The sequence below is a fragment of the Micromys minutus genome, assembly GCF_963924665.1.
Source record: "Micromys minutus genome assembly, chromosome: X".
In the NCBI taxonomy this organism is placed as follows: Eukaryota; Metazoa; Chordata; class Mammalia; order Rodentia; family Muridae; genus Micromys; species Micromys minutus.
In genome coordinates, this window is record NC_137970.1 from 50,970,372 (window position 1) to 51,042,460 (window position 72,089).

The window sequence follows — 72,089 nt, forward strand, 5'->3', positions numbered from 1 at the left end:
AAAGTCTCCACAATTATTGTCCTATTTCTTGTTAGGTGTCTCTCGCTCTACCTCCTCCCCAGTAAGTCCCATTTATAGACACCAAATCTAAGTGGCCATAGGCACTTAATTATGTATTTCCACCACGACTGGCAATATGAATACGTAAGAAAATGCAGTGCATACCCAACTTAAATGTTCTTCCAAAGCCTAACTTCTCACAGTACCAACTATAAATTTTATATAATACTTAGTCAAAACTGACTTGCGACCATTGAAAAGCTAGCTGCCATATTAAGTAGTCAAAGCTCTTAAATGTTACCACAAAGATACCTCTTACTAAAAACCATATTAGATTCTATGGAAAACCCTTAACAGCTCTCTGTTATTAGGATAGAAGAGTTTTTTCAATCCAAATTGTCAACTTATAGCTATTTACTAGACCTACTAAACATTAGCAATAAAACTTTGGCAGGTACTTGAAGGGCATTTCTGATCAATGTTGCTTTTCTGTGTGTGTTTCAGGGGTGGTTCAAACTCAGGTCTTCACTAGCACTGAGCCATATCCCAGTTCCAATATGAGTGTTTTTGAGCCATCCTAAAATAATATATAGTGGAAGTAATAAAGAGCACACAATGTGCAAAGAGTTTTTATTCCAGGCTTACTGTGGCAAGGAGGCAACCACTGTGACTTTTGTTTCAGCAGAGACTCAATGGCAGATAGAGGAGTGAGAAAATTTTATAGTGGGAAAGTATGGTATGTACAGATTGACATGAACAGATTGGTATTTTATACATTCTGTGATGTATAGATTGGCACTTAATTTGGGGAAGCTGCAGACCAGCTAATTAAAAATGGGACATCCTGTGTGATTTCTCAGAGTTGTATATTTGACTGTCTTATTGTTGGGCATAATTTAGAAGAATACACAAAAATTATGGAAGCAGTTAATTATTAATTAAGTCCTGGTCATTTGGGGCTGGTTGTCACAGAAGTTATTCTTTAGCTTCCTAGATCATTACTAGTGTTAGCAAAAGAACATCATACAAGGTCTGGTTTGCAGCAGGTGAGTGTCCAGGGATGTGTGCTGTAGATTAAAGTGTCACTTTTCTGAAAGGGTTTCTACAAGTTGTGGATTATAATTCGTTCATGTGTGGTCCAGACCGTGCCAAGTTGTGTTTGCTGTTTCTCAATACACACCTTACATACAGCAATGAGAATAATCGTGCTCAAGCTGACCTGGGAAGAAATGTGTTGGTATTCTGGTGCTGCTACACCTTCAAGGAGGAATCTCCACATTAAACCAGGTACACTGAAACTATTAGATGAGAAAGTCAGGAAAACCTTAGAACTTATAGGCACAGGAGAAAATTTCCTAAACAGGACACTAATAGCTGGAGCTCTAAGGTCAAAGATTGACAAATGGGACTTAATGAGATTGCAAAGTTTCTGTAAGGCTAAGGACATTGTCATGAAAACAAAACGGCAGCCAACGGAGTGGGAAAAGATATTTACCAACCCCACATCAGATAGAGGCCTAATATACAAAGAACTCAAAAAGCGAGATACCAGAGAATCAAACAACCCTATTAAAAAATGGGGTACAGACTTAAACAAAAATTTCTCAATTGAGGAATATCGAATGGCTGAGAAACATCTAAGAAAGTGCTCAACATCCTTAGCCATCAGGGAAATGCAAATCAAAACAACCCTGAGATTCCACCTCACACCAGTCAGATTGGCCAAGATCCAAAACTCAGATGACAACAGATGCTGGCGAGGATGTGGAGAAAGAGGAACACTTCTCCACTGCTGGTGGAGCTGTAAACTGATACAACCACTCTGGAAATCAGTCTGGCGATTCCTCAGAAAATTGGACATAGTACTACCTGAAGATCCAGTTATTCCACTTCTGGACATTTAACCCAGAGACGCTCCAACACACAACAAAGATACATGCACCACAATGTTCATTGCAGCTCTATTTATAATAGCCAGAAGCTGGAAAGAACCCAGATGTCCTTCAGTAGATGAATGGATACAAAAATTGTGGTACATTTACACAATAAAGTACTACTCAGCTATCAGAAACAATGGCCTAACGAATATCATCCTGAGTGATAACCCAGTCACAAAAGAACAGACATAACATGCAGTCACTGATAGTGGGATACTAGCCCCAAAAAGCCCTGAACACCCCAGAAACAACCCACAGACTGTGTGAAGATCAAGAAAAAAGGAAAAAAAATATTTTAATTAAAATAGAACTGTATCACATCTCCCCTTTTTTTCCTACAGTCCCTCCCAGTCTCTCTCCTATCTCCTCAAATTAATAACCTCTTTTTCTATATTATTGTTACATATATACATATGTGTATGTATAGGTACCCACAAATACTTAATTACAACCTTATAAAAATGTGTTTGTATACTTTTATGCAAAAATGCTTTAAAATCTGTACATTTATCTTTGTTTTTTAAAATAAAGTTAAAAAAAGATACTATAAAATAAAATAAATAAATAAAACAAGTTTTTTAGAAACTTAAAATAAAGGAGGAATCCTACAGGCTATTAAAACTATGCAAATGAACTTTCTAGAAGAGTTTCCTTGTGAGTGGTTATGATAGAGCAGGTGGTCCTTTGCTGAAACACAGCTGTCATGAAGGAACAGAAATAGGCCAAATGTATGATAATGTTTATTTTTTAAATAATGTGACCACCTCTGAGTGTTCCGTGTGTGACTATTCTATAGGACATGGTATAATTTTGTGTGTGGCTATTAAATTATCAACTTTATTTAAATTGTGATCTCTATGATATCTATGCAGGCCCATGGAAGAGCCCCATTTTGTGTGTGTGCTTCAAAAGTCATTAGGAAACATGAGTTCTAATGCACACGCATATGAACAAGAAGGAGCACTCACTCAATTCCCCAATATACATGTATCTTCAGCTGCAGCAGAACATAAAATGGCATTTTAACTGCATTCTGGCCTTGTTTCTGGCCAGCCTGATTTTAGTGGATTGTAGCAGAATCCATCTCTTTTGGAAAGCTTTTCCACAGGTCTCACTTATGAAGATGATCCTGCTCTCCTAACTATGAGCATTCACCAAGATTCAGAGGCTAACTAGACAAACATTTAGGTAATGGTGTGTTAGGCCCATAATCAGTTTTGTGGACCCATGTGCTGAATGCAAGGTGGATAACATAAAATATTGTTGGAATATGACATCATATGATGTCCAGTTCCTTTGAACAAAGCTACACAAGATTTACTTCACAGTAACATACAGAATACGGCTACCATGGGGGCCTATTAAGGAAACAATGTTGCCCTCTGTCCATTATCCTTCTACTTCTGGGCAGTTTCATATGCTTTAACTGTGGCTCATATTCCAGTAGCTCTTTAGTAACTAGTGGAAACCTTCCCAAAGACTTGCTTCTGTGAACCATGCTAACTGCAGTTTTCAAAACCTGACAGTGAGTTTTCCTAATAGACCCCATGGTGCTAACTGTCCTAGGATAATTAATTTTGGGTGTGGTTGGAATAGCACTATTGCAGGTCCCCACAAAAGAGATTACATTTTTCTATTGGTAAGGGTTGGGACTGTGCACAGTGAAATTTTCTAGCTAGCTACAGGTTTCCTAAGTAGAACTAAATCCCAGCCCCTTGGGCCTTCAGAGAGGGGGCAGGCTTTTATAGCTGGCAGTAATTTGAGAGATCTTGGAGATTTCGATAGAGAAAATGACAGTGGAGACAAGGGAAGGGATGAAAGCTGCACCCTTCCATGCACCACGCACACCACCACCCCCCGCCCAATAAACAGTTTTGAGGAAGATGCAAATCCAAAGATGTTAACTGCCAATTTTGAAAATCTATTAAGTACCTGACACTTGGGTAGAAACCTTCTACTAGGTACCCTGACTTTTGAGAAATAGCTAGTATTGCTTCCATTTACCCATATGTCCTAAGCTCTTTGTCTCGCCATATCAAAGCCTCCCTCCTGCCATTGCGCAGTTTTGGTGCAGAATCACCAGGTCCACTTTCGCAAACCCACGGGAGGGGCTGGGCGGGGCGGGGTCGTCTTGTCGCAGAGCCCAACTGAGCCTGCGCAGACTGCGGCAGAAGGCGGGGTGTGAGAGGCGAGTATTCTGAGACTAGCGTTCACTGTTGCCTAGAACCTTCGTTCTTTCCCACCACTTCTATTCCTGCTCCTGCGACTTGCTCGGGGCTGGCAGCAGCAGCGTTCCTGCTATAGCGGCAGTTCTGTGCAGAGGCGCCTACACCCGTCGCGCCCTCGTCGGTGAGATCGCGGGCCTGTCAGTGTCAGCTTCAACACACCGGTCGGCAGGACCATGTCGCTGGTAAGCCAGAATTCGCGCCGCCGCCGCGGAGGAAGGGGCAATGCGCGCAAAAACAGCGGGAAGGGTCACCCTGCTGCCGTGCCAGGCCCAGACGTCCCTCGGGATCGCAGCGATCCCCAGATCCTTCAGGGCCTCCGCGCCTCTGAGGGCCCTGGCACCGCCGGGCTGCCCACCCCCCGGGGGGGCCCAAGCACCTCCGTGCCGCCCACCGCCTCAGAGGGCTCAAGCGCCCCAGGGCAGCTCACCATCTCCGAGGGGCCGAACACCTCCGAGCTGCCCACCTCCGGGAAGGGTCCGGGCATCTCTCGGCCTTCTGCAGTCTCCGAGGGGCTGAACACCGCTGTGTCAATCACCGCCTCGGAGGGCCCGAGTACCCCTGTGCCGCCCACTGCTCCTAAGGGCTCAAAGGCCTCTGAGCATCTCACTGTCTCAGAAGGGCTGACCATCTCCGAGCAGCCCCTCTCTGATGAGGGCCCTAACGTGCAGCCCACCCTGGGTGAGGGCCCGGGAACCTCGGTGCCGACCACCTTCTCCGAGGAATCTGGCATTTCCGTGCCGCTGCTCTCTGGTGAGGGCTTGAGCACCTCAGTGTCGCCCACCATCTCGGAGGGAATGGGTATCAACGTGCCCTCCCCCGCTAGTGAGGCCCCAAGCACTTCGGTGCCGCCCACTCCCTCTAATGGACTGGGCATCAACCTGCGGCCCACCTACGGTGAGGGCCTGAGCGTCTCTGTGCTGTTCTCGGCTTCGGAGGAACCCGACATCTCCGTGCCGCCCCCCTCCGCTGAGGGACTGAGCACCTCCATGCCGCCCCCCTCCGGTGAGGTCCAGAGCACCTGGGTGCCGCCCATCATCTTGGAGGAGTGTAGTGACAGTGTGCCGCCCACCTCCAAAAAAGGTCTGCGCACCTCGGTGCCATCAGCTGCCTGCGAGAGCCTGAGCACCTCAGCCGAGGATCTGAGCACGTCCCTGTCATCCATTTCCGCCGAGGGCTTCTGCAGCTTGCTGGCGCCCTGCGCCGAGGAGGAATCTGCCACCTGCGGGCTGCTTCCCTGCGGGGAGGGCCCAAGCACCTCCGGGCTGCACAGCCTGGGGGAGGGGTCGAGTACCTCAGAGATGGCCCTAGCTGCTGAAGGCCCTAGCACTTCTGGGACGCCCACTGAAGAAGAAAACCCCGAGGAAACACTGAGCTGCGGTGCTTCCGTGGGCATGAACTTATGCAAGTCCCTTGCTCTGCAAAAGGCTGATGATCCGACTGTACGCCCAAAGCGTGCAGAAGGCTTCCTGGATTTCCAGGTCCTGAGAGACAGTGAGAATTCCAACTCCATTACTATTATGGGCCTGGGCACCGCCCACGTTGCTCTTACGCTGAAGCCTCAGGATCCCATGGAGCAAAACGTTGCAGAATTGTTGCAGTTTCTTCTGCTGAAGGATCAGACCAAGTACCCTATCAAGGAATCTGAAATGAGGGAATTCATTGTCCAAGAATATCGCAACCAGTTCCCAGAGATCCTCAGACGAGCAGCAGCCCACCTGGAGTGCATTTTTAGATTTGAACTGAAGGAGCTAGACCCTGAGGAGCACACCTACATCCTGCTCAACAAACTGGGACCGGTGCCCTTTGAAGGGTTAGAAGACATCCCAAATGGGCCAAAGATGGGCCTCTTGATGATGATTCTGGGACAGATATTCCTAAATGGTAACCAAGCCAGAGAAGCTGATATTTGGGAGATGCTCTGGAGATTCGGAGTGCAACGTGAAAGAAGGCTTTCGGTTTTTGGCAACCCGAAGAGACTTCTGTCTGTAGAGTTTGTATGGCAGCGTTACTTGGACTACAGGCCGATAACGGACTGTGTACCAGTGGAGTATGAGTTTTACTGGGGCCCACGATCCCGCGTAGAAACCACCAAGATGAAAATTCTGAAGTTCATGGCAAAGATCTATAACAAAGACCCTATGGACTGGCCAGCACAATACAATGAAGCTCTGGAAGAAGATGCTGAAAGAGGTGCTGCTCGTAACTGGCGAGCTGTTCCACACTTTAGGAGGCCCCTTTTTCAAGAAGTTTCTCCAGAGCTACTGGGTACTGATTCAGACGCTCCTGGCTGCCCCTCAAAATATTCTCCCCATTCTTGGCCTGAGTCAAGATTAGAGAGCAAGTCAAGGAAATTGGTCCAGTTATTTCTGCTGATGGATTCAACTAAGCTGCCTATACCAAAGAAGGGAATCCTGTATTACATTGGTCGAGAGTGTAGCAAGGTGTTCCCTGACCTCCTGAATCGTGCTGCTCGCACCCTAAACCATGTGTATGGGACAGAGCTAGTGGTCCTGGATCCCAGGAACCACTCCTACACCCTGTACAACCGAAGAGAAATGGAAGATACAGAAGAGATTATGGACAGTCCTAACAGGCCCGGCAACAATTTCTTAATGCAGGTTCTGAGCTTCATCTTTATAATGGGCAACCATGCTAGGGAGTCTGCAGTCTGGGCCTTTCTGAGGGGCTTGGGGGTTCAAAATGGGAGAAAGCATGTGATTACCTGTAGGTATTTGAGTCAGCGCTACATAGACAGTTTGCGGGTTCCTGACAGTGATCCGGTGCAATATGATTTTGTATGGGGCCCTAGGGCCCGCTTGGAAACCTCCAAGATGAAAGCCCTGCGATATGTGGCCCGAATCCACAGAAAGGAGCCCCAGGACTGGCCGGAGCAGTACAGAGAGGCCATGGAAGATGAGGCCAATAGAGCTGAAGCTGGGCGCCGCCCATTGGTTGTTCGCAACTTGCGATAGATTAATGTGTCAGTGAGGCCTTCAGTGTCCAGGCCTAGAGCCCTGGTTCTCATGTATTGGGAGTGTGTGTGGGGGGTACGTATTGTATTTGATATTTGTGTTCCAGTTCCATTCATGTATTTTTTCATATTTAGTTCTTGTTTGGTATCTTGAAAAGTTTCCCTTGTTTTACTAATACCGTCCAGTGATGTAAATGTGATTGACCAGTTACTGTCTCTGCTGTACTTTGTGCTGTAAGAGTTTTGATAGTGTTATAAAGTGTTTTAGAACTCTTTCCATTTCGTTGCAGTGTCTGAAAGAGAATATATAGCATATAGCTATAGATATAGGCTTTTCCTTGAAAGCTTGAAAAAAATCATCAGTAAAGTGATCTAGCTTGAGATGTTAAACAAATATATAACAAGTGACAAAGCACTAAGTTGTGGCTCCCCTTTGTCTGCTATTGTGTAAAGGGTACTAGTGTTTACCTGTATTTGCTTTGCTGTGTTAAAATGTATTGAAAATTAAAAGTGTAATAAATAAAATAATGCTAATTCATTAATTTCTCTCATATAATGAGCACAGTAATATATTCTGGTTATAGTTTGATAGACATATACAAGACATAGCATCTTCTCTGGACCTAAAGGACCAGCAGTTTTGTTATGATACACTAAGTGCTATATAGTAATGTGGAGAGTTCTATGGGAGTTAAGAGGAGATACATTAGACGAATTCCTGAATCCAAATGGTGACCAGGATGGATGGGGGCAGGAGGACAAGACTGGATTCTCGATACAACATGAGGTAAATGAACTCAAATCTGGATTTTAGTCTTCAGTGATTATGGATTGAAGTCAGTGATTCCAAGGTAAGTGGTTTCACATGTCATAAGCTATCTATCTCATTAGGTCATGGGGCTGGAGTGATATTTCAGTGGTTAATAGTACTTACTGATCTCCCAGAGAACCCATGTTTGGATCCTGACATCCACTTTGGGCACCTCACAATTGCATGTAACTCCAGCTCCAGGAGATCCAATACCTTCTGGCCCCAGAGGCATTCACACAAAGACATAGACAAGCACATTATTAAAAAGATATATGAGTCAGCAGGCTAGCATGCAGCTCAGAATGTTTGTACACAGCCCTGAGTGTTGTCCCAAGCACTATATAAGCCAGATATGGTGGCTCGCTCCTGTAGTCCTGACATTCAGGAAAACAGAGGCACAGGGGATCAGAAGTTTAAAGTTATGAGCTACATGGAGTTCAGGACCAGCCTGGGATAGACGAGGCCTTGTCTTAAAATAAATACTTAGGAAGATGTTTGAATCAGCTTCTTCTGAGTTATAGTTCAGTTTTACTATACACCCCCAAACTGTGTGCTTAGTCCTAAATGGTACATGTTTCTCCTCCCTATGACCATCAGGGTTCAGGGAATATCAAAGGAGGACTAGAGCATGGGAAGCATTTAACAGCTGGATCACAGGGTAGAGTGCTATGGAATGCAAAGTTCTGCACTTGGCATGGCGATTACATTCATAAACTAGCTGTGGGTCCCCTCTCAAGACCTGTGAAAGATCAGACATTCTCACATGGGGGAACGTGCTCTCCAGGCCCCAATTTAACTGAGTTTGCTATTGGCAATGGGTAGCTGCTGTGGGAGAGAGAATAAATCTTTTTCATATACATGGCCACTGGGAGATTTTTTTCATGCTCCAGTAGATGGCCCCCTGCTCATGCACATAATAGCAGGACAAAATGGACTGAATAGGTTATTTTAAAAAAAAGAAGAAGAAGACACACAATTGGGAAGGGACCGCATTTGGGAAGACTTGAGGGGAGTTGGAAGAAAACTGTGTGTGTGTGTGTGTGTGTGTGTGTGTGTGTGTGTGTGTGTGCGTGCGTGTGTGATATGATCATGGTCCATTGTATATATGTATGATGTTTTCAATAATAAAATTAATATTCAAAAGGGGAAAAGGGAGCTAGAGAAATGGATCAGAAGTTAAGAGCACTTGCTACTCTTCTAGAGGACCTCAGTCCAGTTTCCCAGCACACATCCCAAACAACTGACAGCCGCCTGGAACTCCAGCTTCAGGGATCCTATACTCTCTTCTGGATTCTACAGATATACACACACATGGCATACACATCAAACACATGTGCAGGCATGCACATGCATTTACACATAATTAAAGTGAATATTTAAATGAAGATATGGATAAATAAATAAAACAAATCGTCAACTCTCAGTGGTATACACCAACACACTTTTTGAGCCCATTTTACATGATCTCCATCGGTTGCCCATTGTTCTGTTTATATTGTCTTTATTCAGGTAAACAAGCTAAAGCAGGAGCCCACATACAGAAAATCTATTGTTTTAGTAAAAGGTAAAATAGCCATACTAGAATAATATGGTGCTTTTTAAATTTTTCTGCTCAGGTGTCCATTGACAAAATCCAAGTCAAATAATCAAGCTTGCTGTCCATGGAAGAAAAGTGTACTTCTTCCCAGGAAAGATATAGCCTAATTGAGAAGCTACACAAATTTTGAATACAAAAAAATAGCTTACTATATAGGAATGTAGTATTTATTGTGAGATGGAAAGCTATTGAAAGATTTTGATCTGAGGAGTGAAAGGACTGGAATAGTTTTGACAGAATCATATAGACTCTTGTACTGAAAAGCTAAGAGACTAAGGAAAAATTTTCAGGATAGTATTTCTTCCCTAATGCTTTAACTAAAAGGTATTATTGTCAAGGAAATTTTAACTAAAATAGTTAGAGCCAGGTAGCCTGTAATTTTTTTACAAAATCCCTTAGAAAACAATATTATATGAAGATATTAAAGGAACTAATACATAATGAATAAGATTATGTGGCCCAGAACTACAGTGCCTGGTGCAAAAATCATGGTGTCCCTGGTTATCAGATATAGAACATTAAATAAGTTATTTTGCACTTTTTACTTTGCACTTCCGTAATCTTGTTTGCAAAATGGGCATAATGATTTTACCTGGCCCATAATTATGTAATAATTAAATATGCCATGTAAAAATACAACAGGACCAGATATGGTTAGCAATATATATAGGTGGTGCTGTGGGTTGAGTTTTTAAGAAATAGAATTGAGAAGTGGAAATTTCCATGAAATTTTTACTGGGGAGTGTGTTGTGTTTCAGTACCTATGAGAAAGCAAAGGAAGTAGAAACTTGCCAGCATAAAGTGGTAGTTACAGCAAAGAGATGAGTTGATTTCAAAAGCAAGTTTCAAATCAGTGTTTAATGTATGGAATTGTCCCAAATTTGTAAAATGGGACTGAATTTTTATAATTTCATAGTGCTTAGTCATGGGATATATCCTGTCTCTTGATAAGGCATCTTACCGGTGAATAAGCCAATTCTTCCCAGGCAAGAGTGGTCTGTGTTAAGTATAAACCCAGTGACTGGCAACACTCTCAATTGCTGGAGGAATAAGCACTTCAGTTCTGGAGAGTTGAGGTAACTAGGTGGTATATGATAACATTCACTAAAGTTGTTACTTCACTCCCTTTAACCTCAGCCTCTGTGATTTTTCTTTCTGTTATTGTTATTATCTACACTATGGTCATCAAACAGAATTAAATAAATTTTCATTGTTTTTCATGGGTATTGTAGTTTTATGGGTTGTTTTGTAGTAGTTTCATTGTATAAAATATTGGGTTTCATTATGACATTCTCCTGCATAAATATATCATGTACCTTGTTACCTCATCACACTCTCTTATCCCACCCCCATCCTACTGGTCCTGTTCTTCTTTCTTTTTTGTCTTTTTTTGTTTTTTTTTTCTTACAACTTTATTTTAAAAAGAGAGATGCAGGTACAGATTTTTAAAAGCATTTTGTTATAAAACTATATGAATATATTTCTCTACCATGAAAATAAATCTAGAATCTGAAAATCAACTTAAGAATCACTACTGTGAGTAGCCTTGTTGGAAAAATTGTGTCACTGTGGAGGTAGGCATGGAGACCCTCCTCTTAGCTGCCTGGAAGACAGTCTCCTGGTTCTCTTCCGAACAAGGTGCAGAACTCTCAGATCTTCTCCAGCACCATTTGTCTGTCTCATGACATCTTCCCTGTGTACCTGTTCTATCCCAGAATATTTTCTGCCTCCAAGATGTTCTACACTTTTCTATAGAACATAGATCTTTTTAATTGACAAGTGACACATCCATACAATACATAAATTATTCTCACTACAATTCTAATTTTAGTCCAATAAAAGGATCTTTTTCTTTTAAATATAAATTGAACACAATTATAACAATTATGAAACTATAAGGTATGATATACATTAACAATATCTAGTCCATAGTATTTGACAATTAAGGAAAAATTTCTTTTATCTATTCTATCTTGGATTATCAACCTAAAAACATCTTCTTAGACCTAGAAAAATCATCTTAAATCATAAAACTTATACTATGGCTATGATTATCTAGTTTTCAATCTGATCAGAAACCTGAGAAGGAATAAATATTACCTGAGTTTTTAGAAATTGCACGGATGTAGCTTCCAAATATGGTAGAAATGACAGGACAGCTGATTGCCTGGACAGTCCTCAATATTCTCTAAACTACTGGAGCACCATCTTCAGCCTTCTGACCCAGAACATCTAAAAGACCTTTTGTGAAGCAGAAATTATGAAGGACTTGTTCAGCCTCTCTTGGCAGAGTCCAGCAGCTGACTTCCCTGTGTCCATTTGTCCTTTCTCGACAGCATTCTGTCTGCAGATGAAGATAGGGCATTTTCTTTGCCCAGTCGCTAACTTGCCATAAATGAAGCCATCTCCAAATGGAGGTCTTTCAATGCTTATCTTCTCCAAATTGAATGGGGTGCTACCAGGAACTGACTTGTCTCGATGCCAAATAAGATTTGAAATTAATAAAACTTAATTATTTAAATTAATAAATGCCATATTCTGTGAGTCTCTTATCTGAGCAAGCTACCATTGCTGTTTCTAGCTGTTTATTATTTGTTCAACCCAGGATGTATATTTCTGTGATAATCTAGATTAGTGTCTGACAAGACCACCAGTCTGACAAGACCACAATTGACTATTAACTTGCATTAGTTAATTATCCTAAACAGTTTGTAACAGCAGCTATTAAAAGGACTGGGACCAAACCATGTATTTTTAAATAAGTTGTTTAGGCACAATGCCTATCAAAGAGTTGAAATATAATATATAGTATGTTGTTTTATATATATAAATTACCTTAAATTTTGTATTAATATACAAATATTTATATCAGTGAAAACCTTAAAACTGTATCAATGCACAATAGTCCATATCCTTGTAAACAAAACCTTTTTTTGAGAATAGTAATAGCTCTAAGTTGAAGAATAGATTCAATAATCTACCTTTTTATTCTATTATTTCTATATGATAATTCTATATTCCCCCTTTTTCTTCTCAACCCCCTTCTCTTCATCTAGGAAAGAAAAAAATAGAGAAAAGGAAAGGAAAGATAGAAATTCCTTAGCATAAGCTCTCTTTTTTGTTTTCTTCCTGACCACGACCATAATTATTTGTAATCATCTCCTAAAATGACAAGAGATCTATAACTCATAAAATGACCAAAACCATCCACCTCAACTTTAAGGACTGAGACTACTGTTTTCTTATAATTGTTCATACTGTATGTTGTTTATTATTATAAGAGAAATAGCCTTCTTATTTAGGCAAAAAAGGGGGGGGGGACTTTTTGAGGTTTGGTCCGTTGTTGTGTATTGTAATGCTAAATTCTGTACGTTAAGGTCTAGGCCTACAAGTGAATTCTCAAGTTTACCAGCTTTTGTCATGCAAACCTTGTTTTTCAAATTTAAAACTATTGGTTAAATAAAAATGGCTACATCCAATTTTTGGAGAGACCAGAGGTAGGCAGGTTTTGAGTTACCTGTTTGGGAGTTGCAGAAGGAGAGAGAGAGAGAGAGAGAGAGAGAGAGAGAGAGAGAGAGAGAGAGAGAGAGAGAGAGAGAGAGAGAGACAGAGAGATATGAAGGATGCTGGAGGAAAGAGGAGGAAGCCACTGTGTGCAAGTATTTGGGGTACAGCACTGGGAAAGTAGCCAGGCCAAAAGTTAGTCCAGTAGATTAGAGGTTACCTGTTACCTGTAAGTAACTGTCAAAGCCAAATACAATAGCCATAGTCTGAGTCTCATTCATTTGTAAATTAGATGGGGATAAGCACTCAACAGGGTCTCTAGCAGCAGAAAGGACCATAAACATCAACTGGGTCTCAGGTACCAACCCAGACCATAGACATCTACATAGCCTCTGGCAGTAACAGGGACCACAAACACCAACATGGCATCTGGCAGTAACACATACCATACAGGTCTTTTGAAGAAGGCCACTTTCTCCTGGCTGCTACACACCACTCTGCCAGCCCTATTTAGCAATGACATACACCCCTATCCACCAGAGTCCTGCTTCTGCCTCTGTCGCTGCTGCAGCTGTTACTGTGTCCCTAGTTCCTCCTCTCTCTGCTGCATGCGTGCTGCTCTGTTCTGCCATTGTTCCCACTTCTCCATCACAAATGTATTCACTGAAGTGGCATTTCAAACTACAGTGCGTCACGTTGTATATTTTTCCCAAACAGATTTGTATGCAAATACTTACTGTAAAAAGTCATTGGTCTGGTTTAAGGTTTCTGATTTCTGAAGCACCACATATACTGGACCATCACTGAGACTCCTCTCAGATATCTTGTTGTTTGCCCAGGGTCAGCATGATGTTGTGGCTGGGCAAGGTGTCCAGAGGAGGATGAGAGAGAGCTCCAAGCCACTGAATACATCTCTGCCATCAATGCTGGCCACCGCACTAGGTTTTGCTGTTGTACCTGCAGCCAGCATCATGGCCCCCATGCTCTCGTCCCCTGCAGCAAGGTGAGCAGCTCCATTTTGTGGCCCTGCTAGTTCACTCTGAGGACCCGACCTACTCAGGAACCAAGTGTTCCCTTGTCCTGAGGACCAATCTCCCAATACCACTCCCATACCAGAGACACTGAGTCTCTAGTTTCTTTGCCACTCTTGCGTGGCTCCACTCCACCATCATTTCTTTCAATTTCATAAGATCACTCTTTAGTAGCATCTTCCCATAAAAATCTGCCCTTTAAAAAAGAGTTGTTCTAGAGATGCTGCGGGCTCTACAGACTCCTCCTCCACTGCCATGTTTCCCATGGGAGCTTCCATGAGTCTCTCGGGTTCCTTTGGGCTGCTTCTCTGTCCCTTGAGAGCCTATGACCACTGCCATCTTGCCTTCCTCAGCCTATACATTCTCTATTGTTAGCTTTGTAACATGTTTTTGAAACTATTCCCTAATAGCTGATGGTGGGGGAGGTTGGCAAGGGTTAGTGTTAGCTCTTCTTCCCACGTTTGGTGGAATACACCTGTGAGGCCATCCAGTGCTGGGCTTCTCTTCGCTAGACTCTACCCTCTATTCGCTTCTTGTCTGCTCAGATTTGATATTTCATTTGGTTCAGTCTGGGTAGCTTGTATAAGTGTAGGAATGTATCCATCTATTCTGAATTTTCCAGTTTGTTGACATGTGATTTTTCATATTTTTTATATCTGTGTTCTCAATTGAAATGTAACATGTATTTCTTTTAGTTATTTGGATATTTTTTCCTTTTTTCTTAGCTCACCTAAACATGTGTTAGTTATCTTTATCTTTTTAAAAATCAACTTTATTTTGTCTTATACTGACTCTTTACTCTTTGTGCCTCTCTAGCTTACTTCTTCCCTTGGAGACTTGCATTCCTTAATCTTGAGGTATGAATGGCTACAAATTGACACTGTGCTCTTGACTCTACCTATTAAGGGAAAATAAATTACTGTGATCCATGGAAGTCAGAGGAAATGCAGGTGCCTTTGAAATCTTGCAGGGCAATGTTTTTAGCATGAAACTGTTGAAGTCTGACAGATTTGCATTTTATAATAAAAAAGTGTAGGGATCAAATATGAGGAGCAGAATTATTGTTACTGGGGCTTGAGAATGATAGGATCTAGTTTAGATCCTGGAAGCAAGACAATTTTTATGGCTGTCCAAATGATTGTTTATGTCTGGGTAATATTATGTTAAAATAATGTAGACATTTTGTCCTAGGCTAAGAATTATGGTAAACCATAATGCACAGCACAAAAAGAAATGTAGCCTGTGATGAAGCCAAATGAATATATTTATCTTCTTGTTTGACTATTGGGCCTTTAAATAGCACAGGCACCTTGAAGGGGCCTCTATTACGGAACTTCCATCTCAGGATCTGATCTCCACTTTGTAACACAAACAATAGGCCTTTGTGATTATTGGCTTCAGATAACCCAAACATATATCTCAAGCCTGAGGTCGACAACAGAAAATTTGTTTACATAATTGAAAATACACTGACTATGTATTAAAATAACTTAATCGCAGTATGTTAAGAAGGGTAAATAATACATTATGGTGAGAGCTAGCTGGATTGGGAATCGAAATGTTTTATGGCTCTTGGTTAAGACACCAGAAGTGTGTCCAGAGACTGTTAGGAACTGTTGGCTTTTCTCCCTGAACACTATATCCACCGGGATCCTTTTTCTTTCTTTTTTTTTTTCTTTCTTCTGTTTTTGCAGACAAGTTTGTAGGTCATTTTATTAATTACTGTTTGATGGAGGGGAGCCAGGCCCATTGCGGGTGGTACCATCCCTGGATATTGGTCCTGGGTTCTATAAGAAAGCAGGCTGAAGACTGGAAAGATGGCTCAACGGTTAAGAGCACTGGCTGCTCTTCTAGATGGACCCGGGTTCAGTTCTCAGCACACACATGGCAGCTCACAATTGTATGTAGCTCCTGTATAGTCTCATACAGATATGAAGTCAAGTCACCAATGTGCATGAAATAAAAATAAATAAAATGTTTTTAAGAGGAAAGAAAGAAAGCAGGCTGAGCAAACCTTGGGGACTAAGCCAGTAAGCAGCATCCATCCATTGCCTCTGCATCAGTTCCTTCTCTGAGTTCCTGTCCTGACTATCTTCAATGATGAACAGTGATGTGGCTTTGTAAGCCTAATAAACCCCTTTCCCCAAATTACCTTTATTATAGTGTTTAGCAGCATTTTCTTTCTGTCTTTCTTCCTTCCTTCCTTCCTTCCTTCCTTTCTTTCATTTTGAGAAGGTCCTGTAACAACTATTGTAGTAAGCACTGAGAACTCTCTTTTTAAATTACATTTATTTATTTATTTATTTATTTATTTATTTATTTATTTTTACAATCAGGCTGTTACCTCACTCCTGGTCTCTCCCACAGTTCCTCATCCCATTCCTCTCTCCCCCCATCTCCAAGAGGGTGTCCCCACCCTCCACCCCCTCCAGAACTTCCCACTCCCTGAGGATTCCAGTATCTCGAGGGTTAGGTGCATCTTCTCTGACTGAGTCCATACCAGGCAGTCCTCTGCTGTATATGTGTTAGGGACCTCAGACGAGCTCCTGTATGCTGCCTGGTAGGTGGCTCATTGTCTGAGAGATCTCAGGGATTCAAGTTAATTGAGACTGCTGGTCTTCCTATAGGGTCATCCTCCTCCTCAGCTTCTTCCAGCTTTCCCCTAATTCAACTACAGGGTTCAGCAGCTTCTGTCTATTGGTTGAATATAAATATCTGCATCTGACTCTTTCAGATGCTTGTTGGATCTTTTGGAGGGCAGTCATGATATGCCCCCTTTTTTTTGAGTACTTCATAGCCGCAGTAATAGTGTAAGGCCATGGGGCCTCCCCTTGACATGGATTCCACTCTGGGGCTGTCGCTGGACCTCCTTTTCCTTTTGTCCCTACAGTTCTTCAGACAGGAACAATTCTGGGCTAGAGTTTTCGACTGTAGGATGGCAACCCCATCCCTCACTTGATGCCTGGCTTTCTACTGGAGTTGGGCTCTATACGTTCCCTCTCCCCACTGTAGGACATTTCATCTAAGGTCCCTCCCTTTCAGTCTTGAGAGTTTCTTACCTCCCAGGTCTCTAAATTTATTTGTTTTTTTTTTTTTTCAAGATAACCTTGATTATTGACTCCGTGTATTTCCATTTATCAATTTCCACAACAGGCTTTGGGATTTTTACATCTACAAATTTATTTGAGTAAAAATAACACTTTTGGAATGGATTCTTCTATATAAATGAAATGCATTGCTGATAAACAGTTTTTAGAAATAAATAAAAATAAAGTGAAAAATAGAACAGGGACTGAAAAGACTGTTCAGTATTCAAGAACACTTGCTGTTGCATAGGACCCAGGTCTGGTTCCAAGAACTCATATTAGGCTGCTCACAACTACCTATAACTCAAGTTCTGGTGGAAATGATACCCTCTTCTCGCCTCTTCGGCACCTACACACATGTAATATTCATAGAGATGAATAGTCATACATAAGCATAAGTTTAAAAAAGATAAAAAACCATATGTATCAGCTACCTCACTTCCATAAATACCTGCACCATGTACAACATTACACAGTGGCAATGGAGATGCCTATATTTCATGCACAGATGGTGATAGTTCCCTGAACCCCTGAGCATTAATTTCTCCATGTTTCTTTTATGCTTCAGACTCCATCAACAAGATGACAATACTAGCTGGTCCAAGGCCCCCAACACATATACAGCAAAGGACTGCCTGGTCTGGCCTCAGTGAGAGAAGACACCCTAACCCTCAAGACACTTGAGGCCTCAGGGAGTGATGAGGTCTGGTGGGGAAGGGATTGGGGGTGAGGATATCCTCTTGGAGACAGGGAGAGAGGAAAAGGTATGGGATGAGGAAGAGTCAGAGGGCAGACTGGGAGGGGTATAAACTGGACAGTAAAAAAAGATTAAAGAATAATAATAAAATAACTAATTTTTTTTTAAATTAAAAAATAAGAAGCAGAGGCCTACAATCTCACAGCTGAAGGCAGAGAAACTGATAAACATTTGTTTATCTTCTCTTTACCATATTGTTATTCTAAAGAGGTATAGGAAAGCTGGTGTCTACCACCTAAAGAAAGCAAAACCAGAGAAGCAGGGGGAAATATAATGCAGGGTTTCATAAGTAAGTCTATAACTACTCCTAGCCAATGGAGAACTTCAAAAATGTACTGGGTTCTATAAGAAAGCAAGAAGAGCAAGTCATGAGGAATAAGTGGATACACAGCTCCAGTATGTGGCCTCTGCATCAGCTGCTGCCTCCACGTTCTTGTCCTGTTTTGGTTCTTGTCCTGACTTCCTTTAGTGATTAATACTGATATCAAAATGCAAGCCAAATTAACTCTTTCGTTCACCCTACAAAAGATAAAAAGAAATCCATGCTAATGAGAGAGAAAAGAATATCCAGCAAAAATTACCTTACAAATATGGTATTGCAGAAAATGTTGGACATCTCGTTATTTTAATAAATGATACTTGGACATCAAATATTAGTATAGCAAAAGGATGATTAATCTCTACCAATCACAAGAAATCAAGCCATTACTGATTTGAGTGTGACAGGGTAAATATTTTCTTTACTTTTTGAAAATTCTTATTTAATGTTTATCATCATGGTCTTTGAATATATTTATTTATTAGTACCTAATAATTTTATTAGCTTTTTGACATTAGCATACAAGTTAATGGTTTTCATTATATATTTTTCCTACGTGTTTTATTTTTATCGGTCCTCCTCTTCCTCCCCTGCCCCATCACATCATTATCCTTCCTTCTGTTTCTCATCTCTCGGCCCAGTATGCGCCTTTGTCTTGCATGACACATGTAGCTTTCCATTTTTAAATTGCCTTTCCACTTATGATGCTCTTTCTAGTCTCATGACCTATAGTCATGCATACTAGTGCATATTCACATATACTCAAATCCAGAACCAGCATATGAAAGAAAACAGTTAGAAAATGTCTTTCACAATCTGGTTCATTTCACTTAATATAATGATCTACAGTTGCATCAAATTTCCTGAAAATGTTACAATTTCACTTCTTTCTTGAGTGGAATAATATTCTGTTGTGTTTATTATCCATCTGTGTGTTGATGGATATCTAGCTTGTCTTTATTTATTAGCTGTTGTGAATAGTAAAAAAAACATGAATGTGTGGGTATCTTTGTGGTAAGCCTTGGTATCCTTTGGGTACATGCCCAGGGATGATTATAGCGGGGTCATATGGTAGCTATAACTTTGCTTTTATAAAATTCCTCCATACTGATTTACACAGTGACTACAACAATTTATGTTTTTACTAGAAATTTATATAAGAGCTGTTTCATCATCATCTGCATGATTTTTGTCACTTGTTTTCTTTTTTAAAGGATATTTTATTTTTAATTACTGAAAAATGAAAAGCAGCATGGTAAAAGTGGAATCATGCATTATATAAAAAATTTCAAAATTCAGATTTAGTTTATTAAAAATTAGTCTTTCATAAGGTGATTTTGGGGAAAATTAAAATTGGGTTTGTAAAGTTCCTATGGAAATTTAAAGAGATGAGAATGTGCACTGAATTAAAAAGATAGAAACTAGATCATTTACACGAATCATTGAGTATTTTGTTCCCCCTTCTAAGAAGGACTGAAGCACCCACAGTTTGATCTTCCTTCTTGAGCTTCATGTAGTCTCTGAATTGTATCTTGTATATTCCAAGCTTTTGGGCTTTTCCCATTACCTCCCCCTGCTTCTATGAGGGTGTTCCCCCACCCACCTACTCACTCCCACCTCACCTCCCCAGCATTCCCCTTCACTGGGGCATCAAGCCTTCATAGGGCCAAGAGCCTCCTCTCCCATTGATGCCAGATAAGACCATTCTCTGCTACATATGCAGATGGAGCCATGGTTCTGTCCATGTGTACTCTTTGGATAGTGGTTTAGTCCCTGGGTCAGACAGAACCATGCAGGCTTCTTGGTTGTTGGCTCAGTCTCTGTAAGTCCCTATAAGCCCAGGTGACATACTTCTGTGGATTTTCTTGTGGTGTGCTTGAGCCCTCTGGCTGCAATAGTCTTTCCTCCCTCATCTGTTGCTAAATTCTCCAAGTTAATCCTAATGTTTACCTGTGGGTCTCTTTATCTGCTTTCACCAATTACTGGATGGAGCCTCTCTGATGATGATTATGCTGGGCTCCTGTTTTTGTGGTCTCTGAATATAGGAGAGTAGAACAAAATATTTCATTGACTATTTTTGTCAGTCATGTTTGCTTATTTCTGAGATCTCTGGGCTATCCAGCCTTTGGTTCCTCACTCTCCAGGTATTGTCAAGCATACGATTCTTCTCTTTGTGTGGGTCTCAACTTGGACCAGTCATTGGTTGACCATTCCCAGAAGTTCTATACCTTTACCTCAGTACATCTTGTAGGCATAAAAATTTGTATGTTGAAGCTTTTGTGGCTGGGTTGGTATCCCAGTCTCTCCACTGGAACCTTTGTCTGGTTATGGAAGACAGGCAGTTCAGGCTCCATATCTCTCATTACTAGGAGTCTTTTCTAGAGTTACCCTCATAGATCTCACAGAGTTTCCATTGCACCAGGCTTTTACCTTGCTCCTGGAATGTCCCCCATTCTCTCCCTCCATTTTCCCCACCTTATCTTTCCTGATCCCATCCACACCAGCTTCAAGTACACCTGAGAAACCTATTATATTTCCCCTTGGCAAGGAGATCTTTGCACCACCCCCATCTCAAGCCCTCCTTGTTACTTAGCTTCTCTGGATCTGTGTATGTAGCCACATTATCCTTTACATCTATCTAATGTTCACTAATACGTGAGCTCATACCATGTTTGTCTTTCTGTGTCTGAGTTACCTCACTCAGGATGATCTTTTCTAGTTCTATCCATTTTCCTGCAGATTTCATGATGTCATTGCTATTAACAACCAGGCAATAGTCCACTGTGCAAATGAATGTACCACTTTTTTTTATTCCTTGGTTGAGGAACATCTAAGTTGTTTTCAGTTTCTGGCTATTGCCAAAAAAGCTGCTTTGAATATAGTTGAACAAGTGTCATTCTGGTAGGATGGAGTGTCTGCTGGGTTTATACCAAGGAGTTGTATAACTGGGTCTTGAGATAGATGGATTTTCAATATTCCGTGGAACTGCCATATTGATTTCTGTAGTGGCTGTACATGTCTATACTCCTATCAGCAGTAGAGGGTTGTTCCCTTTGTTCCACACCTGTGCAAGCATGAGCTGCCACTGTGGTTATTGATCATAGCCATTCTGACAAGTGGAAGGTGGACTCTCGAAGTAGTTTTGATTTGCATTTTCATGATGGCTAAGGATGTTGAACATTTCCTTAAGTTGTCTTTTCAGCAATTTGAAATTCCTCAATCAAGAATTATGTTTAGATTTGCTCACCATTTTGAAATTGGATTATTTGGGTTTTAGATATCTGGTTTCTTGAGTTTTTGAATATTATCTATTTTGAATATTAGTCCTTCATTGGATGTAAAGCTAGTGAAGTTCTTTTCCCAATCTGTGGACTACTGTTTTGTCCTGTTGATTAGTATCCTTTGCCTTAAAGAAGCTTTTCAGTTTCATGAAGTCTTATTTATCAATTGTTGATCTTAGAGCCTGAGGTATTGGTGTTTTCTTTAGAAAGTTGTTTCCTGTGCCAAAACTTTCAAGCCTATTTCCCACTTTCTTTCTAATACATTTAGTGCATCTGATTTTAGGTTGAGGTCTTTGATTCACTTAGACTTGTTTTGTGCAGCATGATAAATATGGAACTATTTGCATTCTTCTACACACTGACATCCAGCTAGACCATTTGTCAACAATGCTTTCTTTTCTCAGTGTATATTTCTGGCTTCCTTATCAAAAGTCAAGTATCCCTAGGAATATGGATTTATGTCTGGGTCTTCAATTTGATTCCATTGATCATCCTCTCTGTTTTATGCCAATATCATGATTTATTACACTAAAGATCCCTAGTACAATTTGACATCATGGGTGGTGATATATCCAGCAGTTCTTTCATTGCTCAGGATTGCCTTAGCTAACCTTTGGTGTTTTGTTTGTTTTTTCCCATATGAAGTTGGAAATTGTCATTTCAAGGTCTGTAAAATATTATGTTGGATTTGTATGGGAATTACATTGAATCTGTAAATTCCTTTTGGTAGGATGTCCATTTTTACTATGTTAATCCTACCAATCTATGAGCACAGAACACCTTTTTATCTTCTGATATCTTCAGTTTCTTTCTTCAAAGACTTGACATTCTTGTCATGCATGTCTCTCTCTGTGTCTCTCTCTGCCTGTCTCTCTGACTCTCTGTCTCCCCCCCCCCTCTCTCTCTCTCTCTGTGTGTGTGTGTGTGTGTGTGTGTGTGTGAATCTGGGCACGTGGTAGGTCATGACGGGTGTGGAGGTCAGAGGACACTTTAAGGAGTTGGTTCTTTTTACTTTGTTGAGACAGGATCTTTCTTGTTTCTTTCTTTCTTTCTTTCTTTCTTTTTTTTTTTTTTTTTGAGGTTACACTCAAATTTTAATCAGAACCAATCAGGTGACAACAGTTTTTCAGAAGTCACTCATGTGCTTAGTTAGGATCCAAAGACCCTACGGACAATAAAGGCACAGATTCTGAGTCTGGGTACATGTTCCTTGTGATTTCACTATACACGCTTTGGCATGTAGAATTTGCCCCAGTATCGCCATTTCTGTGTCAGGTCATATGGGCTCAGGAATTTCCGTATGCCACATATGTTGGCAGTGGCTATGCGCTCAAAGGTCCAGGGATTTTGGTTGTTAAGTTCTCTTTCTTTTTGATTTTGGTGCATCTTTTCTAGAGTCTTACGGCTCACGGCCTTTGCTGGGAAGGGCAACTTGTGGGCAACTTGGTTCAAAACACCCTTTACCTCCTCAAATTCACAGCGTCCACCCATCTCTACTATGAGGCAGCCAGTCTTCACAGGTGTCACATAGTGATCAATGGCACCTTTACCTCCCCCCATGCGCTGCCCAACACCTTTTCGAGTGATGGGCTTGAAAGGGGCTGGTACTCTCCATATGGCAAACATGTTCTTGGGATCCATAGACCGGTTGATTGTCAAGCGCATCATTTCAAAATGACCCCAGTGGAGGTAACCACCTCCAAGTGCCAAAATTGCAAAATTGCCTTCTGTGAAGTCAGTGGCTTCAGCTGAAGGCCCTCGTATGTCCTTCAAATTTTTAGGTTCTCTTCTTACTTTTGGTATAAGTGGGACTCCTTCAACAAGTTTAAGCTTGGACCTTTCAGGGATGGAGACGTCTTCAAAAGTTGGAACTGGGAGGAGCGTCTTCAGACCAACTCTGGTGAGAATGGCTGCCCAGGAATCTGAAAAGAGCAGGAGCAGCACAGGGCCACGCGTCAGCAGCCTCCAGATGGCCGCGCGCGGTAGCGCGGGTTTCTCTCAGCGACAACAGTAGCTTTCCTCAGTTCAGCTCTCGGTCCGCCAGCCGATCTTTCTTGTTTCTGATGCTGTGAGTAAAGGTGCTTGCTGCTACTCTTAATGATCTGAATTCAATTCTAGACACCTGCCTTGCGGAATTCTACACATATGACATAGTATGTTGTCGTATATATATGTCATAGCATGTTGTCTTAGTTAAAGTATCTTTTTTAGGGGTCTTTGTTACTTTGTTACCCCATTTTGCCTTATTTTTACTGATTTTATTGGAAATATTTTATTTACATTTCAAATGTTATCCCCTTTCTCAGATTCTCCTCCATATCCCCTATCCCCCTCCCCCTGCTTCTATGAGGTTGTTCATCCACCCACCCAGCCAACCGCCTCCCCATCCTGACATTCCCCTACACTGGAGCATCAAACTTTGGCAGGACCAAGGTCTTCTCCTGCCATTGACACCCAACAAGGCTACCCTCTGCTACATGTGCAGCTGGAGCCATGGGTCCATCCATGTGTACTCTTTGGATAGGGGTTTAGTCCCTGGGAGATATGGTTTGTTGGTATTGTTGATCTTACAAGGTTGCAAACATCTTCAACTCCTCTAATTCTAATTTCTCCATTAACGACCCCATTCTCAGTGGTTGGCCTTGAGCATCTGCCTCTGTATTTGTCATGGTCTGGCAGAGCCTGTCAGGAGAGAGTTATATCAGACTCCTGTCAGCATGCTCTTCTTGGCATCAACAATTATCTGGGTTTGGTGGGGGTAGATGGAATGGATCTCCAGGTGGGGCAGTTTCTGGATGGTCTTCAGTTTCTGCTCCAAGCTTTGTCTCCATATTTCCTCCTGAGAATATTTTTGTTCCCCCTTCTAAGAAGGACTGAAGGATCCACACTTTGGTCATCCTTATTCTTGAGTTTCATCTGGTCTTTGAATTGTATCTTGGGTATTCCGAGCTTTTGGGCTTATCAGTGAGTGCATACCATGAGTGTGTTTTTGGGATTGGGTTACCTCACTCAGGATGATATTTTCTAGATATATCCATTTGCTTTTGAATTTCATGAAGTCATTGTTTTTAATAGCTGAGTAGTACTCCACTGCGTAAATGTACCACATATACTGTATCTATTCATCTACTGAAGGACATCTGGGTTCTTTCCAGCTTCTGGATATTATAAATAAGGCTGCTATAAACATCGTGGAGCATGTGTCCTTGTATGATTGCTTTCATCCATCTTTAAGACAGAAGATCCAGAAATGAGCCCTCACGTATATAGTCACCTGATTTTTGACAAAGGAGCTGTAAACATTCAATGGAAAAAGGACAGCCTATTCAACAAATGGTGCTGGTCCAACTGGCACTCAGCATGCAAAAGAATGAAAATAGATCCTTTCTTATCTCCTTGTACAAAGCTCAAGTGTAAGTGGATCAAAGATCTCCACATTAAACCAGATACACTGAAACTATTAGATGAGAAAGTGGGGAAAACCTTAGAACACATAGGCACGGGAGACAATTTTCTGAACAAAACACCAATGGCTTAAGCTCTAAGGTCAAAGATTAACAAATGGGACTTAATGAGATTGCAAAGTTTCTGTAAGGTCAAGGACATTGTCAAAAAAACAAAACGGCAGCCAACAGAATGGGAAAAGATCTATACCAACTCCACATCAGATAGAGGCCTAATATCCAAGGTATACAAAGAACTCAAAAAGCTAAACACCAGAGAATCAAACAACCCTATTAAAAAATGGGGTACAGAGCTAAACAAAATGTTCTCAATTGAAGAATATCGAATGGCTGAGAAGCATCTAAGGAAGTGCTCGACATCATTAGCCATCAGGGAAATGCAAATCAAAACAACCCTGAGATTCTACCTCACACCAATCAGAATGGCTAAAATCAAAAACTCAGATGACAGCAGATGCTGGCGAGGTTGTGGAGAAAGAGGAACACTTCTCCACTGTTGGTGGGGTTGTAAACTGACACAACCACTCTGGAAATCAGTCTGGTGATTCCTCAGAAAATTGGACATAGTACTACCTGAAGATCCAGCTATTCCACTTCTGGGCATATACCCCAGAGACACTCCAATATACAACAAAGATACATGCACCACAATGTTCATAGAAGCTCTATTTATAATAGCCAGAAACTGGAAAGAACCCAGATGTCCTTCAGTAGATGAATGGATACAAAAATTGTGGTACATTTACACAATGGAGTACTACTCAGCCACCAGAAACAATGACTTAACCAAATTCTTAAGAAAATGGCTGCATCTAGAGTATCATCCTGAGTGAGATAACCCAGTCACAAAAGAACAGACATGATATGCAATCACTGATAGTGGGATGCTGACCCCAGAGGCTCGGACTGCCCCAGAAACAACTCACAGACTGTGTGAAGTTCAAGAAAAACAACAAAACAAAACAAAACAAAAAGTCATGCTCAATCCTTATACACCAAGAAAACGTTGACTAATTCTGGGTTACATCCTGTTTTACATGTACTTTTTGCTCATTGTAACTAGTAAGACCTTAATGCAGAGTATCAAACCTTAAAAAAAAAAAGAAAAAAAAAACAAGCACTGACACAATTGTATTTGTATACATTTATGCAAAAATGTTTAAATTTTTTTCTTTTATCTTTGTTTTTTAAAATAAAGTTTTAAAAAATATTTGCGAAAAAAATATATTCATCATATTTTATTATGTAACAAATTTTGTGCGCTATAATATTTTATAAAATAAATGACTTAAAAATAAATTATGGTTTAAGAAAACTAAAAAAAAAAAGACATGTTAAAATACTGAAATTCTTGCTAATTTCTGTATCTAGCTCATGAGAAGTAGCGCTGTACCACAAATGTAAATGCTTGATGGGAAGATTGACATCACATTAAACCCTCTTAGCTATATTGCTGAGAAAGAGAAAATTACAGTCATAGGAAGATTTCTAGTGATGACAAGTCATAATAACATAATACTGAAAAGAACTCAGCCTTTAAAAATTTTGGTTTCCATGGCTATAGTGGTAGAACAGTGTACTGATGATGTCATTTATGACAAAAGAATGGACCCTGGGAGGGTTGTTCCCCTTAATTCAGTGTCTGTTCAACTCAATATACAGAGATGTTTTTAAAGAATCTGTGTCTATTTTTTCGTTCACAGCCACTGGACGTCAAAACCAAGTTTTACAACTCAGACGAAGATGATTTATTTCTTGAAGTTCACATTAAAAACATTTCACGTGAAACTGTGTTTATACAAAATGTTTCCTTGGAGCTACCTGAAATGTACACCCCAAAACCATTAAATACTCTCAATCTGGATGGAGAAGATGAATGCACATTTGGAACCAGAACATTTTTGCAGGCGACAGAAGAACGCTGCTACTTATACCACCTGCCGGTCAAGGAGGAATATTTGGAGGGAGCAAGAACCCTTAGTGGCCTAACAAAAATGGGAAAGTTAAAAATTGTGTGGAAAAGGGAACTTGGTGAAATGGCAATGCTATATGCAGTCCCTCTTGAAAGAGAAGCTCAAGGTTGTGGAGACCTAAAGCTATCTTTGGACAAAATTCCAGATACTGTAGCCCTAGAAAAACCATTTCAAATAACCTGCAAGTTAACAAATTGCTCTGATAGGAAAATGAACCTGATCATGAGAATGTACAGTACAACCTCTGTTCACTGGTTAGGACGTTCAGGAAGCTACCTTGGCAAGCTGATTCCAGGTTCATCTATTTCGTTTACCCTGACACTAATGTTCTCACAGCTAGGCCTGAGAAGGATTTCTGGCTTACAGATAATAGACACAACATTAAACACCAGGTATTGCTTTGATGGTGCTGCAAATGTCTGTGTAGTGCCTTCCATGGTCAAAATGAAAAACTAAAGAAACTTCCAATGTGATAATTTTCAAGAATTTTCACAGAAAAAAAAACTTTAAAAAGTTTTATCAGCTCTCATCAATTAACAAGGATAAGAGAAGATAATTTCTCTAGAGACTTCTGCTGCCTTTCAGAATTAAACCATTGCTGATTTGAAAACCTAATCTGCCAGTGTTCATTGTATGTGAGAATCCATGTCGATTTTAATTTGGAGTGTGAGGTAATGTTCCACTTAGACATATAAACTTTCCCCTCTCTCCCCCACTTAGAAGAGATCCTTTGAGCACATGACATCTGAGATTGAGCAGAAGAAATGCATATGATGTGAAATTGTCTTTCCTTCCTTCCTTTCCTTTTTCATATCTGACTTCTATGCTGTACTCTTCCACTTGATGTTCTCATGTCTTGTGAAAGCATTTCTCCATGTGAACGGATATTTGAATTGATGTTTCTATGGGAGGAAAGACAGAGGAAGATCATATTCCATGTCTTAGTGATGTGACCTCGATGTAAATTAACTAATACATTTTTTAGTGTAGTATATTAGCTATAGATTTAAGTAAAAGAGATTTTCTTTTTTTATTGGATATTCTTTGTATTTTCATTTCAAATGTTATTCACTTTCCCCCCTCCCATTTCCCCCTCCTCTTGCTTCCATGAAGGAGCTTCCTTTTTCAACCACCCTCTCCCACCTCAGCCCCTTGGCATTCCCCTACACCGGGAAAATGAGCCTTCAATGCACCAAAGGCCTCTTCTCCCATTGATGCCAGAGAATGCTATCCTCTGCTGCATATGCAACTGGAGCCATGGGTCTCTTCATGAGTGCTAATTGGTTGGTGTTTTAGTTCCTGGGAGTTCTGGAGGGTTTGGCTGTTGATAATGTTGTTCTTCCCATGGGGTTGCAAACCCTTTCAGCTCCTTCAGTCCTTTCTCTAGCTCTTTCATTGGGATCCTTGTGTTCAGTCCAATGGTTAGCTGCAACCATCCTTAATTAATACAGATTTTCTTGACAAGGTTTATTATATGCTGGAATGAAAGAAAAATTAGGCAGTGACAAGGAACTCTTTGTTTGTGACATGCTATAGAAAATTCATGAAAATCTGGTAGGTTATTTTTTGTTCACTTGCTTTTTGAATCAGGCATTGGCAATGGAGGACAGATTCCTGCTTAAATTTAAACCATTACAAAATTTGATATGTTGCCAATGCATTCTGTTGAGTGTCTCTGTCCCATTCTTTGAATAAACAAAATAGAATACAGAAATTTACATCCTTTAAAATACCTGTTTTTTCCCACAATTATTATTACTATAATTTTTGTTTGTAATACAAAATGCTGTTTCTTATGTAATGAAATAAAGTACACCAAAGACATAATAACTTGTAACACATGTAACTTACTTCTCCAAACAGCACTATAATATAAACCCTTAGCTGTCCCCTGAGTTGTGAACAATAACTGCTGTTTGTATTATGGTACTGGGCATTAAATTTATTTTATTATTATATTTTTATAGAAATTCTTTTTATTGGATATTCTCTGAATTTACATTTCAGATGTTATCTCTTTCCCCAATCCCATCCCCTCATTGCCCCCATGAAGGCGCTCCCTCTTCCAACTACTCTTTCCCACCTGAGCACCTTAGTGTTCCTCTACATTGGAAAATGAGCCTTCGCTGAACCAGAGACCTCTCCTCCCACCGATGTCAGAAAACACTATCCTCTGCTATATATGCACCCGAGGCAAAGGATCTCTCCATGCGAACTCATTGGTTGATGTTTTAGTCCCTGGGAACTGTGAGGGGTTTGGTTAGTAGTTCATTTTGTTCTTCTCATGGGTTGCAGACACTTTCAGCTCTTTCAGTCCTTCCTCTACTTCCTTCATTGGGGTCCTCGTGTTCAGTCTTATGATTAGCTGCACGCATCCTCCTCTGTATCAGTATGGCTCTGGCAGAGCCTCTGAGGAGGCATCCATATCAGGTTCCTGCGAGTAAGCACTACTTAGCACCAGCAATACTGCTTGGGCTTAGTGGCAGCATATGGGGTAGATCCCAGGAGGCATTTCTGGATGATATTCTTTCCATTCCCTGCTTCTATTTGTCCCTTTATTTCCTCCCATGAAGGTTTTGTTCTTCCTTCTAAGAAGGACTGAGGCATCCACCTTCTGACCTTCCTTATCTTTGAGCTTCATATGTTCTGTGAATTGTGTCTTGGGTATTCCAACTTGTGGGCTAGTATCTGCTTATGAATAAAAACCATGCGCCCCTGCCCTGCCTGATCCAGGGATCAGGAACCCAGCATTGGGACCTCTGTTCCCACCCGGCGGCTTTGGGGTGCAGAACAGGGCTCAGACTATCCACCACCTGGACCAGTGGAGATCCAGGGACACAGACCAGGTACAAGGGAAAGGCAAGAACATATCACTGACAAGATGACAAGAGGAAAGCTAAAGAGCATATCCCAAGGAAACCAAGACAACCTGGCAACACCAGTACCCAGCTCTCCCATCACAGCAAACATTGGAATGCCAAACACTCTAGAAAAAGAAGACGCAGACCTAAAATCATACCTCAAGACGATGATAGAGATCCTTAAACAAGAACGGGAGGAAAAGCAAAAAGAATCAGAAGCTTCTAAAGAGGAAACAAGAAAATCACTCAAAGAACTCAAAGAACTAGAGGAAAACAGAATCAAAGAGATGAAGGAATGAAAGAAGGAATTTAAAACGGAAATTGACACAATAAAGAAAACACTAAAAGAGATAACCCTAGAGGTAGAACACGTAAAACAAAAATCAGGAGTCACAGGAGCAAGCATTTCCAACAGATTACAAGGGATGGAAGAGAGAATCTCGGGGGCCGAAGACAACACTGTAGACAAAACAGCCAGAGAAGATGCAAAACCCAAAAAGCTCCTAACCCAAAATTTCCAGGAGATCCAGGACACAATGACAAGACCAAACCTAAGGATAATAGGAATAGAAGAGGGAGAAGAATATCAACTAAGAGGCACAGTAATATCTTCAACAAAATCGTATAAGAAAACTTCCCTACCCTTAAGAATGAGATGACCACGACCATAAAAGAAACCTTCAGAACTCCAAATAGGTTGGACCAGAAAAGAAATTCCTCCCGACACATAATAGTCAAAACACAAAGTGCCCAAAGCACAGAAAGAATCCTAAAAGCAGTAAGGGAAAAAGGTCAGGTAACATATAAAGGCAGACCAATCAGAATCACACCCAATTTCTCAACAGAGACTATGAAAGCTAGAAGAGCCTGGATAGACATCATACACACCCTAAGAGAGCACAAGTGCCAGCCCAAGCTGCTATACCCAGCAAAACTATCAATCACCATAGATGGAGAGATGAAGATATTTTAAGACAAATATAAATTTACACAATATCTGACCACAAACCCAGCATTACAACGAATTATAGTTGGAAAACCAAATACAATGAGGGGAACTACATCCTAGTAAAAACAAGAAAACTCCTAAGCAAGAAAACCAAAGAAGAAAGAGACACAGACACAACTCAACCTACAAAAGCAATAATAGCAGGAAGCAGAAACCACTATTCCTTGATATCTATTAACATAAATGAACTCAACTCCCCAATAAAGAGACATAGGCTATCAGACTGGATACATAAACAAAATCCAGCATTTTGCTGCATAGGAAACTCAGAGACAAAGACAGACACTATCTCAGAGTAAAAGGTTGGGAAAAACTTCCAAGTAAATAGCCCCAAGAAGCAAGCTGGAGTGGCTATTCTAATATCAAAAAAAGTAAATTTCCAACCAAAAGTTATCAAAAAAAAATAATAATAATAAAGAAGGACACTTTTTACTCATTACCGGGGAAATCTGTCAAGAGGAATTCTCAATCCTTAACATATATGCTCCAAATACAAAAGCAGCCACATTCATAAAAGAAACCCTAATAAAGTTCAAAAAATATATTTCACCCCACACAATAATATTGGGAGACTTTAATACCCTACTCTCTCCAATGGACAGATCATGGAAACAGAAACTGAACAAGGACACTGTAAAACTAGCAGAGACTTTGAACCAACTGGAATTAATAGAAATCTACAGAGCATATCATCCTAAAGTAAAAGAATACATCTTCTCAGCACCCCATTGCACCTTCTCTAAAATTGACCACATAATTGGACACAGAACGAGCCTCAATCGATATAAGAAGATTGAAATACTCCCATGCATCCTCTCAGATCACCATGGTCTAAGGCTGGTCTTTAACAACAACAAAGACAACAAAAAGCCCACATACACATGGAAACTAAACAACGCTCTGTTAAACCATAGCAGGGTCAAAGAAGAAATGAAGAAAGAAATTAAGGATTTTCTAGAATTTAATGTAAACGAAAACACAACATACCCAAATCTATGGGATGCAATGAAAGCAGTACTGAGAGGAAAACTCATGGCCCTGAGTGCTTCCAAAAAGAAACTGGAGAGAGCATACATCGGCAACTTGACAGCAAAGCTAAAAGCTCTAGAACAAAACGAACCAGATACACCCAAGAGGAGTAGACGGCAAGAAATAATCAAAATTAGGGCAGAAATAGACCAAATAGAAACAAAAAGAACCATCCGAAGAATCAACAAAACCAAGTGCTGGTTCTTTGAGAAAATCAACAAGATTGATAAACCCCTAGCCAGACTAACTAGAGGGCAAAGAGAGAGTATACAAATTAACAAAATCAGAAAGGAAAGTGGAGACATAACAACTGAAACTGAGGAAATTCAAGAAATCATCAGATTCTACTACAAAAGCCTATACTCCACAAAGTTGGAAAATCTGGAGGAAATGGATGAATTCCTAGACAGATACAAGATCCTAAAGTTAAACCAGGACCAGGCAAACCATCTAAATCATCCCATAACTCCTAAAGAAATAGAAGAAGTAATCAAAAGCCTCCCAACCAAAAAAAGCCCAGGTCCAGACAGGTTCAGTGCAGAATTTTATCAGATGTTTATTGCAGACATAACACCAATACTCTCCAAACTATTCTACAAGATAGAATCAGATGGAATACTACCTAACTCATTTTTTGAGGCTACAATAACCCTCGTTCCTAAACCACATAAAGTCCCTACAAGGAAAGAGAACTTCAGACCAATCTCACTTATGAACATTGATGCAAAAATACTCAACAAAATCCTTGCAAACCGAATCCAAGAACACATCAAAACCATCATTCACCATGACCAAGTAGGCTTCATCCCTGGGATGCAGGGATGGTTTAATATAAGGAAATCCATCAATGTAACCCACCCTATAAACAAACTCAAGGAACAAAATCACATGGTCATATCACTAGATCTGAGAAGCATTTGACAAAATTCAACACCCCTTCATGTTAAAAGTCCTGGAAAGAACAGGAATTCAAGGTTCATACCTAAACATAATAAAAGCAATATACAGCAAACCAACAGCCAACATCAAACTTAACAGTGAGAAACTTGAAGCAATCCCACTAAAATCAGGGACTCGACAAGGCTGCCCACTCTCCCCCTACCTATTCAACATAGTACTGGAAGTCCTGGCTGGAGCAATTAGACAGCAAAAGGAGATCAAGGGGATACAAATCGGAAAGGAATAAGTAAAAACATCACTCCTTGCAGATGACATGATAGTGTACTTACGTTACCCCACAAATTCTACCAGAGAACTCCTACAGCTGATAAACAAGTTCAGCAAAGTGGCAGGATACAAAATTAACTCAAACAAATCAGTAGCCTTCCTATATCAAAGGATAAACATGTGGAGAAAGAAATTAGGGAAAAGATACTTTTCACAATAGTCACAAATCTATGAAATACCTTGGTGTGACTCTAACTAAGCAAGTGAAGGACCTGTATGACAAGAACTTCAAACCTCTAAAGAAGGAAATCAAGGTAGTTCTCAGAAAATGGAAAGATCTCCCATGCTCATGGATTGGAAGGATCAATATTTTAAAAATGGCCATCCTACCAAAAGCAATCTACAGATTCAATGCAATCCCCATCAAAATTCCAACCCAGTTCTTCATTGAGTTGGAAAGATCAATGTGCAATTTCATCTGGAATAACAAAAGACCTAGAATAGCGAAATCCATCCTCAACAACAAGAAAACATCTGCGGGAATCACTATCCCTGACCTCAAGCTATATTACAAGGCAATTGTGCTGAAAACTGCATGGTACTGGTACAGAAATAGGCATGTGGATCAATGGAATAGAATAGAAGATCCAGAAATGAGCCCTCACGTATACAGTCACCTGATTTTTGACAAAGGAGCTGTAAACATTCAATGAAAAAAGGACAGACTATTCAACAAATGGTGATGGTCCAACTGGCACTCAGCATGCAAAAGAATGAAAATAGATGCTTTCTTATCTCCTTGTACAAAGCTCAAGTGTAAGTGGATCAAAGATCTCCACATTAATCCAGATACACTGAAACTATTAGAAGAGAAAATAGGGAAAACGTTAGAACACATAGGCACAGGACAAAATTTTCTGAACAAAACACCAATGGCTCAAGCTCTAAGGTCAAAGATTTTCTAATTTCTTTCTCAGAATATTTGTCCTTCTAGTAGAGGAAGGTTACTGATTTGAGTTAATTCTATATTCAGCCACTTTGCTAAAGTTGTTTATGAGCTGTAAAAGTTCTCTGGTAGATCTTTTGGGGTCAATTAAGTATACTATCCTATCATCTGCAAATAGTGATATTTTCACCTCTTCTTCTGCAATTTGTATCCCTTTGACCTCTTTTTGCTGTCTGAATGCTCTGGCTAGTACTTTCAGTACTCTATTGAATAGTTAGCAAGAGAATGGGCAGCCTTGTCTAGTCCCTGATTTTAGTGGAGTTGCTTCACGTTTCTCTCCATTCAGTTTGATGCTGGCTACTGGTTTGCTGTATATTGCTTTTACTATGTTTAGGTATGGGCCTTAGATTCCTAATCTTTCCAAGACTTTTAACATGAAGGGGTTTTAGATTTTGTCAAATGCTTTCTCAGCGTCTATGAGATGATAATGTGATTTTTCTTCCTTTGAGTTTGTTTATATAGTGGATTACATTGATGGATTCCATATTTGAACCATTCTTGTATCCTTGGGATGAAGCCAAGCTGATCATGGTGTATGATTGTTTTGATGTGTTCTTGGATTCGGTTTGCAAGAATTTTATTGAGTATTTTTGCATCAATGTTCATGAGGGAAATGGGATTAAAGTTCTCTTCCTTGTAGGACCTTTGTGTGGTTTAGGAATGTGAGTAAGTGTAGCTTTGAAGAATGAGTTGGGTAGTATTCCTTCTGCTTTTAATTTGGTGTATTGTTTGGAGAATATTGGTCTTCTATGAAGGTCTGATAGAATTCTGCACTAAACCCATCAGGTCCTGGGCTTTTTTTGGTTGGGAGGCTTATGATGAATGCTTCTATTTCTTTAGGGGTTATCTGGCTGCTTGGATGGTTTATCTGATCCTGATTTAACTTTGGTACCTAATATCTATCTAGAAAATTGTTCATTTCCTCTAGATTTTCAAGTTTTCTTGAATATAGGCCTTTGTAGTGTGATCTCATGATTTCTTGAATTTCTGCTGTTATGTTTCCCTTTCATTTTTGAATTTATTAATTTGGATACTCTCTGTGCCCTCTAGTTAATCTGGCTAAGGGTTTATTGATTTTGTTGATTTTCTAAAATAATCAGCTCCTGTTTTTTTTGATTGTTTTGTTTCTATTTGGTTGATTTCAGCACTTAGTTTGATTATTTCTTGCCATCTACTCCTCTTGCGTGTATCTTCTTGTTTTTGTTCTAGAAATTTCAGCTGTGCTGTCAAGCTGTTAGTGTATGCTCTCTCCAATTTCTTTTTGGAGGTGCTCAGAGCTATGAGTTTTCCTCTTAGTACTACTTTCATTGTGACCCATAAATTTTGTTATGTTATGCCTTTCATTACATTCCAAAAAGTCTTTAATTTCTTTATTTCTTCTTTGACCAAGCTATTGTTGAGTAGAGAGCATTGTTCAGCTTTCGTGTGTATGTGGGCTTTTTGTTGTCTTTGTTGTTATTGAAGACCCACTTTAGTCATGGTGATCAGATAGGATGCATGGGAGTATTTCCATATTGTTGTATCTGTTGATTCCTGTTTTGTGACCGACTATGTGGTAAAGTTTGGAGAAGGTGCCTTGTATATTTTTTTTTTTTTTGTTTTAGGTTGAAATATTCTATAGATGTTTGTTAAATTCATTTGTTTCGTAACTTATGTTAGTTTCACTGTGTCTCTGTTCAGTTTCTGCTTCCATGATCTGTCCATTGATGAGAGTTGGGTATTGAAGTCTCCCAGAATTATTGTGTGTGGTGCAATATGTGCTTTGAGCTTTAGGCAAGTCTCTTTTATGAATATGGGTGCCCTTTTATTTGGAGCATAGATGTTCAAGATTGAGAACTTTTCTTGATAGATTTTTTTTTGATGAGTAAAAAGTGTTTTTCCTTATCATTTTTTGATGAATTTTGGTTGAAAATCTATTTTATTCGATATTAGGATGGTTACTCCAGCTTGTGTCTTTAGACCATTTGCTTGGAAATTTTTTCCCAACCCTGTACTCTGTGGTAGTGCTTATCTTTATTGCTGAGATGAGTTTCCTGTTTGCAGCAAAATGCTGGATCCTGTTTACATATCCAGTCTGATAGTCTATGTCTTTTTATTGGGGAATTGAGTCCATTAATGTTAAGAGATATTATGGAATAGTGATTGTTGTTTCCTGCTCTTTTTATTGTTAGAGGTAATATATGTCTGTGTCCTTGTCTTCCTTGGTGTTATTTGCAGGATTAATTTCTTGCTTTTCCTAGTATGAAGTTTTCCTCTTTGTGGTGGAGTTTTCCATCTATTTTCTTTTGTAGGGCTGGATTTGTGGACAGATATCTTGTAAATTTGCTTTTGTCCTGGAATATATTGGTTTCTTCATCTATGGTAACTGAGAGTTTTGCTGGATATAGTAACTTGTGCTGGCATTTGTGTTCTCTTAGGGTCTATATGACGAAAGTCCAGGATCTTGTAGCTTTCATAGTCTCTGTTGAGAAGACTGGTGTAATTTTGATTGGTCTACCTTTATATGTTACTTGTCCTTTTACTCTTACTGCTTTTATTATTCTTTCTTTGTTTTGAATATTTGGTGTTTTGACTATTATGTGTTGGGAGGAGTTTCTTTTCTGGTCCAATGTATTTGGAGTTCTCTAGGCTTCTTATACGTTTGTGGTCATCTCTTTCTTTAGGTTAGGGAAGTTTTCTTCTATAATTTTGTTGAAGATATTTACTGGGCTTTTTCATTGGGAGTCTTTGCTCTCTTCTACACCTATTATCCTTAGGTTTGGTCTTCTCATTGTGTCCTAGATTTCCTGGATGTTTTAGGTTAGAAGCTTTTTGATTTTTGCATTTTCTCTGACTGTTCTGTCAATGCTTTCTATGTTATCTTCTGCCCCTGAGATTCTGTCTTCCATCTCGTGTACTGTGTTGGTAATTTTTGAGCCTATGACTCCCAATGCTTTCCCTAAATTTTCCTACTTCAGGCTTGTCTTTCTTCATTGTTTCTATTTCTGTTTTCACTTCCTTCACCTGTTTGTTTGTGCTTTTCTGTAGCCCATTATGTGATTTTTGTGGTTTTTTTTTTTTTTTTTTTTTTTTTTTTTTTTTGTGTGTGTGTGTGTTTTCTCTTTAAGGGCTTCAACTTGTTGTGTGTGTTCCCCTGGCTTTTGTGTACTTCTTCAAGTATGTTACTTATGTGCTTCTCGATGATCTCCTTTATCATCATGAAGTATGCTTTTAAGTCTAAATCTTGTTCTTCTGGTGATTTTGGATAGCCATTGTTTGCTTTGTTGGGAGGATTGGGTTCTGATGTTGCCAGGTTGGCTTGGTTTTTGTTTCTTATATTCTTGCACCTGCCTCTTGTCATTTTCTTATAGGTGATGCTAGGTGATCTTGTTGTCTTTTGCTGGAACTTGTCTCTCCTGTGTCTGTGGGCCTGCGCTCTCTGTAGGGAAATTGTTCCTGTGTGTTTGGCTCTCTGGGTAGGCTGTGAGTTCCCTTGGTAGTGCCCAGTTCTGATGTAACTGGGCTGGCTCTAACCTTGGACCAGGAGTGTCCATTCCCAGGCAGCACTGCCAACCCTGCCCTGAGAGTTTCAGTGGCCTCTCCTGGTATATTTGGTGGAGAGGGAGTATGGACTCACCCCTGCACACAGGAGTTAGAGTCCTCCTGTGGTTCTTCTGAGAGCCCAGCAACCTGTGGTATCCTGATGAAACCGGGCCAGGTCTGTCCTTGGGGCAGAAGTTTTGTTTCCAGGCAGCACAGCTACCTGCACCCTGAGAGTTCCAGGTGTCCTCTCCTGGGATAGTCAGTGGAAAGAGAGTGTGGACTCACCCCTGTGCTCTGTAATAAGATTCCCTCTTGCTAAATTTATTTTTAAATAACATTTTTTATTCCTTAAAAGTATCATATATTATTACAATGCAATTTTGTTCTATCAATTCACCACTACCGCTCTCTAACTCTTCTTGGTGTCTTCAAACCCATTCACCCCAACATCATCTCCTCTTTTTAATAGGTAAGTGTTTAATATTCATATATCCATAGAATGTGTTTGCCTTAAATCCACCAAGTAGCATACAAAGACAGACCTATCAGAAACACCTAACTTCTCAAAAGGAACTCTAAAATATAAAAGGGCCTATATGGATATATTACAACCTCTAAGAAAGCATGGATACCAAACTAGACTACTGTACCCAGCAACACTCTCAATTACCATAGATGGAGAAAACAACATATTCCAAGACAAACCTAATTTAAACAATATCTCTCCACAAATCCATCAATACAGAAAACACTAGACAGAAAACCCAATCCAAAGAGGTTAGCTACACACAAGAAAACACAAGAAATAAATAATTCCACACCAGTGAAAACAAGATAAGAAAGATAAGGCACACACACACACACACACACACACCATCATTACCATCCACCACCACCATCAAAATAGCAGGAATTAACAATCATTAGTCATTTAAATCTCTCAACATCGGTGGACTCAATTCCCCTCAAAAAGGGCACAGGCTAAAAGAATGAATTTGCAAACAGGATCCAACATACAAGAAACATACGTCAGCCAAAAACAGACATTACCTCAGAGTAGGAAAGAAAAAAATCTAAATAAAAGACCAACAAGCAAGCTGGAGTAGACATTCTAATACCAAATAAAATAGACTTTCAATCAAAATTAATCAAAAGAAATGGGGAAGAACACTTCATATTTATCAAGGGAAAAATCCACCCAGATGACATCTCAATTCTGCATGTATATGTCGTATATGTCCCAAATACAAGGATACCCACATTCATAAAAGAAACATTACTAAAGCATTGAACCCTACACATCAATAGTGGGAGACTTCAATACCCCAGTTTCATCAAGGGACAGGCCATCAAAACAGAAACTAAAAAGAGAAATAATGAAACTAAGAGATGTTATTAATCAAATGGATCTAAAATGTCTACAGAACATTTCACCCAAACACAATAGACTATATCTTCTCAGTATATCATGGATTCTTCTCCAAAGCTGACCATATAGTCACCCACAAAGCAAGCCTCAAGATACAAGAAGATTGAAACAACTCCTTGTATCTTATCAGACCACCATAGATTAAAGTTGGATTCCAACAACAGAAACACTAAAATGCCTACAAACTTTTGGAAATTGAACAATTCTCTACGCAATGATCACTGGGTCAGGGAAGAAAGAAATTAAAGACTTTCTAGAATTCAATAAAAATGAAGGCACAGCATACACAAACTTATGGGACACAATGAAAGCAGTGTTAAGAGGAAAGTTCAAAATATTAAGTGCCTTCATAAAGAAATTAGACCACACATACTAACAATTTATGGCTTTGGTTGTGAGCCTAGTCTTTAATGACTAGGCCATCTCTTCAGCCCTCAAACTATCAATTTAAAACTAAACCAAAAAGATCAATAGAAAAAAAGAAAACACACCCAAGAGAAGTAAATGACAGGAAATAATCAAACTCAGGGCTGAAATCAATCAACTAGAAAAAACGAGAACAATACAAAGAATCAACAAATCCAAGAGCTGATTCTTTGAGAAAATTAAGAAAATAGACAAATCCTTAGCCAATCTAAAAGGCAGAGAGACTGTATCCAAAAATAACTAAATCAGAAATGAAAATGGAGCCATAACAACAGACACTGAAGAAGTCCAAAGAACCTTCAGGTCTAATTTCAAAAGCTTGTACTCCACAAAATTGGAAAATCTAAATGAAATTGATGATTTTCTAGGTAGAAACAACTTTCCAAAGTTAAATCAAGAACTGTTAAATTAAGAATGAAGATAGATACTTTCTTTTCTTCTTGTACAAAGCTCAAGTGTAAGTGGATCAAAGATCTCCACATTAAACCAGGTACACTGAAATTATTAGAAGAGAAAGTAGGGAAAACCTTAGAACACATAGGCACAGGACAAAATTTTCTGAACAAAACACCAATGGCTCAAGCTCTAAGGTCAAAGATTAACAAATGGGACTTAATGAGATTGCAAAGTTTCTATAAGGCTAAAGACATTGTCAAGAAAACAAAATGGCAGCCAACACAATGGGAAAAGATCTTTACCAACTCCATATCAGATAGAGGCCTAATATCCAAGGTATACAACGAACTCAAAAAGCTAGACACCAGAGAATCAAACAGCCCTATTAAAAAATGGGGTACAGAGCTAAACAAAACATTCTCAGTTGAGGAATATCGAATGGCTGAGAAACATCTAAGGAAGTGCTCGACATCCTTAGCCATCAGGGAAATGCAAATCAAAACAACCCTGAGATTCCACCTCACACCAGTCAGATTGGCCAAGATCCAAAACTCAGATGACAGCAGATGCTGGCGAGGTTGTGGAGAAAGAGGAACACTTCACTGTTGGTGTGGTTGTAAACTGATACAACTACTCTGGAAATCAGTCTGGCGATTCCTCAGAAAATTGGACATAGTACTACCTGAAGATTCAGCTATTCCACTTCTGGGCATATACCCCAGAGACACTCCAATATACAACAAAGATACATGCACCACAATGTTCATTGCAGCTCTATTTATAGTAGCCAGAAGCTGGAAAGAACCCAAATGTCCTTCAGTAGGTGAATGGATACAAAAATTGTGGTACATTTACACAATGGAGTACTACTCAGCCATCAGGATCAATAACTTAACCAAATTCTTAAAAATATGTTTGCATCTAGAGAATATCATCCTGAGTGAGATAACCCAGTCACAAAAGAACAAACATAATATGCAGTCACTGATAGTGGGATGCTAACACCAGAGGCTCGGACTGCCCCAGAAACAACTCACAGACTGTGTGAAGTTCAAGAAAAAAAAGAAAACAAAACAAAACAAAAAAAAAAAAAAAAAACCCCATCATGCTCAACCCTTACACACCAAGAAAACGTTGACCAATTCTGGGTTACATCCTGTTTTATATGTACTTTTTGCCCATTGTAACTAGTAAGACCTTAATGCAGAGTATCAAACCTTAAAAAAAAGAAAAAAAAGAACTGTTAAATTATTTAAACAGTCTTATAACTCCCAATGAAGTAGAAGTAGTCATTAAAATTCTCACAACAAAAACCCCCCAAGGCCAGAAGTTTTTAGTGCTGAATTCTACCAGATCTTCAAAAAAAGAGCCAATATCAATACTCCTCAAATTATTCCACAAAGTAGAAACAGAAGGAACATTGTCAAACTCATTCTATGAAGTCATATTTACCCTGATACCTAAACCACACAAGCCTCAACAAAGGAAGAAAACCAGACCAATTTCCGGTATGAACACTGATGCAAAAATACTGAATAAAACACTCACAAACCAAATTTAAGAGCACATTAAAAACATCATTCAACATGGTCAAGTTGGCTTCATCCAAGTGATGCAGATGTTGTTCAATATATGAAAATCTCTCCACCTTATAAACAAATTGAAAGAAAAATGCCCATATAATCATCTCATTAAATGCTGAAAAAGTGGTTAACAAAAAAAGTGTTCCCTTCATGTTAAAAAGTGTTTGAGAGATCAGGGCCACAAAGTGCACACCTAAACACAATAAGAGTAATATAAACTAAACCAATAGCCAAGATCAAATCAAATGGATAAAAACAACATAATCTTACTAAAACTGGGGACAAGACAAGTCTACCCATGCTCTCCCTATCTATTCAACATAGCATTCGAAGTTCTAGATAGAACAATAAGACAACTAAAGAAGATAAAGGGGATACAAATTGGAAAGAAAGAAGTCAAAGTATCACTATTAGCCAGTAATATAATATTATACATAAACAACCCAAAATTTCTACCAGAGGACTCCTACAGCTGATAAATAACTTCAGCAAAGTGGCTGGATGCAACATTAACTAGAAGCAAAAATTAGTAGCCCTCCTTTATACAAATGGTAAATAGGTTGAGAAAAAAAAAAAATCAGGGAAAAACGCCCTTCACAAAACCCACAAATAATATAAAATATCTTGGTATAATTCTAACCATGCAATTGAAAAACCTGTATGACAAGAACTTCAAATCTCTGAAGAAAGAAACTGAAGAAGATATCAAACGATGGAAAGATTTCTTATGTTTACATATCAGTAGGATTAACATATTGAAAATGGCCATCTTATCAAAAGCAATCTGCAGATTTAATGCAATTCCCATCAAAATCCCAACACAATTCTTTGCAAATTTTGCGAGACCAACTCTCAGCTTCATATGGAAAAACAAAATACCCAGGATTTCTAAAACAATCATGTAAAATAAAAGAATTTCTGGTCTTTTCCTGCCAATAGAGAGGGTCGGGCAGGGTGGCCGCTATCAAGACTCAGGACCCGCCAGAAGACAGCTGAGCCCACAGAAGAGTCTCTAAAGTGCTCTGGCACCTGAAGCCACGGGAGCCTGTCACACACCGCAATCCAGGGAAGGAAAGCCTGGAGCTCTCAGAGGGCAGACAGCTTGGTGCACTCTGGCATTGGATCCTTTCCGGCCCAGAGAGAAGGCTGGTTGACCGAAATTATGACTCAGGACCTGCCCTAAGACTGCTGAGCACCCAGCACAGCCTCTCAAGCACTCTCCCACCTGAGGGCATGGAGACAGAATGAAGTCATTGCCATCAGAACTCACTGCCTACCTGTAAAGAGCCAAACACCCAGGAGCAATCTACTTCCTGAGCCCGCAAGCCCTCAGACCCACAGGAGAAAAAAGCTGCAGTCAAAGACAACAATATCACCTTTAATCACAGATAACAAGATGGCAAAAGGAAAGCTAAAGAACCTAAGCAATGGAAACCAAGACAACCTATCAACATCAGAAACCAGCTCTCCCACCACAGCAAGTAGTGAATTCCAAACACACCAGAAAAACAAGACTTAGACTTGAAATCATACTTCATGACAATAATGGAAATCTTGGAGAAGCACATAAATAACTCCCTTAAACAATTACAAGAGAACACACACAAACAAATAGAAGCCCTTAAAGAGGAAACACAAAAATCACTCAAAGAACTACAGGAAAACACAACCAAACAGGGGAAGGAATTGAAAACAGAAATAGAAACAATAAAAAAAAAACACAAAAAGAGACAACCCTGGAGATGGAAAACCAAAAACAGAAATCAGGAGTCACAGAAGCAAAGATCGCCAACAGACTATAAGAGATGGAAGAGAGGATCTCAGGAACCAAAGACAACATAGAAAACATTGAGACAACAGCCAGAGAAAATGCAAAAACCAAAAAGCTCCTAACCCAAAACATCCAGGAGATCCAGGACACAGTGAGAAAACAAAATCTAAGGATTATAGGGTAGAAGAAGGTGAAGAATATCAACTAAAAGGCACAGTAAATATCATCAACAAAATCATAGAAGAAAACTTTTCTATTAAAATGGGGTTCAAAGCTAAAAAGAGAATTCTCAACTGAGGAATATTGAATGGCTGAGAAAAACCTAAAGAAATGCTCAACATCCCTAGTCATCAAGAAAATGCAAATCAAAACCGCCCTGAGATTCCACTTCACACCAGTCAGAATGGCTAAGATCAAGAACTCAGGTGACAGCAGATGCTGGCAAGAATGTGGAGAATGAGGAACTCCTCCACTGTTGGTGGGGTTGTAAACTGGTACAACCACTCTGGAAATCAGTCTGGTGATTCCTCAGAAAATTGGACATAGTACTACCTGAAGATCCAGCTATTCCACTCCTGGGCATATACTCAAAAGATGCTCCAACATATCAGAAGGACACATGCTCCACCATGTTCATAGCAGCTTTATTTATAATAGTCAGAAGCTGAAATGAATTCAGATATCCTTCAACAGAAGAATTAATACAGAAAGTGTGGTACATATACACAATGGAGCACTACTCAGCTATTAGAAACAATGACTTTATGAAATTCTTAGGCAAATGGATGGAGCTAGAGAATATCATCCTGAGTGACGTCACCCAGTCACTAAAGAACACTCACGATATGCACTTACTGATAAGCGGATACTAGCCCAGAAAGCTCTGAATATGGAAGAATCAAGCCTCACTCCTTCTTAGAAGGGAGAAGAAAACACTCATGGGAGGAAATACAAGGTCAAACTGAGGAACAAAGATCATTCAGAGAGTGCCTCACCTGGGAATCCACTACATATGCAGCCACCAAATCCAAACACTGATACCAAGAAGTACTTATTGGCAGGAACCAGATAGAGATGCCTCCTCAGGGACTCTGTCAGAGTCATAAAGATACAGCTGAGCATGCTCGCAGCTAACCATCAGACTGAATACAGGGACCCCAATGAAGGCGCTAAAGAAAAGACCAAAGGAGCTGAAAGGGGTTGTTGCAACCTCATGGGAAGATTATTAACCAACCAAACATTTTAAAACTCCCATGAACTAAAACAGCAACCTTTGAACACACATTGAGAGACCTATTGATCCAGTTGCATATATAGCTGAAGATATCAGTGTCTGGCATCAATGTGAGAAGAGGCCTTTGGTCCAGGGAGGGAATGTTTTCCCAATGTAAGGAAAGGCCAAGGCAATGGGGTGAAGAGGGTAATTAGGAGGGAGTGCACCTTTGCACCTTTGTGAAGGCAAATGGAGGAGAAGGGGGGATGGGAGTGGGGCCATGGAAAGAATAACATCTCAAATGTAAATACAGAGTATCTAATAGAGAGAGAGAGAGAGAGAGAGAGAGAGAGAGAGAGAGAGAGAGAGAGAGAGAGAGAGAGAGAGAGAGAGAGAGAGAGAGAGAGAGAGAGAGAGAGAGAGAGAGAGAGAGAGAGAGAGAGAGAGAGAGAGAGAGAGAGAGAGAGAGAGAGAGAGAGAGAGAGAGAGAACTTCTGTTGGTATCACCACTATACTACAAGCTGTACTATAGAGCAATGGTAACTTAAACTACATGATGTTGGTATCAAAACGGGTTGATCAATGGAATCAAGTTGAAGACCCTGAAATAAATTCACATACCTATGTAAAGATGATTTTTGAGAAAGAAGGTAAAACATTACAATGGAAAAAGGAAAGTATCTTCAACAAATTGTGCTGGTTTAACTGGATGTCTGTATATGGAAGAATGCAAATAGATCCATATTTATCACCCTGCACAAAACTCACATCTGAGTGTATCAAAGACTTCAGCATAAAACTATACATACTAAATATAATAGAAGAGAAAATGTGGAATAGCCTTGAGTACATTGGCACAGGTGACATGTTTCTGGACAGAACACCAATGGCTCAAGCTCTAAGATATGCAATTAGCAAATGGGACCTCATGAAACTAAAAGCTTCTGTAAGGCAAAGGACACTATCAATCAGAAAGGCAGCCTAAAGATTGGGAGAAGATCTTCACTATTCCTATATCTGACAGAGGGCTATCTGAATATATGAAGAACTCAAGAAGTAGACACCAACAAATTAACCCAATTAAAATTGAGATACAGAACTAAACAGGATCTAAAATGGCCAAGAAACACTTAAAGAAATGTTCAACATCCTTAGTCATCAGGGATATACCAATCAAAACAACTTTGAGATTCCACCTCACACCCATTAGAATGGCTAAAATTCTCAAAGGAGAACATATGCTGTGTCTAAAGAGAAAGAGAGGGGACAATGGGGAAGGATTTTTAAAAGTTGGACTTGGAGGAGAGGAGAAAGGGGGCTGTGATCAGGATGTAAAGAGAATAAAATATAAATTAAAAAGAAAAGATATAACAACCAAATATGACAAAATTAAAATACTCAGATGAAGCAAAAACTGTTATATAATGTTGGATATGGCAAACCAACATGAGAAAAAGAGTCCCAAGTGCAGGTATAAGAGTCAGAGATCCCATTATTTCTTGGGCACCTCCCCTGTCCCAGGTTTCCATTTAATCCTGGAGATTCCTCCTTGCCTCCTCCTCTTACACCCATAAGTTTCAGATTTCCATTCCTTCTAATGGCCATTTGGGAATCACCCCTGCCCCTCCCTACACCTGTCTCTGAACCCTCCCACACTCTTCTTAATCCCCTCTCTCACCTAGTTCCCTCCCTCCATCTGCTTTCTATGACCATTCCACTTCTCCTTCCAAGTGAGACTCAAACATCCTTCCTTGTGTTCTCCTTTCTGTCCAGCCTCTTTGGGTCTGGGGAGTGTAGCATGTAAATCCTGTATTTTGTGGTTAATACCCACTTATAAGTGAATACATACCATTCATGTCATTATGGAACTGTGTTACCTTACTCAGGATGATATTCTCAAGATCTGTCCATTTGCCTGCAAATTAATAATGTCTTTGTTTTTCATAGCTGAATAGTCTTCCACTGTGTAGATGTACCACAATTTCTTTATTCGTTCTTCAGTTGAGGGACATCTAGGTTGTTTCCAGTTACTGGCTATTATAAGTAAATCTGCTATGAACATAGCTGAGCAAGTGTACTTGTAAAATGGTGGAGAATCTTTTAGGTATATGCCAAGCACTGGGTGTATGGAGCCTGAGGAAGCTGCCTCCTGTAGCCAGGCAGGGACCCTGTCAGAGTGATAGGGTCAATAACCCACCCACAAAACTTTCCAACCTAAACTTATTCTGTCTACAAGAAATGCAGGGATGGGGATGGAGTAGAGACTGAGAATATGGCCAACCAATAAACCACCCTAACTTCAGACCCCTCACATGGGCAAGCACCAGTGCCTAAACACTATTAATAATACTCCATTATGCTTGCAGACAAGAGTCTAGCATGACTGTCCTCTGAGAGGTTCCACCCAGCAGCTGACTTAGACAGATGCAGACACCCACAGCCAAACAGTGGATAGAGCTTGGGGACTCTTATGGTAGAATAGGAGGAAGGATTGTGGCACTTAAGAGGATAGGAACTCCACAGAAGACCAACGAGTCAACTAACCTGTACCTTTGGGGGCTCTCAGAATCTGAACCAGCAACCAAAGAACATATACAGGCTGGACCTAGGCCTCCCTGCAAATATATAGCAGATGCTTTGGTCTTCATGTGGGTCCTGAACAACTGCATAGATATGTACATACACAACTTGCTGATTCCAGTTAGATTTGACCATATGTGTGTGTGTTTAGAGCGGACCACTGGAATTGGATAACCATTTATCAGGGACCTCATACTTGAAGCTTAAATTTCCTTTGACTAACCATTGACTAGATGTATCTCTTCATCATAGGATGAACCTTGTGAAATTTCTCCTATTTGTGTTGGCATCATCTTTTACCTCCAAGAACATAATTTCATTATGTTGTGGGATATGGTCTGTTAGGTTAAATTTCACTGGTAATCTTTGTACCTGGATATTTGCATCCTTTTCTAGGATTAGGGATGTATTGTTGTTATTGCCACTTTAAATAACCTTTTGACATTTTTGACATTCTCAAGCCCCTCTTGAACCCCAATAACCTGGTACACTAGATAGAGTTCTCTGGAGTGGAGCAAATAGTGGTGTGTGTGTGTGTGTGTGTGTGTGTGTGTGTGTGTGTGTACTGGAATAGCCTTCATATCAAGAGATGAGTAGGCCAACAATGGTTGTCTGCATGTAAAAGAAACCGAGAACTCAACAGTGGCTTAGTCCAAGAAGCTGGAAATCACAGCAATTTCAATCTTCTGCTGAAGGCCTTGAATATTCTCAGGGAGCTACTGGTCTGCAGTCTACACTGGAAGGGCAGGGTGGCAGCAGCAGCATTGGCAGGGGGAGAGGGAATGAAAGAGAGGGGAAGAGAGAGGAGGGAGCAGGAGGAGGAAGAATGGGGGAAGGGGACAGGGAGGAGCAGGATTGGGGGGGAAGGTAGACAAGGGACAGATACACTGATCAGCAACCAAAATTGTTTCTCCTTCAGTCTTCTTTATAACCTGGCCCTCTGTGGGAAGGGGCTGTCCACCTTGAGGGTGAGTTTTCTTTCAGTTCTGTCTGGAAATGCTCTCACATATGCACCCAGAGACATGTTTCCTAATGCTGTCTTTATTCCATTAAGCTGGCATTCAAAACTCTCTCTTACATCTGGGTATCTGTTCTTCTAAATATCGACTTAAAGTTTTTTCAAGTTTATAAAACTTTATCTTTATTCTTCTTTTGTGTATTTCCATGTCTTGCTAGTTTCTCAGTACCTTGTACCTTATTTTGACAAGTGAAAAACTTGATCCCTGAAAGTTTTCTGCTTCCTTTTCCTCCTTTTCTTATGACTCAGAGTCACTGCTACATCTTCTAGTCCAGGCTGGCCTAGAACTTAAGATCTTCCTGCCTCAGCTTCCTGAGCATCAAGAATACAAATGTATGGCATTATATCTGACTCCCTGACAATTCTTGATACTTGGTATTCAGTGTCATCTGCACACTGAAGGGCTAAGTATTATTGTCTGGCTTTGCGTATGTGCCTGCCTTCTCTTAAATTCTAATAGTTTGCTTAGTTTCTTACTTATTTCTGCAATTTCTGCATTTGATTGTGCTGCAAGTCCAGATGTCATGTCTGTCTGTTATGGTGTGTTGTTACTGTTTTGGCACTAGGGGGCAACCCAAGCTCAGGTTTCCCCTAATCTGTCATTGATAGGCCATTCAACATAAATTCCAGGAACACTTTAGAGATAATGTATCTTAATAACCAATTTCCTGTGATCTAGGTAAGCCAAACTGAGTCATTCACCATCACAGAGTGTCTCAAGCATTGTGATTATGCTAAGCTCTCACAGCTGATCTTGGAGGAATCAGCTCCAGTCTCCTATGTAACGCCTGTGATCATAAACACTGCAACCACCACATCCTGAGCCCATAGCCTGCTGAGACCAGCAAGATACTAGGTAGCACCAAGGACCATGTTGATTTGCACTGTCTACAGCTGTAAGTAGATTTGTGGTTTAAGACTGCTGCAACCTGACACATATGAAGTGATCTGGAGTAGAAAAGCACAACTCACCGGGGTTTATTGTCTTACTGATAGGGCCCATCCAGAGTCTCTGCCTATCAATTCTCGGCCTTTTGGCTAAGATCAGGTGCAAAGCCTGTGCCTGTGGGCATTGGCCTGATGATGGGAGGCCATGAAGACCTTACCACTACTAGCTTTCTCTAACTTGGGTTCCAACACACAGATTTGTGCTTACTGGGGAGTTCTATACCAATAAACAGAATTTTATTATATGCTGTGCTGTTCAAGGTGGGGGAGATGGCTGGGGGTTACAGCCCTTCGTCCACCATATATAATTACTCAAAATGCTTGTTATTTTTCTCCATGGGGACCCCCTATCTAGAATAGGTTTATACTCTTATCCCATAGACATCAGGATTAGCTTGTAATTACAATGGCCAACAAGAAGAACATGCAAGTGATGTAACCTACTTAGGAGAAACACCTGATGTTTGTGTTATTCAACTTTCCTCTGCCATGAGATCACTAATGTCTTACCTATTAGAGGCTTCTTCAGCTTGGATTGTGGAGTGAAGGAGACAATGGAGCCACAGCTCATCTGACAGAAATGTGTGTCCTGAACAAGAAATAAATGTTAGAGGTAAACTATTGAATATTTTAATATCATAATATAGCTTCATGTAACCTGACTAATACAACTGCTTTCACCAAGTTTTGATAAATTAGCAAGAGTTATCTTCCGTTTTGTTGTGACCATTATAGTCTCTAGTATTAAAAATATCTTAATCGTGTTTATTCTCTTATATTATCATTATCCTTTATGCTTTTTTATTTTGACTTCATGTCATTTAAAAGAATAAACCTTTCCACAAACCTTAACAATAAAAAATCTGTATTAATTTTTACCTAGTGCATATTAATTTATGCGTAATAATGGGTTCAAATATATATATATATATATATATATATGTGTGTGTGTGTGTGTGTGTATGTGTATCTTATCATGTTCACTACCCAAATTACACTCTGTCTCCTTTTCTCTTGCACCAATTCCCTTTTTCTTTCCAACTAGGTCTTTTTAACCTCTTTTTTCCCTTTTAACCTCTTTTTTTTGTATGATCCCATCAGTTTTATTAGGCTCCTTTACAGGTGCATAGGTGCCAACCATTAGAGAGGGATGCCTTAGAGAGGGATGGGGGTCTCATCTCCTCCCTTCATGGTGGAATATTGATGGACCAGACTGATCAGGTGCAGATCCTAGCCCAATAATCACAGGTGCTATGATTTCAAGAGTGCAATGGCTATGTTGAGCCCAGAAAACAGTGTTCCAAAGCACTCCACTCATTCTTCTAGCTCTTACATTTCTACCACCCTCTCTTCCATCCTGTTCCCTGACTCTTGGAGGCGGTGACAGAGATGTCCCACCTTTGGCTGAGCATTCAACAGTTATTCGTTCTCATCACTTGAACCAGTTAAATATCTATGCAGTTGCTGTTACTTGCTGCAGTAAAAGTGAGTTTCTCTAACCAAAGTAGACAGCCACATTAATCTTTGATCATAAGTTACTTTTCTGATGTGATGAAGCACCATGACCAGGAACAACTTATGGAAGAGTTTGGCTTATAGTTTAGAAAGATAAGTACCAATCATGGTAGGACAGTATGACAACAAACCACAGGCGTGTTGTTAAGAACAGGATACTGAGAGTGCATATTCTTTTTTTTTTTTTTTTTTTTTGGCATGGTTTAAATAGATTTTATTCATTTATTTATTTTTATTGGATGTTCTCGTATTTACATTTCAGATGTTATTTCTTTTCCTCCAATAACATCACCCTTCCCACTCCCATTGCCTCCATGAAGGTGCTCCCTCTCCCAACCTCCCTCTCCCACCTCAGTGCCTCGGCATTCCCCTACACTGGAAAAACTTCACTGGACCAAAGTCCTCTCCTTTCATTGATGCTAGAGAATGCTATCCTCTGCTGCATATGCAACTTGAGCCTGGGTCTCCCTCCCTCCCTCCTACCTCCCTCCCCTCTTTTTCCTCCTCTTCTTTTTCCTCTTCCTCTTTTTTAAAAAATATTTAATCTTTTAATTACACTCCAGATTTTACCCCCTCCTACTCCACCCACTGACTGTTCTACATCCTATACCTCCTTTCCTGTCTTCATGATTATGTCCCCACCTCACCCCTCCCCCCCAGACTTCTAAACTCCCTGGACTCTAGTCTCCTGAGGGTTAAGTGCATCTTCTCTCACTGAACCCAGACCCAGCAGTCCTCTGCTGTATATGTGTTGGGGGCCTCATATCAGCTGGTGTATGTTGCCTGGTCAGTGATCCAGTGTCTGAGAGACCTCAGGGGTCTAGGTTAGTTGAGACTGCTGGTCCTCCTACAGGGTCGCCCTCCTCCTCAGCTTCCTCCAGCTTTCCCCTAATTCAACCACAGGAGTCATCAGCTTCTGTCCATTGGTTGGGTGCAAATATCTGCATCTGACCCTTTCAGCTGCTTGTTGGGTCTTTCAGAGGGCAGTCATGACTGGTCCCTTTTTGTGGGAGCTCCATAGTCTCAGTAACGGTGTCTGGCCTTGGGGCCTCCCCTTGAGCTGGATCCCACTTTGGGCCTGTCACCAGACCTTCATTTCCTCAGGTTCTTCTCCATTTTTGTTTCTGCAGTTCTTTTAGACAAGAACAATTATGGATCAGAGTTTTGACTGTTGACTGGCAACCCCACTCCTCACTCAATGCCCTGCCTTTCTGCTGGAGGTGGGCTCTTCCAGTTCCCTCTTCCCACTGTAGGGCATTTCATCTAAAGCCCCTCCCTTTAAGTCCTAAATGTCTCTCACCTCCCAGTTCTCAGGTACATTCTAGAGGGTGCCCCCACCCCCTACCTCCCGAGGTTGCTTGTTTTCATTCTTTCTGTTGACCTTCAGTTCCTGATCCAATACCTGATCATGTTCCACTCTTCCCCTCCCTGTCCCCTTTCCCACCCAGGACACTCCCTGCTCCCCCCTCCTTTGGAATGGCCAAATTATCAATGTCATTCCCAGACTGTGGATGCTGCTTCCTAGGCAGAAACTGCTGGTGCTTCTGTGGATTATGTTTGGTTTCTGGCTGTGAATGCTGGCCCTAGTGCTACATAGCTCTTTGTTCAACAGTGCTACTTGGAGTCTGTGAAAATCCCATGTAGACTTTGGTTCCCAATAGGTTTTCAGTTTGCTGAATGCTGTGCACACTTGATATAAAGAGCCTTTTTCTATGGTTAGGCACTGTTTTTCTGGTCAGTTTTTAGCATATGGTCTGGCAACGCTGGTCTAAATTTCCTGAGAATTTGATTCCTAGGTCTTGAGTTACAGAGTGACTGAGTCCCTGTCTTTACAAAGTGACTGTTAGTTACCTAATTCTGACCACCACAGTTTTCTTCTTTCTCGACCTCTTGCCTGCTGATTCTGCTGCTGCATTATACTTGTCCACTCTCCGGTTGTTCAGAGTCTGCTAGTGTTCTGATAGTTCTGCAGGATTTCTCAGGATAATTCCCTAGGAGCTTTGGTAGACCATACCAGAGTGTCATCTGCCATCTTGAAAAGACAGCCCTTGTGGCCTACATTTACTTTGTAATACTTGCTTAAAATATTTTACTATGTGGGTTTATTTCAGGTATAATAAAAAAGGTAAATGAATTTATTTCAAGTGATGCAATGATCTGTTAGTCCAAACTTTCACTAATAATTTGAAATATTTATTTAAATTATGTAAAATAAATTATATAAACATATGTGCATTTTATATCTCTGTTTCCATATTCTGTCAGGCCAGCTCTGTATTTATACCAAAGTTTTAATTTGTGGATTAACATTTTCATATTTAGTAGGTTTGTCACTCATAATTCCTGTTTATGTTTCAGAACTGAACCATTATTTTTAAATATTTTTTGTTCCAGTTGAGATTTGGACACCATTATATAAAAATAGAATACATATCATGTCACACTTCTTAAAAGCAGTATAGAGTTTCCTCTCAGTGATGACTACTCCACCTACTAATAAGGAAAAATCTTCCCATCCACACAGCTCCACCCAACTTCACTTCTAAAAAAGAACAATTGGTATGAATAATGGAATCTTTTCATGCTGTATTGGGCCCTGCTTATGCTTTTCTTGGGCCACCTAATAGCTTATTCCTGAAACAAACTGGCAACAGTGTCTTACAGACTTAAAAGTCCATCTATTTTGTTGTTGCTGTTTTTTTGAGATATGCTCTCTCTATATAGCTCTGGCTGTCATGAAACCCTCTCTGTAGACCAGGCTGGCCTTGAACTCAGAGGCCTCCTGCCTCTGCCTCCTGAGTGCTGGGATAAAAGGCATATACCATCATGCTTGACCTTGTAAAAAATTTAAATTAATTTATTTATTCACTTTACAACCCAAGATCAGCTCTTCCTCTCCTCTCAGTACCCCCTCATGCAAGTTCTCCTCCATTCTACCTTCCCCTTCTCTTTGGGTAAGGGGAAGCCCCTCTCTGGGTGTCACACCCCCAATAACACCTCTGCTCCCCACAACACAGTGTCAAGGTGCTGCAGAACTAGGCTCATCCTCTCCCACTGAGGCCAGAAAAGGTCTGGCCTCATTTAGGGGCAAGATATATACAAGCAGACAGGCAACAGGCTCAGGGATAGCCCCTGCTCCAGTTATTGGGAGACCCACATATTGATCAAGCAGCTTATCTTTGACATATGTGCAGGGGGCCTAGGTCCATCCTATGTATATTCTTTGGTTAGTGATTCAGTTTCTAGGAGCTCCCAAGGGTCCAGGTTAGTTGACTCTGTTTGTCTTCCTGTGATATCTCTGTTCTCTTTGGATCCCTCAACCCTTCTCTCAACTCTTCCATAAGATTCCCTGAGCTTCATCTAATATTTTGGAGTGAGTCACTGCATCTCATTTCCTTGGCTGCTGGATAGAGCCTCTCAGAGTAATTATGCTAAGTTCCTGTCTGCAAGCATAAAAGTGTATTATTAATAGTGTCAGGGATTGGTTCTTGCCTATGGTATGGGTCTCAAGTTGGGGCAGCCATTCTGGGTCTCAAGTTGGGGCAGCCATTCCCTTAGTCTCTGCTTCATCTTTATTCCTGTGCATCTTATATGTAGGACACAATTTGGGTTGAAGGTTTTATGGGTTGGTTGCTATCCTTATTCCTCCACTGAAGCTGTCCCTGAACCTGTTGCCTGCCTGCTTGTGGACCCTGAACCCCTAAATGGACTGTCTTGTGGGAAAGAATCAGTGGGAAAGAATCCTCCAGGGAATCCTGACTGGCTACAGGGACTGGCTCCTTCAGGATTCATATCCCCTACTGCTAGGAGTTTCAGCTAGTCATTCCCATAGATTCTTTGGTGCCTCTTCCCATCCTGAATCTCTGGCACAACCTCGAGATCACCTCTCCAACTGCCCTCCACTATTTATCTCCCTTTGTTCTCCCTACAAATGATTCCCACTGCCCCATTTCCTTCCACATCCCCTCTTCTACCCGGTTTCCTCCTTCTATTGATCTTGATGTCTATTTTGTTTCTCCTTTTGAGAAAGATTCAAGCATCCTCCATTGGGGCTTCCATATTATTTGCATTCTTTGGGTTTGTTGATTATAGCATGTTTATTCTGTACTTTATGGCTAATAACCACTTATGAGTGAGTACAAACCAAGCATGTTCTTTTGGGTCTGGGTTACCTCACCTAGGATGATATTTTCTAGTTCTATCCATTTGCCTGTGAAATTCATGATATTCTTGTTATATATGGCTGAGTATAGTTCATTTAATTGTGTAAATGAACTATATTTTCTTTATCTGTTCTTCAGTTTGGGGACTTCTAGGTTGTCTCCAATTTCTGGCTATTACGAATAAGGCTGCTGTCAACATAATAAAGATCTTTTCTTAATCTCTGGGCTGCCATTTTGTCCTCCTGGCAGTGTCTTTTGACTTACAGAAGATTTTCAGTTTTATGAAGTTTCATTTATTAATTCTGAACCTTATCACTTGAGTCATTGGTGCTTTGTTCAGGATGTTGTCTCCTGTACCAATGAATTCAAGGCTATTCCCCACTTTTTGTTCTATTAAATTTAGTGTATCTAGTTATACTTTGAAGTATTTTATCCATTTGGACTTGAGTTTTCTGCAGAGTGATAAACATAAATTTATTTACATTTTTCTACATGCAGACATCTAGTTAGACCAGCACCATTTGTTGAAGATGCTCTCTTTTTTTCCCTTGTATAGTTTTGGCTTCTTTGTCAAAAATCAAGTGTCCATAGGTGTGTGGGTTTCTTTCTGGGTCTTCTATTTGATTTCATTGACCCACCTGTCTGTTTCTATACCAATACATTACAGTTTTTATTATTATTGCTCTGTAGTACTGCTTGAAGTCAGGGATTGTTTGAGCTATCCCTTGGTTTTTGATTTTTCATGTGAAGTTGAGAATTGTTTTTTCAAGATCTGTAAAGAATTGAGTTGGAATTTCGATGGGGATTTTATGGAATCTGTAGATTGCTTTTGGTAAGATGATTATTTTCACTATAATAATCCTACTGGCCCACAAGCATGGGAGATATTTCCATCTTCTGATATCATCCTCATTTTTTCTTCAAAGACTTGAAGTTCTTGTCATACAGGTCTTTCGCTTGCTTGGTTAGAGTTACACTAAAGTCTTATATATTATTTGTGGCTATTGTGAAGGGTACCGTCTCCCTAACTTCTTTCTCAGCCCATTTAATCTCTTGTGTAAAGGAGGGCTACTGATTGCTTTGAGTTAATGTTGTATCCAGCCACTTTGTGTAGGAGTTAGCTGGTCAAATTTTCAGGGTCACTTGTATATTCTATCATATTGTCTTCTAATAGTGATACTTTGACTTCTTTCTTTCCAATTTGTACCCCTTTTATTTCCTTTAGTTGTCTTACTGCTGCTCTAGCTAGAACATTAAGTACCATGTTGAAAAGATGGGGAAAAGTACACAGCCTTGTCCCTGATTTTGATGGAAATGCTTTAAGTTTCTCACTATTTGATTTGATGTTGGCTATTGGCTTGGTGTATACTGTCATTATTGTGTTTAGGTATGCCCATTGTATTACTGCTTTCTCCAAGACTTTTAACCTGAAGGGATGTTGTACTGTGTATAATCCTTTTTCTGCATCTAGTGAGATTATCATGTGTTTTTTTATTTATTTTAATCTGTTTATATGGTAGATTACACTGATGAATTTTCATATATTGAACCACCCCTGCATCCCTGAAATGAAGCCTACTGATTATGGTGGATGATGTCTTTGATGTGTTCTTGGATTTGGTTTGCAAGTAATATGTTGAGTATTTTTGCATCAATGTTCATAAGGGAAATTTGTCTGAAAATTACTTCCTTCCTTGAGTCTTTGTATAGTTTAGGTATCAGGGTGACATGGCCTCATAGAATGAGTTTGAAAATGTTCCTTCTGTTTCTATTTGTGAAGTAGTTTATAAATATTGACATTAGCTCTTTGAAAGTCTGGTAGATACAGATCCTTCACTTGCTTGATTAGGGTTACCCAATATATATATATATATATAATATTCTTTGTGACTCTTGGGAAGGGTGTTGGTTCTCTATCTAATTTCTTCCTCAGCCCGTTTAATTCTTTGAGTATAGGAAGGCTACTTATTTGTTTGAATTAATTTTGTATTCAGCCACTTTGCTGAAGTTGTTGATCAGCTGTAGAAGTTCTCTGGTGGAATTTTTGGGATCACTTAAGTATACTATCATATCATAAGCAAATAGTGATATTTTGACTTCTGCCTTTCCAATTTTTATCCCTTTGACCTCTTTTTGCTTTCTAATTGCTATGGCCAGGACTTCCAGTACTATATTGAATACATAGGGAGAGAATGGGTAGCCTTGTCTAGTCCCTGATTTTAGTGGGATTGCTTCAAGTTTCCCACCGCTAAGTTTGATGTTGGCTGTTGGTTTGCTGTGTATTGCTTTTGCTATATTGAAGTATGGGCCTTGAATTCCTGACCTTTCCAAGACTTTAAACATGAAGGGGTGTTGAATTTTGTCAAATGCTTTCTCAGCATATAGTGAGATGATCATGTGTTTTTTTTTCCCCCTTTGGGTTTGTTTATATGGTGGATTACATTGATGGATTTCTGTATATTGAACCATCCCTGGATCCTAGGGATGAAGTCTATTTGATCATGGTGAATGATCATTTTGATGTGTTCTTGTATTTAGTTTGCTAGAATTTTGTTGAGTATATTTGCATCAACATTCATGATTGGTCTGAAGTTCTCTTTTCTTGTAGGGTCTTTGTGTGGTATAGAAATGAGAGTATTTGTGGCTTCGAAGAATGAATTGGGTAGTGTCTCTATTTTGTGGAATAGTTTGGAGAGTATTGGTATTAGGTCATCTATGAATGTCTGATAGAATTCTTCACTGAACCCATCTGGTCCTGAACTTTTTGGTTGGGAGGCTTCTGATGACTGCTTCTATTTCTTTAGGTGTTATGAGATTGTTTAGATGGTTTACCTGATACTGATTTAACTTTGGTATCTGTCTAGAAATTTGTCTATTTCCTCCAGACTTTCCAGTTTTGTTAAGTATATGCTATTGTAGTAGGATATGATGATTTCTTGAATTTCCTCAGTTTCTTTTGTTATGTCTCCACTTTCATTTCTGATTTTGTTAATTTGGCTACTCTCTCTTTGTCCTCTAGTTAGTCTGGCTAAGGGTTTATCAATTTTTTTGATTTTCTCAAATAGCCAGCTCCTGGTTTTGTTGACTATTTGTATGGTTCTTTTTGTTTTGACTTGGTTGATTTCTGCTCTGAGTTTGATTATTTCCTGACATCTACTCCTCTTGCATGTATCTGCTTCTTTTTGTTCTAGAGCTTTAAGGTGTATTGTCAAGCTGCTAGTGTATGGTCTCTCCAGTTTCTTTTGGAGGCACTCAGAGCTGTGAGTTTTCCTCTTAGTACTACTTTTATTTCATCCCACAGGGTTGGGCATGTTGTGCTTTTATTTCATTAAATTGTAAAAATTTCTTAATTTTTTTCTTCCTTCATCATGTTATCACTGAGTAGAGCATTGTTCAGCTTTCATGTGCTTGTGGGCTTTTGGTTATCTTTGTTGTTATTAAAGACCAGCCTTAGTCCATGGTGATCTGATAGGATGCATGGAAGTATTTCAGTTTACTTATATCTATTGAGGCTGGTTTTGTGACTGACTATACGGTCAGTTTTGGAAAATATATTGTGAGGTGATGAGAAGAAGGAATATTCTTTTATTTTAAAATGAAATGTTCTGTAGATATCTGTTAATTCCAATTGGTTCATAACCTCTGCTAGTTTTGCTGTGTCTCTGTTCAGTTTCTGCTTCCATGATCTCTCCATCGATGAGAGTGGGGTTGAAGTCTTCCATTATTATTGTGTATGCTTTAATGTATGTTTTGAGCTTTAGTATGAGATTTACCCTTTTATGGATGTGGGTGCTCTTGTATTTGGAACATAGATGTTCAAAACTGAGAATTCATCTTGGTAGATTTTTCTGGTAAGGAGTAAAGAGTGTCCTTCCTTATCTTTTTTGATAACTTTTGGTTGAAAATCTATTTTATTCGAAATTAGAATGGCTACTCCATCTTGTTTCTTGGGACCATTTGCTTGGAAGGTTTTTTTTCCCAGCCTTTTACTCTGAAGTAGTGTTTGTCTTTGTCTCTAAGATGAGTTTACTGTATGTAGCAAAATGCTGGATCCTGTTTACGTATCCAGTCAGATAGTCTAAGTCTCTTTATTGGGGAATTGAATCCATTTATGTTAACAGATATTTAGGAATAGTAATTGTTGTTTCCTGTTATTTTTGTTGTTTGAGGTAGAATTATGTTTGTGTGTCTTTCTTCTTCTGCTTTTCTTGCATAGTTATTTTTTGCTTTTCCTAGGGTTCAGTTTCCCTCCTTGGGTTTGGTTTACAATCTATTATCCTTTGTAAGGCTGGATTTGTGGTCAGATATTGTGTAAATTTGGTTTTGTCCTGGAATATCTTGGTCTCTCCATCTATGGTAACTAAGAGTTTTGCTGGATATAGTAATCTGGGATGTCATTTGTGTTCTATTAGAGTCTGAATGATGTCTGTCCAGGATCTTCTAGCTTTCATAGTTTCTGTTGAGAAGTCTGGTGTAATTCTAATTTGTCTGCCTTTATATGTTACATGTTCTTTTTTCCCTTACTGCTTTTAGTATTCTTTCTTTGCTTTAAACATTTGGTGTTTTGACTATTATGTGTTTGAAAGAATTTATTTTCTGGTCCAATCCATTTGGAGTTCTGTAGGCTTCTTTTATGCTCATGGTCATTTCATTCTTAAGGGTAGGGAAGTTTTCTTATATGATTTTTTGAAGATATTTACTATGCATTTTAGTTGATATTCTTTGCCCTCTTCTACACCTATTATCTTTAGGTTTGGTCTCCTCATTGTGTCCTAGATCTCCTGGACATTTTGAGTTAGGAGCTTTTTGGTTTTTGCATCTTCTCTGACTGTTTTGTCTATGTTTTCTATGTTGACTTCAACCCCTGAGATCCTCTTTTTCATCTCTTGTAGTCTGTTGCTGATACTTGCATCTGTGACTCCTGATTTCTTTGTTAGTTTTTCTATCTCCAAGGTTTTCTCCCTTGGTGATTTCTTTATTGTTTCTATTTCTGTTTTCAATTTCATCATCTATTTAGTTGTGTTTTTCTGTAGTTCTTTGAGTGATTTCTCCTGGTTCTTCTGTAATTGTTTAAGGGAGTTATTCATGTGCTTCTCGAAGATCTCCATCATCCTCATGAAGTGTGATTTCAAGTTCACGTCTTGTTTTAATGTGTGTTTGGCAATCAACTACTTGGTGGGGTGGGAAAGCTGGGTTCCGATGTTGCCAGGTTATCTTGGTTTCCATTGTTTAAGTTTTTTTGCTTTCCTCCTGCCATCTGTGATCTGTGATTATAGGTAATCTTGTCACTGATTGGCACCTGTCTCTCATGTGGATCTGAGGGTCCATTGGCTTAGGAAGGAATTTGCTTCTGGGTGTTTGGCTCTTTGTGGGCAAGTAGTAAATTCTGATGGCAGTGACTCAGTTCTGACTTTGTGGGCCCAGGTGTGGGAGCTCTTGTGAGTCTGTTCTGGGAGTTCAGCCCTCTGCCCACAGGTCCTAAATCCTACTAGCAGAGACATAGCTCTTTCTCTAGGCCAAAAAGGAATCTTTTCCAGAGAGCACTGTGCTCTTTGCTCTCTGAGAATTCCTGTTGTGATCTCTCTAGGCTTGTCCCCCAGACTCTCTGCTGGTCCAGGTGGAAAAGAGCCTGTGCAGCTGATCTCTGAGCACAGCCTTTCCTGAGCAGATCCCGTGTCCTGATGATAGAGACCTGGCCCTTACCGTGGGCCAGAAAGAATAATTTTCCTTGCTCTCTGCATTCTGAGAACTCCTCGCATGACCTCCCCAGGTCTATGCATCAGGCTCACCTCTGGTCCAAGTGTAAAAGCACCCGTGCAGCTTATCTGTGAGCACAGCCTTTCCCATTCAGATCCTGAATCCTGATGACAGAGACCCAGCCCTCTCTTGGGATTTTCTTTTCTAGTCCAATCTGTTTGTTGTTTTATAAGGTTCTTGTACCTTTATAGGGATCTCTTTCTTTAGCTTAGGGAAATTTAGATCTATGATTTTGGTAAAGATGTTTTCTGGGAATCTAATATAGTCCTTCTATCCCTATTATTCTTAGGTTTATTCTTTTCATGGTGTCCCAATTTTCCTGGATATTTTGTGTTATGAACTTTTAGAGTGTGCATTTTCTTTGACTGATATATTAGTTTTTTTCCCCTACCTTGTACAACTGAGATTTTCCCATCTCTTGTATTCTGTTGGTGATGCTTATGTCTGTAGTTCCTATTCTCTTTCCTAGGTTTTACATCTCCAGGGTTGCCTTAGTTGGGGTTTACTTTATTGTTTCTACTTCCTTTTTGGGTCTTAGACACATTTATTTATATCTTTCACCTGTTTGATTATATTTCCATGTGTTTCTTTATATGTAGTTGCTTCCCCTTTTATTGCTTGTACCTGTTCGAATGTATTTTCTTACATTTTCTTAAGGAATTTATTCATGTCCTCTTAAAGGAAGGTTCCTATTATCTTCAGAAGATTAATTCAAGATCTTCTTCTTGTGCTTTAGTTTCATTAGGTTATCCAGGATTTTCTTGTAGCAGGATAGCTAGACTCTAGTTGTGCCATATTGCACTGGATCTTGTTGGTTCCGTTTTTATGCTGTTCTTTAGGCATATGGTTTTCCCTGGTGTTAGCTGTATGATCCTGATGGCATCAGGACTTCTAAGGAAGGTGGAGGTAGCTGTGTGGCAGACAGTGAAGGTCAGGATTTCCCAACTCTGCTGGATGTACCTCAGGCAGGCCCTATTCTTCAGGCTGTATCCCTGTCAGCCCCAAGTAGGATGGTGGTTGGATCTGAGTGGGATGCAATATGTAGAGCAGATTTCCAAGCTGGGTAGTCTTGAGGACCCAAAGGTTTCCATGGAGAAACACGATGCTTTTGGCTATTGGGGTCCCTCAACTTCCAGAGTGAAGAGAGAACCCAGAACCTTAAACTTTTTAAAATTCTGACACTTTTACTTTGTCTATTTAAAACATTGTGATATATATATCTCACACATTTACTTTGGCTGAGTACTTTGCTACTGTACACATATAATTAGTTTGTAATAAATATCAGTATATTATAAATTTATAAGATATTTATATTTTATGCCAGGCAGTGGCGGCACATGCCTTTAATCTCAGGTCAGGAGGCAGAAGTAGGCAGACCTTTGTTGGTCTTAGGGCAGCTTGGTCTACATAGTGAGTTCCAAACAATCCAGGGATACATAAAAAATCCTGTCTCAAAAACAAGCAAGCAAATAAGTATAAAATAAATTTAACTTTCAGTGTTACAGACTTGTCCTACTAATACAAAGATTATAAACTTTGCTTTAAAAATGAAACACAATTAATACCATATATATGGACACACACACACACACACACACACACACACACACACACACCCCATTATGATTGAAGTGAAGGGTTTCCTGCACTATTCTGTAACACTTACTATTGTGTCAATGGACCAAAGAAGTTTCTAGCCTGTTTACCTAACACAACCAATTTTCCTGTGCACTTGCTATACAGTCTTTTTCTTCTACTGAAAATGTTTAGACTTTTGGAACCCTACTCACTTCATGTGCCCAAACGGCTATGTCGAAGCCCTCTATAACCATTCTTGATAGTGAATAAGGATGATTCCTTTATGCTCCTGATGAGTGACTTTTGCAAAGGCAAGAAATCAGTGAGTTTACATAATGTTTTTTCTTTCTTCAATTTTCCTTCCTCTGCTCTCTTATCTACCTGTCTCCATGTTTGTCTAACCTCTGATTTACTTTTATACTCATGGCTGTTTTTTCAGCAAATTTTCTTTTGGTGGCAGTATTGTTCTACTGAAGGTAAACAATTCTTTCCTTCCACCCTTGACTTCCAAAAAAACACCTACTCTTTGAACAAGTAAGTGTATTTCTCTTGGAAAAAAACTTACATCTGGATCTGGAATTTGCATCTAAGGGATATTTCCTGGAACCTACTCCTAATATTACTCTGTCCAGGCTTTCTTAATTATATAGGAAAGGAAGGTCAGGCAGCTCCCATGATCTCTTTGTTTCCTGTTTCCGTTTTTCCATGTATTTTTAAAATAAATTTTCCTTGGTTATAAAATATACACCTGCTCATTATAGAAAATGGACAGACTGCCATCGGGAGCTACAGCTTTCCTGCAGAGAGCTGAACATCCAGGTGCACTCTCACTCCTAAGCCTACAGGTGAGATCCCACTTTATCTCCACTGATTGTCCAAAGAGAGATCCACGGGGAACTCAAAGGGGACAGGAATCTTGGTGCTGCCTGGGACCAGGCCCTTCAGGTCTCCATTTGCACCCAGAGCTAGGGCCTTACCACTGCCATCAGGACCCACAATCTGCCCACAGAGAGCTGAGTACCCAGGAGCACTCTCACCCCTAAGTCCACAGACCCACAGGCACACAGGAGGGACTAGCTCCAGTGAGAGACACAAAGACCAATTAACATCACAGATAACTAGATGGCAAGAGGCAAGCACAAGAACTAAGGAATAGAAACCAAGACAACCTGGCAGCATCAGAACCCAGTTCTTCCACCAAAGCAAGTAGTGGCTATCCCAACACACCAGAAAAACAAGATGTGGACTTAAAATCATACCTCATGCTGATGATAGATGGCTTCAAGAAGGACATGAATAACTCTTAAAGAAATACAAGAGAACACAGGTAAACAAGTAGAAGCCATTAAATAGGAAACACAAAAATCATTTAAAGAGTTACAGGAAAACACAACCAAACAAGTGGAGAAATTGAACAAAACCAACTAGAAGCTAAAAATGGAAATAGAAAAAATAAAGAAATCACAAAAAACACAATTCTGGAGATAGAATACCTAGGAAAGAGATCAGGAATCATAAATGCAAGCATCACCAATAGAATATAAGAAATGGTAGAGAGAATATTAGGTACAGAAATACCATAGAACACATTGACACAATAGTCAAATAGTCAAAGAAAATATATAATGTAGAAATCTCCTAACTCAAAGCATCTAGGAAATCCAGGACATAATGAGAAGACCAAATCTAAGGATAATAGGTGTAGAAGAGAACAAAGATTCCCAACTTAAAGACAAAGTAAATACCTTCAACAAAATTATAGAAGAAAACTCCCCTAACCTAAAGAACGAGATGTCCATGAACATACAAAAAGTCTACAGAACTCCAACTAAATTAGACCAGAAAATGAATTTCTCCTACACATAATAGTCAAAACACCAAATGTACAAAACAAAGAAAGAATATTAAAGGCAGTAATTGAAAAAGGTCAAATAACATATAAAGGCAGACCTATCAGAATTGCACCAGACTTCTCAACAGAGAATATGAAAGCTAGAAGACCCTGGACAGATGTCATACTGACCCTAAGAGAACACAAATGCCAGCCCAGGTTACTATATTCAGCAAGACACTAAATTACTATAGGTGGAGAGACCAAGATATTCCATGACAAAACCAAATTTACACAAAATGTTTCCACCAATTCAGCCCTACAAAAGATAATAGTTGAAGAATTCCAACAAAAGGAGAGAAACTACACTCTAGGAAAAGCAACAAAGCAATCTTTTTGCAACAAACCTATAAGAAGATAACCACACAAAGATAATTCTACCTCTAACAACAAAAATAACAGGAAACAATAATCACTTTTCCTTAATATTTCTTAACATCAATGGACTCAATTCCCCAATAAGAAGACATAGACTATCAGACTGGATACGTAAACAAGACCCAGCATTTTGCTACATACAGAAAATTTATCTCAGTGACAAAACAGACACTGCCTTAACTAAAAGTCTGGGGAAATATTGTCCAAGAAAATGGACCAAAGAAGCAAGCTGGAGTAGCTATTCTAATATTGAACAAAATAGATTTTCAACCAAAAGGTATCAAAAAAATAAGAAAGGACATTTCATACTTACCAAAAAAAAATCTACCAGATGAACTCTCAATTGTGAACATCTACCTTCCAAATGCAAGGGCAACCACATTCATAAAAGAAACTTTACTAAAGCTCAAAGCATATACTGCACCACAAACAACAATAGTGGGAGATTTCAACGCCCCATTCTCATCAATAGACAAATCATGGAAGCAGAATCTGAACAGAAACACAGTGAAATTAACAGACGTTATGAATCAAATGGATTTAACAGACATCTATAGAACATTTTAGCCTAAAACAAAAGAATATAACTTCTTCTCAGCACCTCACAGTAACTTCTCCAAATTTGAGCATATAATCAATCGGTCACAAAACAGGCCTCAATGGATACGAGAAGATTGAAATAATCCCATGTATCCCATCAGACTAAGGCTGGTCTCCAATAACAACAAAAACAACAAAAAGCCCACATACAGGTGGAAGGTGAACAATGCTCTACTCAATGATAACTTAGTCAAGGAACAAAAAAAAAAAAAAAAAAAAAAAAAAAAAAAAAAAAAAAAAAAAAAAAAAAAACGGAAATAAATTAAAGACTTTCTAGAATTTAATGAAAATGAAGGCACACCCTACCTAAACTTATGGGACACAATGAAAGCAGTGCTAAGAGGAAAACTCATAGCTCTGAGTGCCTCCAAAAAGAAACTGGAGAAAACATACACTAACAGCTTGACATCACAACTTAAAGCTCTAGAACAAAAAAGAAGCAGATACACCCAAGAGGAATAGACAGCAGAAAATAATCAAACTCACAGCTGAAATCAACCCAGAAGAAACAAATAGAACCATACAAAGAATCAACAAAACCAGGAGCTGGCTCTTTGAGAAAATCAACAATATCGATAAACCCTTAGCCAGACTAACTAGAAGGCAAAGAGAGAGTATCCAAATTAACAAACTCAGAAATGAAAGGGGAGACATAACAACAGAAAGTGAGGAAATTAAAAAATTATCATATCCTACTCCAAAAACCTATGCTCAACAAAGCTGGAAAATCTGGATGAAATGAACTTTCTAGACAGATAATGGGTGCCAAGGTTAAATCTGGATTAGATAAACCATCTCAACAGCCCAATAAACCCTAAAGAAATGGAAGCAGTCATCAAATGCCCTTCCAACCAAAAATAGCCCAGGACCAGATGGGTTTAGTGCAGAATTCTATCAGACTTTCATAGAAGACCTAATACCAATGTTCTTCAAACTATTCCACAAAATAGAAACAGAGAACACTAGCCAACTCATTTTTCAAAGTCACAATTATGTTCATTCCTAAACTACACAAAGACCCTACAAGAAAAGAGAACTTCAGACCAATATCCCTCATGATTATCAATGCAAAAATACTCAATAAAATTCTTGCAAACCAAATCCAAGAACAGATCAAAACGATCATTTACTATAATCAAGTAGCCTTCATCCCAGTGATGCAGGGATGGTTCAATATGTGGAAATCCATCAATGTAATCCAATATATAAACAAACTCAAAGAAAGAAAAAAACCACATGATCATCTCATTAGATGCTGAGAAAGCATTTGATAAAAATTCAACACTACTTCATGCGAAAAGTCTTGGAAATATCAGGAATTCTAGGCCCATACCTAAACATAGTAAAAGCAATATACAGCAAACCAGTAGCCTACATCAAACGAAATGGTAAGAAATTTGAAGCAATCTCTCTAAACTCAAAGATGCCCACTCTCCTATATATTTAATATATTACTGGAAATTCTAGCCAGAGCAAATAGATAGCAGAAGGAGGTCAAAGGGATACAAATTGGAAAGGAAGAAGTCAAAATATCACTATTTTTGCAGATTACATATTAGTATACTTAAGTGACCCCCAAATTTCTGCCAGAGAACTCCTATAGCTGATAAACAACTTTAGCAAAGTGGCTGGATAGAAACAAATCAGTTTCTCAAACAAATCAGTAGCCTTCCTCTACTCAAAAGATAAACAGGCTGAGAAAGAAATCAGGAATTGACATCCTTCACAATAGTCACAAATAACATAAAATACCTTGGTATGACTCTAACCAAGCAAGTGAAGTATCTGTAATGACAAGAACTTCAAGTCTCTGAAGAAAGAAATTGAAGAAGATCTCGGAAGATGGAAAGATCTTCCATGATCATGGATTGACAGGATTAATATAGTAAAATTAGCCATCTTGCCAAAAAGCAATCTACAGATTTAATGTAATCCCCATCAAAATTTCAACTCAATTCTTCATAGAGTTAGAAAGAGCAATTTGAAAATTCATTAAAAATAACAAAAAACCCAGGATAGTGAAAACTATTCTCAACAATATAAGAAATTTCTGGGGAATCACCATCCCTGACCTCAAGCTGGATTACAATTCAATGACGATAAAAACTGCATGGAGTGGGGCTGGAGAGATGGCTCAGTGGTTAAGAGCACTGAGTGTTCTTCCAGAGGTCCCAGCAACCACATGGTGGCTCACAAGCATCAGTAATGAGATCTGATGCCCTCTTATAGTGTGTTTGAAGACAGCTACAGTGTACTTATATATAATAAATCTTTAAAAAAAACTGCATGGTATTGGTACAGAGATAGGCATGTAGATCAATGAAATAGAACCGAGGACCCAGAAAATGAACCCACACACCTGTGGTCACTTGATCTTTGACAAAGGAGCTAAAAACATTCAATGGAAGAAAGACAGCATCTTCAACAAATGGTGCTGGTTAAACTGGCAGTCAGCATGTAGAAAAATGCAATTCGATGCATTTTTCTCTTCTGGTACAAAGCTCAAATCCAGGTGGATTAAGGACCTCAACGTAAGATCAGGTACACTGAAACTAATAGATGAAAAAGTGGGGAAGAGCCTTGAATACATGGGCACTAGGGAAAATTTCCTGAACAGAATGTCAGTTGCAGTTGTTTTGTAGATGTATCTGTTGAAATTGAACTCCACATTACTGAATTTTTTCAGTTGTGGTTTTCTGTAATGGGCCTTGTCTTTTGCAAAGAGATGACTCTTGATTAGGGATGAAAATTATTCTTATTTGTGGATATAAAAACAAGTATTTACAATGTAATTAGGGATTATGCTGGTTTAATCCAGTTGTAATTGTAGGTTGTTCTCCAAGATCCATGCCTTTGTTAGCCCCAAGGTACTTAGTAAGGTTTCCAGTACCAGGTATTGTGGTTCCATTTTACCACTTCTTGGGGTGTCCAGGTACTTCTGAACGTCAGGAGGGAAAGGATGAAGAGAATTTCAGCAGGATCCCAGTCTGGTATTGAATTCCGAAAAGCGGAAGTCTTCTCAAAAAATTTTAGTATAATAGCTCTTCAGTGTTACAGCTTTTAGAGGACATTCAATAAACAGCTCTCTCAGATGGTGTTCAATAAACAGCTTGTGCACAAACACTTTATTTGGGTGAACCTTGAAGAGTGGGAAGAGCTTTTCCTTGGGGTGATGTTTCATTGGCTAAGGTTTAAGGTTCTGGGGATGCCTCATTTGCATGAAGAGCCATTACAGGAAGTTAAACCTATAAGTAGGACTATGTGACATTCCTCAGGTAGATACTGTCAGGGTTCCCAGATCAGGCAAAGAAGCTCACTAAGAAAAGGGAGTCTTCCATTTTGTGCTGATCTCAGGAAAGCTGTCCAGATATGGTAGAGTACAATGTTAGTGGTGAGGTGCAACAGTTTTCCTCTTGTTTAGTGAGTCCTAAGTCCAAAAAAAAAAAAAAAAAAAAAAAGTCCAATTAGAGAACTGTTGGCTACTTTCTTGAAGTTTTAAGTGATGTGATTGTTTCTCTGCTGCAGTTTTCACCATTTTCTTTCTGTGTTGCCAATTATATAGATGTTAAATCTTATGAACTAGTCTCCTAATTTATAGAATAATTTTATATAGGTTTAAGAAGAAGAAAAAAAGGAGAAATAGGATTGCAGAACTCCTTCCCTGATACAATAAAAAACTTACTTTTCTAAGTAGGTCAGTGTGACGAATGCATCCAATAATTGGTCCTGTGTAATTCCTGTTGAATGAATTAATGGTCAGGGGAATGAACTAGCCCAACATTCATAATTGTTGTTTCAAAGGAATAACACATGTTGGATTCTTCTAGAATACAAAAGTTGTTTTTTCTAGTTCAATACATGGCAAATCAAATTCACATATCCATCACAGGGGGAAAAATAAAACTAAATGAGAACACAGTTACTAGGGGAAACTTTCTATCCTCCTTCATGACTCATGGATGGTTTTGCATACTCTCTGTCCTTCCTGATTGACTACCATTAAAAAAAATACTATTAAAAATGTTTGAAATTCCAAGAGCGTTTGTTTTCCAGCTGTTCCAGCTGTTCTCATTTTTTCAACCTCTCAGTTCACAATCTGCTTTTTACTTTACACCACCTTTCTTTCTTTCTTTCTTTCTTTCTTTCTTTCTTTCTTTCTTTCTTTCTTTCTTTCTTTCTGTTCTCTTTCTCTCTCTTCCTTCCTTCCTTCTTTCCTTCCTTTCTTCCTTCCTTCCTTCATCCCTTCCTTTCTTTTTGTCAGTCTCTTCACTTGTATCATAATTCTTAGATGACCCTATTCCATTTAAGATTATTGGATTCTCTGTTTACATTAGGACTTGTGACTCTGAACTCCTTCTTAAATATATAATACTGTATAAACTATCATTATGGCTATACATTTCTTTTTAAATGTCTACTCCAAAAGATATTTCCACTTTACCATTACTTCAAAGATGATACACAGATTTGCTAAATTTCTAGGAGTCAGGTGGAGAAAATGTTTGGAAAATTTCAGTTTCTTTACTAGTTTGATCCCCAGTCGATTCCTCATTGAAGACACATTTTATTTTGACATTTTAAGAGAATAAATGCTCAGATTTGTGCCATGGTGGAATGGAGTTGTCTAGTGCCATGGAGAAGACAGGGGAATAGAAAAGAGAATCTACCATTTACCTTTCCCATGCTATTCAGAGGATAGTATTATCATATCGTCTGTTTAGGCCATGAAATATCAGCATTTAGTATGTCATTTTGGGTACAGATGCTGTATTACATCCCCCACACAGATGCATACTTCAGAAACAGCTATCATAGGAATGTTTCAAGGTGGATCTTTCCTAAGTCTAGGCACCTATGTGATTATATTAGATGGCTGGCATAAATCATAACTATTTAAATCTATTATATAGCCTGATCTATTGCAACATAATTTCCTTATATTTTAAAATTATTCTTTATTTTATTTTGTGTATATAAATGTTTTGCCTGTGTCTGTAAATATACCACATGCATGCCTAAGGGCTGTGGAGGCTAGAAGAGAGTGTTAGATGCTCTGGAACTTGAAGTACATATAGTGTGAGCCACTATGTGGTTCTGGGAACAAAACCATGATTCCTTTAAAAGAGCAGTTAAGTCTTTTAGACTGCTAGTCCACAGTCTGAGGCCTATGTACTTAGCTTTGATTTACCATTGCCACTAGTCCTGAACTGTGGGGGATTTAACTCAGCACAAGCATACTTGTCTAACATAGTCCAACAGCCTTGTATATTATATTTTCTTAGGCATACCAAATTGGTTGTTAATGCCATCTTTACTTCTTCACTCTGGCTGTTAAAACTAAATTGTTTCTATCTCCTGTCATTCTTGTAGGTTTATATCTCCATCAAATGCCACTTTATTTTACTTTTTCTTTTTAAAGCTACATTGTTTATTAAGAAAAGGTTATGATACAGATTTAAGCAGAGATACTAAGAGTTGGGAGAGAAACACCTAAGAAAAAACAGTCATGCCTTGTTTTTAAAGTTAAGTTGCAAGAGATAATTAAATTAGGTAATTAAAGTCTACCATTTTTACTCAAAAGTTTCTCATCTACTGTCAGTATTTACATATGCCACTCCAAACTCTTTTTATCTCCAAAGAACATAAAACTCCCAAAAGAATAAAAGCTAAAAATATATGATGTTTAATCTTGTCACTTGACAGGATCTGGTGTCACTCATGAGTCAAATGTCTGGAAACCTGTGATTATGTTAGCCTCTAGGAGTGACCAGGAGGGGATTTTCTTAATGAGGTTAACTGTGATGGGACAACCCACCCTACATATTGGGATAGCACCTTCTGCCAGTGTCCAAGGTAATAATACCTCCATAGTGGTTGGAGGGGAAGGCTCTTTTGCTTTTTTGCCTACTTGCTTTTGCATCTTATTATAAGTGCCACCACCTCAGTTGCCACCATTCTTCCCTAATACTAGAACTCAGTTTCTTTGGCATAGAAACTGATATAGACTGAAGAAAGGTGCTTTCCAGGAATCCTTCAGGCTTTTAATATCAGAGTGAGAAATAATATAAAAGATTGTGGACTGAATAGCTCCTCTCTAGCATGAAGACAGCCATGGGACTCTATCCAGACTATTTTTTTCAGGCAAGTCTAATAAATTTTATTTTAATGTATATTCAATCAATCAGTTCAGTTCCTCTGAGAACCTTGGTATGAGGTTCTGACACAGAGTGTACTGCTACTTAGACCTATGCTGTCATAAACATCTGCCTGAGGGTCCCTTTGCTCTGTCAGGATGGAAATCACAAATTAGTAAGACAAAAATCACAAGAGTTGGCAGCCTCAAATTCTCAAAAGCTAGGTACTTATAGGCAAAATTTGGAAGCTTCTAAGTTCACATCTAAGTTCTGAAAATTAAAGGATTATGGCTTTAAATTTTAAAACCCACAGATATATATCTCTAGGTGCTCAGGTCAAAGTAAGGTCTTGATATAAAAGTCATGAGCTTATTATGAACTCAGAACAAAAGACATACTGCTTGTCCTAGCAATTTTTCTATTGCTGTGATAAAACACCATGACCAATGCAATTTAAGAAAGCATTTAATTTGGAGCCTATGATTCATGATAGCAGAGTAAAGGCATGGTGGCAGGGAAAGTTGAGAGATTCTATCTTGATTTGCAAGCTAGAGGTGAAGAAGATGTGTTTCTAGTTGTTTGAATGAAAATGCCCCCCCAAGAGGCACATAGAGAGTGGCGCTATTAAAAGGTGTGGTCTTGTTAGATTGGTGTGACCATGTTTGGGGAAGTGTCACTGGAGGGTGGGCTTTGAGGTTTCAGATTTTTAAGTCAGGTACTTTTTTTTTTTTTTTGCTGTCTGATGATCTAGGTGTAGAATTCTCAGTTTTATTTCTTCAGTACCATCTTTGCCTGTGTACCAGCATGCTTCCCAACCATGATGATAGTGATCTAAGCCTCTGAAACTGTAAGCCAGCCCTAATTAAAAGTTTTTCCTCATTAAGGGTTGCTTTGGTCATCCTGTCTTTTCACAGCAACAAAACCCTAATTAAGATGGAGGGGGTAAAAAGAAGGGATGGAGTGAGGAGAGGAGAGAGGGAAGGAGGCAGAGACTGAGACTAGGAATGATGCAAATCTTTGAAATCTCAAAGCCCACCCCACAGTAACATACCTCCTCCAGCAAGGCCACACCCTTTAAACATACTACTCCCATTCCACCAACTTGGGCCAAAGTAGTCAAATATATGAGCCTATGGGGGCCATTTTCATTCAA

At 39.5% G+C, this 72,089-nt stretch overlaps 3 protein-coding genes across 3 annotated transcripts; 2 read left to right on the forward strand and 1 right to left on the reverse strand.

Annotated features, from left to right (window-relative positions):
• Positions 1-4,338: 4,338 nt before the first annotated feature.
• MAGEE1 (MAGE family member E1) lies at positions 4,339-7,137 on the forward strand (the record flags this gene model as incomplete). The annotated part of the gene is made up of 1 exon (XM_080910686.1): positions 4,339-7,137. One exon carries the CDS (start codon positions 4,339-4,341, stop codon positions 7,135-7,137), a length of 2,799 nt encoding a protein of 932 aa, XP_080766812.1.
• A 15,606-nt stretch (positions 7,138-22,743) lies between these two features.
• Positions 22,744-26,413, reverse strand: LOC308414941 (large ribosomal subunit protein uL16m-like; the record flags this gene model as incomplete). The annotated part of the gene is made up of 2 exons (XM_080910100.1): positions 22,744-23,519; positions 26,380-26,413. 2 exons carry the CDS (start codon positions 26,411-26,413, stop codon positions 22,744-22,746), a joined length of 810 nt encoding a protein of 269 aa, XP_080766226.1.
• A 237-nt stretch (positions 26,414-26,650) lies between these two features.
• On the forward strand, positions 26,651-27,415 carry LOC308414942 (trafficking protein particle complex subunit 13-like; the record flags this gene model as incomplete). Its single annotated transcript, XM_080910101.1, has 1 exon — positions 26,651-27,415. The coding sequence occupies one exon, from the start codon at positions 26,651-26,653 to the stop codon at positions 27,413-27,415; it is 765 nt and encodes a 254-aa protein (XP_080766227.1).
• Positions 27,416-72,089: the final 44,674 nt, after the last annotated feature.